At 51.0% G+C, this 71,105-nt stretch overlaps 1 protein-coding gene across 1 annotated transcript; it reads right to left on the reverse strand.

The window, feature by feature from the left end:
* Nucleotides 1–5,580: 5,580 nt before the first annotated feature.
* POLD3 (DNA polymerase delta 3, accessory subunit) lies at nt 5,581–55,749 on the reverse strand. Its single transcript, XM_060235213.1, has 12 exons — nt 55,504–55,749; nt 52,721–52,776; nt 44,119–44,221; nt 39,086–39,125; nt 35,296–35,428; nt 32,781–33,048; nt 31,554–31,635; nt 26,207–26,363; nt 25,280–25,383; nt 16,561–16,649; nt 8,796–8,874; nt 5,581–7,502 (listed from the first exon to the last, which is right to left on the reverse strand). The coding sequence occupies exons 1-12, from the start codon at nt 55,561–55,563 to the stop codon at nt 7,300–7,302; spliced, it is 1,374 nt and encodes a 457-aa protein (XP_060091196.1). The 5' UTR covers nt 55,564–55,749; the 3' UTR covers nt 5,581–7,299.
* Nucleotides 55,750–71,105: the final 15,356 nt, after the last annotated feature.

The following is a 71,105-nucleotide window of genomic DNA, read 5'->3' on the forward strand; positions in this document are numbered from 1 at the left end:
GACACTCTGTGTCACATAAGAGAAGCCATGTTGGATCAGGCCAATGGCCCATCCAGTCTAACACTCTTGAGGGCCACTCTGGTGTAATGGTGAAGTGCGCTGACTCTTATCTGGGAGAACCGGGTTTGATTCCCCACTCCTGCACTTGCAGCTGCTGGAATGGCCTTGGGTCAGCCAGAGCTCTTATCTGGGAGAACTGGGTTTGATTCCCCACTTCTTCACATGCACCTGCTGGTGTGACCTTGGGTCAGCCACAAGTTCTCTCAAGGCTGTTCCGCTCACGGGCCGTTCTGGGAGAGCTCTCTCAGCCCCACCTATCTCACAGGGTGTCTGTCGTGGGGAGGGGGAAGGAAAGATTTGTAGGCTGCTCTGTGTCACACAATGGCCAACATTCAGGTGCCATCGGAATGTCCACCAGTGGGTCCAAAAGTCCTCCCTCTGTTGCCCCCCCAAAAAGCCAGAATAAAGAGCATCGCCACCCCAGACATAAGAAAAGCCATGTTGGATCAGGCCCATGGCCCATCCAGTTCCACACTCTGTGTCACATAAGAACATAAGAGAAGCCCTGTTGGATCAGGCCAGTGGCCCCTCCAGTCCAACCCTCTGTGTCACATAAGAACATGAGAGAAGCTATGTTGGATCAGGCAAATGCCCCATCCAGTTCAACACTCTGTGTCACATAAGAACATAAGAGAAGCCCTGTTGGATCAGGCCAAGGGGCCCAACCAGTCCAACACTCTGTGTCGCATAAGAACATGAGGGAAGCCCTGTTGGATCAGGCCAGTGGCCCCTCCAGTCCAACACTCTGTGTCACATAAGAGGAGCCCTGTTGGATCAGGCCAATGGCCCCTCCAGTCCAACACTCTGTGTCACATAAGAACACAAGAGAAGCCATGTTGGATCAGACCAGTGGCCCAAACAGTCCAACACTCTGTGTCACATAAGGACATAAGAGAAGTCATGTTGGATCAGACCAGTGGCCCAAAAAGTCCAACACTCTGTGTCACATAAGAACACAAGACAAGCCATGTTGGATCAGACCAGTGGCCCAAACAGTCCAACACTCTGTGTCACATAAGAACACAAGAGAAGCCATGTTGGATCAGACCAGTGGCCCAAACAGTCCAACACTCTGTGTCACATAAGGACATAAGAGAAGCCATGTTGGATCAGACCAGTGGCCCAAACAGTCCAACACTCTGTGTCACATAAGGACATAAGAGCAGCCATGTTGGATCAGACCAGTGGCCCAAACAGTCCAACACTCTGTGTCACATAAGAACACAAGAGAAGCCATGTTGGATCAGGCCCATGGCCCATCCAGTTCCACACTCTGCACTGCGCAGTGGCCAAATCCCAGGAGCCATCAGGAGGTCCATTAATGGGGACAGAACTTCAGAAGCCCTCCCATTCTTGCCCCCCCAACAAGCACCAAGAATACAGAGCATCCCTGCCCCAGACAGAGCGTTCCATCTAGACCTTGTGGTTAATAGCCACGGCCAGAACTCTGCTCCATGTTTCTCCAATCCTCTCTTGAAGCTGTCTGTGCTTGTAGCTGCCACCACCTCCTGCAGCAGTGAATTCCACAGGTCAATTCCTTGGATCTGTTTTAAACCTACTGCTCATCCATTTCACAGAGGGCCTACCAATTCTTGGATTGTGCGAAAGGGAGAAAAGGAATTCTTTCTCTACCTTCTTCTCCCGTGCATAATTTTGTAAACCTGTATCATGGACCGTCCAATACAGCAGCCTCAGTCATCATTTCTCTAACCTTTCTTCATAGAGAGGGTGTTCCATCCCGTTAATCATTATAACCTTTTCTGCACCTTTTCCAATGCTATAACATCTTTTTTTTGAGGTGTGGTGACCAGAATTGTACACAGTACTCCAATTGAGGCCACACCATAAGAGCCATTATGATACTGGGTGGATCAGACCAGTAGGGGGCCATCTAGTCCAGCCTCCTGTCTCACACAGTGGCCAACCAGTTCCTCTGGAGGGCCAGCAACAGGGCAGAGAGGCCAAGGCCATTTAGTCTAGCCTCCTTTGGTGCAGCCAGTTTGGTGTAGTGTTTAAGTGTGTGGACTCTGATTCCCAACTCCTCCACTTGCAGCTGCTGGAATGGCCTTGAGTCAGCCATAGGTCTGGCAGAGGTTGTTCTTGAAAGGGCAGCTGCTGTGAGAGCCCTCTCAGCCCCCACCCACCTCACAGGGTGTCTGTTGTGGGGGAGTTAGATTGTGAGCCGCTCTGAGACTCTTCGGAGTGGAGGGCGGGATATAAATCCAATATCATCTTCTTCTTTCTCACACAGGGGCCATCAGTCCTTCTGGATGGCCAATAACTGGACAGAGAGGCGGAGGCCTTCCCCTGAGAAGAACCTCAGAAGAGCCCTGCTGGATCAGACCAGGGAGGGTCCGTCTAGTCCAGCCTCCTATCTCACCCAGTGGCCAGTCAGTTCCTCTGGAGGGCCAAGAACAGGGCAGAGAGGCTGAGGCGTTGCCCTGAGAAGAACCTCAGAAGAGCCCTGCTGGATCAGACCAGGAAGGGTCCATCCAGTCCAGCATCCTGTCTCACACAGTGGCCAGTCAGTTCCTCTGGAGGGCCAACAACAGGGCAGAGAGGCTGAGGCCTTCCCCTGAGAAGAACCTCAGAAGAGCCCTGCTGGATCAGACCAGGGAGGTCCGTCTAGTCCAGCCTCCTGTCTCACAGAGTGGCCAGCCAGTTCCTCTGGAGGGCCAACAACAGGGCAGAGAGGCCGAGGCCTTCCCCTGAGAAGAACATCAGAAAGCCCTGCTGGATCGCTGGATCAGACCAGTGAGGGTCTATCTAGTCCAGCATCCAGTCTCACACAGGGGCCAGCCAGTCCCTCTGGAGGGCCAACAACAGGGCAGAGAGGCTGAGGCCTTCCCCTGAGAAGAACCTCAGAAGAGCCCTGCTGGATCAGACCAGGGAGGTCCGTCTAGTCCAGCCTCCTGTCTCACAGAGTGGCCAGCCAGTTCCTCTGGAGGGTCAAATGAACAGGGCAGAGAGGCCGAGGCCTTCCCCTGAGAAGAACATCAGAAAGCCCTGCTGGATCAGACAAATGAGGGTCCATCTAGGCCAGCCTCCTGTCTCACACAGTGGCCAACCACATACTCTGGAGGCCCAGCCACAGAGCAGAGAGGCTGAGGCTTTCCTAAGATCATCAGAAGAGCCCGGCCGGGTCAGGCGTGGTCCATCTAGTCCAGCATCCTGCCTCACACAGTGGTCAAGAGGAGGGCATAGAGACCAAGCCTTCTTCTAGTTCCAAGGCCTCGCAGTCGTATTGACATTTGCCACCTGACTGTGGAGGTTCCCTCCAAGTGCCGCAGCCGGTACTCATCGACGGGCCTCTCCTCTCTGAATCCGTCCAGCCCCCTGAATCCATCCAAGCAGGAATCCATCTTCGCTGATGGCCGTCCTTTCAGGAGGGAGTGGGGCCCAGTTCAGGCCCGGCAGGAGGAACGGGGGCCCATCGACCCAAGCCCTCGTAATCCTTCCTGAGCTCCGAGCCCCCGACAAGACGGCCCGTTTAGAACATTCTAGAGATAAAACAAGAGTTTGCCTTTCACCAGCAGAGCCTGCCGCTTGCGTGCTGGGTGGGGTTTCGAGGGTCGCGCTTCCCACCGGCGTGCGTCACTCCTGACCTTCCAGCCCCTTCTTCCATCCCGTCCCAGCCCAAGGGAGGCCTGGCCACCTGATTTGGGGTCCCGGACCCCTACCCTGGCCTGACGAAGCTTCCCGGCTTTGACCTGCGACTGCTCCTGTAGCGAGCCCCCGTAGGCTGCGGTCAACGTGCGTCAGCCCTGATTCCTAGAAGGGTCCCCGCTGTTCCCGGCCTGGTGCTTTAGACTGGCCAGTCTGCAATTATTCTGTCCTCGGGCAGCCAGTGGCTTCCCCCACACACACCTCCTCGGTTACTGATAGCATACCCGGAGGTTAACTTGGAGCGGTTCCCAGAGCTCAGAGGAGGAAAACAGCTTGACCTTCCTATTAACGAGAAAGCCAAGTGCGTGGCAGGTGGACAAAGGCCAGGCCTTGATGTCAAAGCGCCGCACGGGGAACCCGGCTCCACCAGCTCCTGAAGGAAGGGCTGTCCGCACACGGCGGCAGGCTACGGTTGGATAATGGAACGACGGGCTTCCTCGAGAGGCGGCGGGCTCCCCTTCTCTGGAGGCATTTTAAGCAGAGGCTAAGTGGCCATCTGACAGCAATGCTGATTCTGTGGAATTGGGCTAAGGGAGGGCAGGGAGGGATAAAAGGAAGTCCTTCTTCACCCAAAGGGTGATGAACACGTGGAATTCACTGCCACAGGAGGTGGCGGCGGCTACAAGCACAGACAGCTTCAAGGGGGGATTGGATCAACATCTGGAGTAGAGGTCCATCAGTGGCTGTTAGCCACAGCTTATCATCGGAACTCTCTGTCTGGGGCAGTGATGCTCTGTATTCTTGGTGCTTTGGGGGGGGGGCGTGGGAGGGCTTCTAGCGTCCTGGCTCCACTGGTGGACCTCCTGATGGCACCTGGGGTGTTTTGGCCACTGTGCGACACAGTGTTGGACTGGATGGGCCACTGCCCTGATCCAACAGGGCTTCTCTTATGTTCTTATGTCTTGGGCAGTGATGGTCTGTCTTCTTAGTGCTTGGGGGGGGCAGTGGGAGGACTTCTAGTGTCCTGGCCCCACTGGTGGACCTCCTGATGGTACCTGGCTTTTTGGCCAGTGAGTGACACTGAGTGTTGGACTGGATGGGCCAGGACACAGTGGCTAATAGTCACTGATGGACCTCTGCTCCATATTTTTATCCAATCCCCTCTTGAAGCTGGCTATGCTTGTAGCCACACCACCCTCCTGTGGCAGTGAATTCCACATGTTAATCACCCTTTGGGTGAAGGACTTCCTTTTATCCGTTCTAACCCGAGTGCTCAGCAATTTCATTGAACGCCCACGAATTCTTGTATTGTGAAAAAGGGAGAAAAGGACTTCTTTCTCTACTTTCTCCATCCCAGGCATAATCTTGTAAACCTCTATGTCACCCTGCAGTTGGCGTTTCTCCAAGCTAAAGAGTCCCAAGCGTTTTAACCTTTCTTCATCGATTTATACAGGGGCAGTATGATACTGGCTGATTTGTTTTCAATTCCCTTCCTAATATTTCCCAGCATGGCATTGGCCTTTTTTATTGCAAACGCATACTGTCTTGACATTTTCAGTATCTACCACGACCCCAAGATCTCTCTCTTGGTCAGTCTCTGCCAGTTCACACCCCATCAACTTGTATTTGTAGCTGGGATTCTTGGCCCCAATGTGCATTACTTTGCATTTGGCCACACTGAACCTCATCTGCCACGTTGACGCCCACTCACCCAGCCTCAACAGATCCCTTTGGAGTGCCTCACAATCCTCTCTGGTTCTCACCACCCTGAACAATTTAGTGTCATCTGCAAACTTGGCCACTTCACCGCTAGGAGGGCAGCTCTATGCTTCTAAATATGCCACCTGAAAATATTTTAGACGATATTTTACAGCTTTCTAGGCAGACCAGGAGGGAGAAGGAAAAAAAAGAGTATTCAAAAAAGATTGTCTTTTTATTTCACATTTCTTTCCTCCCCCAACGTACACTTCCGAGCACATAAAAGGGGGGGAAAACCCATGGCAGTGTTAATTTTAAATTTTAGGAAGAGGCAGAATACTTAGAAAAAGCCAAACCAAGGCTCCCCACCTTCTTACCCCGGAGGCCCACATCCCTCGTTCATAACAATGAAACGGAGAGATTTTTAAAAACGCAAAACGCCACCCCAAGGACACAAATCCTTTCTCAGCTGTTACACTGAACTCTATATGCCAAATCATCTTTTCTGTAGGGCTGCTTTTTACAAGACATACAGTTGGGTGTGTGTGTGTGTGTGTGGGGGACTGGGAGTTAAAGGGCCAAAGAGATTTCAGTTTTGGGCAGCAGCTGGAACGCTTGTAGATGGATTCCAGATGATTTGATGCCGGCAGTCCCAAACCTTTAGAATAAAATAGGGGTGGCCAACAGTAGCTCTCCAGATGGTTTCCCCCTACAACTCCATCAGCCCCAGCCAGTATGGCCAATGGCCGGGGCTGATGGGAGTTGTAGGCAAAAAAACATCTGGAGAGCTACCGTTGGACACCCCCGAAATACATCTTTCTCCACTTCTGGGATCTGAATACCAACACCCTGCTCTCCCCTTCTCCTTCGACCTTGTAGCCGTCTGTAGACTGAAAAGACATCAGCAATTCAAGGTTATCTCCGCCGGGTAAACGCCAGGCTCTTGAACACTGTTGAACAGCCCCGACATTCCCATTTCCACCTTGGAGGACGGAAAGATGCAGCAGGGACGCCAAAGGAGATCCAGCCAAGTCCACCTCCTTAATTCCTGGCGTTAGGTCCTGATGCTGCAGACAGGAGAGCAAGAATCCTTTCGAGCCCATCAAACTTGACATGGGGCGGAGGACCAAGCTGGCTTGTCGCAGTGCCGACATTCCCTAGAAGACGGTTCTTCCGGTATCCGATCCACTCCTCTCTCCTACAGACAACTGATGCAACGGGTGGTTTGGGGAGTTCCCGTTCCTTTTAACGTTGCTGAAAAGCTGGTGCTTTCCCGGCGCGGTTCACAGCACCAGGAGCGAGAAAACCGAAGAGGCTCACTGTTTCCTTCAGCTGGACTGGGCAGTGACGTGACGGATGCTGAAGTGGGGAACTAACGCGGACACCCATCGCGGGTTAATCTGGCAGAAATTAAGGCAGAACTGACCGGCGGCTCCTCCCGCCCCGTCCTTGCGCACACGCACAAGGTTTTGTTTTAAGGGAGGCATGTTTTACTGCAGAATTACGACATCCAACCTCCATCTGGGGTTTTCAGCTCTCGGGGAGACCTGAAAAGCTCTCCTCCTAAAGGGGTCGTGAGGTAGGTGGCGGCTTCACCCGTGGAAACAGCCATCGGGTCCTCCAAAGGGCAGGGGGCGAGCAATTCCGAGAAGGAAAAAGAAAAGGGGTGGGGGGAAGAGATGGTAGCGACGAGTCTATGGGAGGAGACAATCTGTTTTTGGGGGGCCAGCCTAGACCGGGGGGGGGGGGGGCTCAAAGGCTGGCCTTTAAAAAAGGAAGTCGAAAAGGCCATCGTGTAGTAAAGCTGCAAACTCAAAACCGAGCTCCTCCAGTCGCCTCCAGCAGCTGTTTTCCATGGGGTTTGCTGTCCACAGGGGAGTAGAGGTCCAGAAGTCCGTCACCGACTCTGCAGCGCCCCCTTCAGGCGGCTGCAGTTCACTTCTTCTGGAAAAAGCCCATGATGGAGGCTTGCTTGTTGGCTTTGAGCGTGGCCGCCCCCTTCTTTGTGCCTTTCTTGTCTTCTTTGGGCTCTTTCTTAGCAGTCCTGGCAGGGAGGGGCTTGTGGGCCGCGGCAGGCCTGGACCGGAACTCCTCTCCGCTGTCCGTGCAGGACTCGCTCTCGTAGACCTTCTCGGTCACTGGGGACACAAGGAGAGGGGGTTACAGCGCACGAAAGGCTCTCGGTCGACCGGCTTTGGCATTGCAGCGAAGCCCTGATCGACCTCTATACCGGGGGTGTGGGGGAGGGAGGAAGGGAGAGAAGGAGGAAGGAAGCAGGGAGGGAGGAGGGAGAGAAGGAGGAAGGAAGGAGGGAGAGAGAGGAGGAAGGGAGGAGGGAGAGCAGGAAGAGAGGAGGGAGAGAAGGAGGAAGGGAGGAGGAAGGAAGGAGGGAGGGAGGGAGGAGGGAGAGAAGGAGGAAGAAAGGAGGGAGAGAAGGAGGAAGGAAGGAGGGAGAGAAGGAGGAAGGAAGGAGGGAGAGGAGGAAGGAAGGAGGAAGGGAGGAGAGAGAGAAGGAGGAAGAGAGGAGGGAGAGAAGGAGGAAGGGAGGAGGAAGGAAGGAGGGAGAGAAGGAGGAAGGAAGGAGGGAGGGAGGAGGGAGAGAAGGAGGAAGAGAGGAGGGAGAGAAGGAGGAAGGGAGGAGGGAGAGAAGGAGGAAGGGAGAGGAGGGAGAGAAGGAGGAAGGGAGAGAAGGAGGAGAGGAGGAGGAAGGAAGGAGGGAGGGAGAGAAGGAGGAAGGGAGGAGGGAGAGGAGGAAGGGAGGAAGGGAGAGAAGGAGGAAGGGAGGAGGAAGGAAGGAGGGATGGAGGGAGGAGGGAGAGAAGGAGGAAGGAAGGAGGGAGAGGAGGAAGGAAGGAGGGAGAGAGGGAGGGAGGAGGGAGAGAAGAAGGGAGGGAGGGAGAGAAGGAGGAAAGAAGGAGGAAGGAAGGAGGGAGGGAGGAGGGAGAGAAGGAGGAAGGAAGGGAGAGGAGGAAGGAAGGAAGGAGAGAGGGAGGGAGAGAAGGAGGAAGGGAGGAGAGAGGGAGGGAGAGGAGGAAAGAAGGAGGAAGGAAGGAAGGAGGGAGGGAGGGAGGAAGGAGGGAGGAAAATAAATGGGGACAGGTGGAAAGAAACATCTTTAACTTTAAATGCATTCTCCAAGCCACCAGCTGGCTTGGCGAAGTGATTTAAAGAGAGGAATGCCTTCTCCAAGCCGGCTGATGGGGCGGTGAGGGCTTTGAGAGCCACACAATGTGTGTGAAAGCTCCACATGTGGCTCCCGAGCCACAGTTTGCCACCCCCGCTCTATCCTGAACAGTATGGAGTTAGAGCCAGCATCCAAGCCAGGGTCTTCCAAACACTACTCTGGGATAAGTGACGAGCCCAAAATTCAATCCGTTAATTAAATGGAGCTCATTAAGATTAAAGGATCACACTGAACCAAGCTAACATACCTATACAGCCTTCCTCATCGACGAAAGTTTTGGACTTCAGCACTCGCTTGCGTTTCCGTTTCTTCCCTCCGGCTGGAGCCTGAGAGGAGAGAGAGAGGAATGAAGAGGGAGAATGGCGGACAAGGCGCAGACCCCACAGTGACCAGGAGGCGAAGATGCTCTTGGAAGTGCTTCGGAACACAGGAAGGAAAGAAGGCACACACACCACCGGGGGTGCTCGGCTTGAAGAAGATGTTGGATTTATACTCGCCCTTCACTCTGAATCTCAAGAGTCTCAGAGCAGTTTACAATCCATGTGATGGAAGCACCTTAGCCAGATAGACCGTCTGGACCGGGGGGTTCCCAACACGGTGCTCCACCTCTCATGGAACTCACCAAATGATTTTAGAAAACGGATAGGGCCATCTTTTTCTGATTGGCTGTGGAGACTAAATTAACACTGATTCCACTAGAGCTGCCACCACAGTGCTGGTTTTATTGGCTATTAGCCACAGTGTGATACAGAGTGTTCAACTGGATGGGCCATTGGCCTGATCCAACAGGGCTTCTCATATGTTCTTATGTGACACAGAGTGTTGGACTGGAGGGGCAGTGGCCTGATCCAACAGGGCTTCTCTTATATTCTTATGTGACACAGAGTGTTGGACTGGAGGGGCAGTGGCCTGATCCAACAGGGTTTCTCTTATATTCTTATGTGACACAGAGTGTTGGACTGGAGGGGCAGTGGCCTGATCCAACAGGGTTTCTCTTATATTCTTATGTGACACAGAGTGTTGGACTGGAGGGGCCACTGGCCTGATCCAACAGGGTTCTCTTATGTTCTTATGTGACACAGAGTGTTGGACTGGATGGGCCACTGGCCTGATCCAACAGGGCTTCTCTTATGTTCTTATGTGACACAGAGGGTTGGAATGGAGGGGCCACTGGCCTGATCCAACAGGGCTTCTCATATGTTCTTATGTGACACAGAGTGTTGGACTGGAGAGGCCACTGGCCTGATCCAACAGGGCTTCTCTTATATTCTTATGTGACACAGAGTGTTGGACTGGAGGGGCCACTGGCCTGATCCAACAGGGCTTCTCTTATGTTCTAATGTGACACAGAGTGTTGGACTGGATGGGCCACTGGCCTGATCCAACAGGGCTTCTCTTATATTCTTATGTGACACAGAGTGTTGGACTGGAGGGGCCACTGGCCTGATCCAACAGGGCTTCTCTTATGTTCTTATGTGACACAGAGTGTTGGACTGGATGGGCCACTGGCCTGATCCAACATGGCTTCTCTTATGTTCTTATGTGACACAGAGGGTTGGAATGGAGGGGCCACTGGCCTGATCCAACAGGGCTTCTCATATGTTCTTATGTGACACAGAGTGTTGGACTGGAGAGGCCACTGGCCTGATCCAACAGGGCTTCTCTTATATTCTTATGTGACACAGAGTGTTGGACTGGAGGGGCCACTGGCCTGATCCAACAGGGCTTCTCTTATGTTCTAATGTGACACAGAGTGTTGGACTGGATGGGCCACTGGCCTGATCCAACAGGGCTTCTCTTATGTTCTTATGTGACACAGAGGGTTGGACTGGATGGGCCACTGGCCTGATCCAACAGGGCTTCTCTTATGTTCATATGTGACACAGAGTGTTGGACTGGAGGGGCCACTGGCCTGATCCAACATGGCTTCTCTTATGTTCTTATGTGACACAGAGTGTTGGACTGGAGGGGCCACTGGCCTGATCCAACAGGGCTTCTCTTATATTCTTATGTGACACAGAGTGTTGGACTGGAGGGGCCACTGGCCTGATCCAACAGGGCTTCTCTTATGTTCTTATGTGACACAGAGTGTTGGACTGGAGGGGCCACTGGCCTGATCCAACATGACTTCTCTTATGTTCTTATGTGACCCAGAGTGTTGGACTGGATGGGCCACTGGCCTGATCCTACATGGCTTCTCTTATGTGACACAGAGTGTTGGACTGGAGGGGCCACTGGCCTGATCCAACATGACTTCTCTTATGTTCTTATGTGACCCAGAGTGTTGGACTGGAGGGGCCACTGGCCTGATCCTACATGGCTTCTCTTATGTGACACAGAGTGTTGGACTGGATGAGCCATTGGCCTGATCCAACATGGCTTCTCTTATGTTCTTATGTGACACAGAGTGTTGGACTGGAGGGGCCATTGGCCTGATCCAACAGGGCTTCTCTTATGTTCTTATGTGACACAGAGTGTTGGACTGGAGGGGCCATTGGCCTGATCCAACAGGGCTTCTCTTATGTTCTTATGTGACACAGAGTGTTGGACGGGATGGGCCATTGGCCTGATCCAACATGGCTTCTCTTATGTTCTTTTGTGACACAGAGTGTTGGACTGGATGGGCCATTGGCCTGATCCAGCATGGCTTCTCTTATGTTCTTATGTGACACAGAGTGTTGGACTGGATGGGCCATTGGCCTGATCCAAGATGGCTTCTCTTATGTTCTTTTGTGACACAGAGTGTTGGACTGGATGAGCCATTGGCCTGATCCAACATGGCTTCTCTTATGTGACACAGAATGTTGGACTGGAGGGGCCACTGGCCTCATCCAACATGGCTTCTCTTATGTTCTTATGTGACACAGAGTGTTGGACTGGATGGGCCACTGGCCTCATCCAACAGGGCTTCTCTTATGTTCTTATGTGACACAGAATGTTGGACTGGAGGGGCCACTGGCCTCATCCAACATGGCTTCTCTTATGTTCTTATGTGACACAGAGTGTTGGACTGGATGGGCCACTGGCCTCATCCAACAGGGCTTCTCTTATGTTCTTATGTGACACAGAATGTTGGACTGGTGGGGCCACTGGCCTCATCCAACAGGGCTTCTCTTATGTTCTTATGTGACACAGAATGTTGGACTGGAGGGGCCACTGGCCTCATCCAACAGGGCTTCTCTTATGTTCTTATGTGACACAGAGGGTTGGACTGGATGGGCCACTGGCCTGATCCAACAGGGCTTCTCTTATGTTCATATGTGACACAGAGTGTTGGACTGGAGGGGCCACTGGCCTGATCCAACATGGCTTCTCTTATGTTCTTATGTGACACAGAGTGTTGGACTGGAGGGGCCACTGGCCTGATCCAACAGGGCTTCTCTTATATTCTTATGTGACACAGAGTGTTGGACTGGAGGGGCCACTGGCCTGATCCAACAGGGCTTCTCTTATGTTCTTATGTGACACAGAGTGTTGGACTGGAGGGGCCACTGGCCTGATCCAACATGACTTCTCTTATGTTCTTATGTGACCCAGAGTGTTGGACTGGATGGGCCACTGGCCTGATCCTACATGGCTTCTCTTATGTGACACAGAGTGTTGGACTGGAGGGGCCACTGGCCTGATCCAACATGACTTCTCTTATGTTCTTATGTGACCCAGAGTGTTGGACTGGAGGGGCCACTGGCCTGATCCTACATGGCTTCTCTTATGTGACACAGAGTGTTGGACTGGATGAGCCATTGGCCTGATCCAACATGGCTTCTCTTATGTTCTTATGTGACACAGAGTGTTGGACTGGAGGGGCCATTGGCCTGATCCAACAGGGCTTCTCTTATGTTCTTATGTGACACAGAGTGTTGGACTGGAGGGGCCATTGGCCTGATCCAACAGGGCTTCTCTTATGTTCTTATGTGACACAGAGTGTTGGACGGGATGGGCCATTGGCCTGATCCAACATGGCTTCTCTTATGTTCTTTTGTGACACAGAGTGTTGGACTGGATGGGCCATTGGCCTGATCCAGCATGGCTTCTCTTATGTTCTTATGTGACACAGAGTGTTGGACTGGATGGGCCATTGGCCTGATCCAAGATGGCTTCTCTTATGTTCTTTTGTGACACAGAGTGTTGGACTGGATGAGCCATTGGCCTGATCCAACATGGCTTCTCTTATGTGACACAGAATGTTGGACTGGAGGGGCCACTGGCCTCATCCAACATGGCTTCTCTTATGTTCTTATGTGACACAGAGTGTTGGACTGGATGGGCCACTGGCCTCATCCAACAGGGCTTCTCTTATGTTCTTATGTGACACAGAATGTTGGACGGGATGGGCCATTGGCCTGATCCAACATGGCTTCTCTTATGTTCTTTTGTGACACAGAGTGTTGGACTGGATGGGCCATTGGCCTGATCCAGCATGGCTTCTCTTATGTTCTTATGTGACACAGAGTGTTGGACTGGATGGGCCATTGGCCTGATCCAAGATGGCTTCTCATATGTTCTTATGTGACACAGAGTGTTGGACTGGAGAGGCCACTGGCCTGATCCAACAGGGCTTCTCTTATATTCTTATGTGACACAGAGTGTTGGACTGGAGGGGCCACTGGCCTGATCCTACAGGGCTTCTCTTATGTTCTAATGTGACACAGAGTGTTGGACTGGATGGGCCACTGGCCTGATCCAACAGGGCTTCTCTTATGTTCTTATGTGACACAGAGGGTTGGACTGGATGGGCCACTGGCCTGATCCAACAGGGCTTCTCTTATGTTCATATGTGACACAGAGTGTTGGACTGGAGGGGCCACTGGCCTGATCCAACATGGCTTCTCTTATGTTCTTATGTGACACAGAGTGTTGGACTGGAGGGGCCACTGGCCTGATCCAACAGGGCTTCTCTTATATTCTTATGTGACACAGAGTGTTGGACTGGAGGGGCCACTGGCCTGATCCAACAGGGCTTCTCTTATGTTCTTATGTGACACAGAGTGTTGGACTGGAGGGGCCACTGGCCTGATCCAACATGACTTCTCTTATGTTCTTATGTGACCCAGAGTGTTGGACTGGATGGGCCACTGGCCTGATCCTACATGGCTTCTCTTATGTGACACAGAGTGTTGGACTGGAGGGGCCACTGGCCTGATCCAACATGACTTCTCTTATGTTCTTATGTGACCCAGAGTGTTGGACTGGAGGGGCCACTGGCCTGATCCTACATGGCTTCTCTTATGTGACACAGAGTGTTGGACTGGATGAGCCATTGGCCTGATCCAACATGGCTTCTCTTATGTTCTTATGTGACACAGAGTGTTGGACTGGAGGGGCCATTGGCCTGATCCAACAGGGCTTCTCTTATGTTCTTATGTGACACAGAGTGTTGGACTGGAGGGGCCATTGGCCTGATCCAACAGGGCTTCTCTTATGTTCTTATGTGACACAGAGTGTTGGACGGGATGGGCCATTGGCCTGATCCAACATGGCTTCTCTTATGTTCTTTTGTGACACAGAGTGTTGGACTGGATGGGCCATTGGCCTGATCCAGCATGGCTTCTCTTATGTTCTTATGTGACACAGAGTGTTGGACTGGATGGGCCATTGGCCTGATCCAAGATGGCTTCTCTTATGTTCTTTTGTGACACAGAGTGTTGGACTGGATGAGCCATTGGCCTGATCCAACATGGCTTCTCTTATGTGACACAGAATGTTGGACTGGAGGGGCCACTGGCCTCATCCAACATGGCTTCTCTTATGTTCTTATGTGACACAGAGTGTTGGACTGGATGGGCCACTGGCCTCATCCAACAGGGCTTCTCTTATGTTCTTATGTGACACAGAATGTTGGACTGGAGGGGCCACTGGCCTCATCCAACATGGCTTCTCTTATGTTCTTATGTGACACAGAGTGTTGGACTGGATGGGCCACTGGCCTCATCCAACAGGGCTTCTCTTATGTTCTTATGTGACACAGAATGTTGGACTGGTGGGGCCACTGGCCTCATCCAACAGGGCTTCTCTTATGTTCTTATGTGACACAGAATGTTGGACTGGAGGGGCCACTGGCCTCATCCAACAGGGCTTCTCTTATGTTCTTATGTGACACAGAGGGTTGGACTGGATGGGCCACTGGCCTGATCCAACAGGGCTTCTCTTATGTTCATATGTGACACAGAGTGTTGGACTGGAGGGGCCACTGGCCTGATCCAACATGGCTTCTCTTATGTTCTTATGTGACACAGAGTGTTGGACTGGAGGGGCCACTGGCCTGATCCAACAGGGCTTCTCTTATATTCTTATGTGACACAGAGTGTTGGACTGGAGGGGCCACTGGCCTGATCCAACAGGGCTTCTCTTATGTTCTTATGTGACACAGAGTGTTGGACTGGAGGGGCCACTGGCCTGATCCAACATGACTTCTCTTATGTTCTTATGTGACCCAGAGTGTTGGACTGGATGGGCCACTGGCCTGATCCTACATGGCTTCTCTTATGTGACACAGAGTGTTGGACTGGAGGGGCCACTGGCCTGATCCAACATGACTTCTCTTATGTTCTTATGTGACCCAGAGTGTTGGACTGGAGGGGCCACTGGCCTGATCCTACATGGCTTCTCTTATGTGACACAGAGTGTTGGACTGGATGAGCCATTGGCCTGATCCAACATGGCTTCTCTTATGTTCTTATGTGACACAGAGTGTTGGACTGGAGGGGCCATTGGCCTGATCCAACAGGGCTTCTCTTATGTTCTTATGTGACACAGAGTGTTGGACTGGAGGGGCCATTGGCCTGATCCAACAGGGCTTCTCTTATGTTCTTATGTGACACAGAGTGTTGGACGGGATGGGCCATTGGCCTGATCCAACATGGCTTCTCTTATGTTCTTTTGTGACACAGAGTGTTGGACTGGATGGGCCATTGGCCTGATCCAGCATGGCTTCTCTTATGTTCTTATGTGACACAGAGTGTTGGACTGGATGGGCCATTGGCCTGATCCAAGATGGCTTCTCTTATGTTCTTTTGTGACACAGAGTGTTGGACTGGATGAGCCATTGGCCTGATCCAACATGGCTTCTCTTATGTGACACAGAATGTTGGACTGGAGGGGCCACTGGCCTCATCCAACATGGCTTCTCTTATGTTCTTATGTGACACAGAGTGTTGGACTGGATGGGCCACTGGCCTCATCCAACAGGGCTTCTCTTATGTTCTTATGTGACACAGAATGTTGGACGGGATGGGCCATTGGCCTGATCCAACATGGCTTCTCTTATGTTCTTTTGTGACACAGAGTGTTGGACTGGATGGGCCATTGGCCTGATCCAGCATGGCTTCTCTTATGTTCTTATGTGACACAGAGTGTTGGACTGGATGGGCCATTGGCCTGATCCAAGATGGCTTCTCTTATGTTCTTTTGTGACACAGAGTGTTGGACTGGATGAGCCATTGGCCTGATCCAACATGGCTTCTCTTATGTGACACAGAATGTTGGACTGGAGGGGCCACTGGCCTCATCCAACATGGCTTCTCTTATGTTCTTATGTGACACAGAATGTTGGACTGGAGGGGCCATTGGCCTGATCCAACAGGGCTTCTCTTAGGTTCTTATGTGACACAGAATGTTGGACTGGAGGGGCCACTGGCCTGATCCAACAGGGCTTCTCTTATGTTCTTATGTGACCCAGAGTGTTGGACTGGAGGGGCCACTGGCCTGATCCAACAGGGCTTCTCTTACGTTCTTATGTGACCCAGAGTGTTGGACTGGATGGGCCACTGGCCTGATCCAACAGGGCTTCTCTTATGTTCTTATGTGACCCAGAGTGTTGCACTGGATGGGCCATTGGCCTGATCCAACAGGGCTTCTCTTACGTTCTTATGTGACCCAGAGTGTTGGACTGGATGAGCCATTGGCCTGATCCAATATGGCTTCTCATGTTCTTAACGTGTGACCAGGAGGCTAATAATCTGTGAGCTAGCTCATGCTCACTCAGCTTAGAGGGAACACTGATGGACGCTCACCTCCGTGGGCTCGTGGGCCAGCTCCACCTCCAGGACTGGCTCAGGCGAAAGCTCTTTTGCTTCAGGGGTTACGGATGTTGCTGGAACATCTGCGTGAAGAAAGGAGTACAATTTTATTTCCTACCCCGTCATGAGCCCTGACGAGGGGGAGCTGGAAGGGTTAACAGACCTGGAAGAATTGCCAGCCAGTTCCTCAGCTGAACAACCATTTCCTCCAAGCTCTCCCCCTCCCATCTCAAGAGTTTGAAGCAGAGTCTGGATAGCAATTTCAGAGCGGAGACATGAGGCACGCCGATGCTTCAGATCTCTCAGCCCTGAGTTCTAGCGGAGTCGCTGCCACCCAGGAAGCAGGCTGACTGAGGCTCCCATATAACTCCCACCCAGAACCTGGTAACCTTGTGGAAGCAACAAGTCAATTCCAGCCAGTTGCCAGTCAGTTCCTCAGCCAAACAACCAGCAGCTGGCCCATCAACCACTCTCCCCACATTACAGGCACCAGTGTCAGCTGTTGACGATCAATCTCCTCCAAGCTCTCCCCCTCCCATCTCAAGAGTTCGAAGCAGGCTCCGGAAAGCACTTTCAGAGCAGAGACATGAGGCACGCCGATGCTTCAGATCTCTCAGCCCCGAGTTCTAGCTGAGTCGCTGCCACCCAAGGAGCAGGCTGATTGAGACTCCCATATAGCTCCCACCCAGGACCTGGTAACCTTGTGGTAGCAACAAGTCAATTCTCCGGCTTGCATCCACGCTCCCTCCTGATTCCTGACCTGCTTGAATTCCTTGGCACCCTGACCCTTTGGCTTTTGGACTTCTGATTCTGGTTTGTGATTTTGCTTTGGTGACTTGGCTCCTGCTTGACTTCCTGGACTGTGACCTCGGACTGGGTTTGGACTCCTTCCTGCCTGCACCCTGAGAACGTGACAGTTGTACTGTGAGCATTAGCATGTCGCAGCCCTGGAAACTACCACAAGAGAATGACTCAGCCCTACCCCACCTGCCTGAGTAGATATAAATTACCTGCCTGCCATCTTCTTCTCAATTTGACCCAGAGAGAACTGGGTTACACCTCTGAGGATGCCAGTCAAAGTTGCTGGCGAAACGTAGGTGAGGCCAAGAGTCTTGGACTGGCCCAAGGGTTGTTATGCAGAGGCAGGCAAGCATGCCAGTCTCATGGACTTACGCAAGGATCCGGCTCTAACTGGGCCATCTGCCTGGGAGAGAAGCAGCAGACTATGTATGACAGCAGCAAATAAAGGAATCGTGTTTTAAAAAGCGGGTGAGACAGCAGTCTCCGTCAGTACAGGCAACACTGTATAATCTCCTCTGCTCACTAGAAGCACATTAAAACATATGGCCGATATGGCCTAGGACCTGCCTACTTGAACGACCGTCTCTCCCCACACGTTCCCCAGAGAGTACCGAGATCAGGAACTCAAAATCTCCTGGTTGTCCCCGGGCCAAAGGAAGCCCGATTGAAAACCACAAGGGACAAGGCCTTCTCTGTAATGGCCCCGTCCTGGTGGAACCAGCTGCTGGAAGAGGTAAGGGCCCTGCGGGACCTTGTTCAATTCCACAGGGCCTGTAAGACAGTCCTCTTCCGGCTGGCCTACAACTAACCAGCACTGAAACTGAAACTGAGTGTAGCTGTAAGACCGCCGTATGTCTTGAATGTTTTAAGTATAACTATGTGATGTCTAGATTTTTAGTAGGTAAATTGTGCATGATACATTTTTATGCATAATTTTATATTTTTATGTTAGATTTTACATGTTGTAAGCCGCCCTGAGCCACTTGGTGGGAAGGGCGGGATATAAATTACAAATAAATAAATAAAAAATAAAATAACTCTTGAAAGCATTTATTCACCTTCTTCAAAAATGTAATCCATTGTTCCTAGGCAGAGGGGTTTTTTTGTAGCAGGAACTCCTTTGCATATAAGGCCACCACACCCCTGATTGTAGCCAATCCTCCGGGAGCTTGCAGGGCTCTTCGTACAGGGCCTACTCTAAGCTCCAGGAGGATTGGCTACATCAGGGGGGTGCAGTCTAATATGCAAAGAGCCAGTTTGGTGTAGTGGTTAAGTGTGTGGATTCTTATGGCCTTGGGTCAGCCAGAGCTCTCTTCTCTGGGAGAACTGGATTTGATTCCCCACTCCTCCACTTGCAGCTGCTGGAATGGCCTTGGGTCAGCCAGAGCTCTCTTCTCTGGGAGAACCGGGTTTGATTCCCCACTCCTCCACTTGACCTGCTGGAATGGCCTTGGGTCAGCCATAGCTCTCTTCTCTGGGAGGACCGGGTTTGATTCCCCACTCCTCCACTTGCAGCTGCTGGAATGGCCTTGGGTCAGCCAGAGCTCTCTTCTCTGGGAGAACCGGGTTTGATTCCCCACTCCTCCACTTGACCTGCTGGAATGGCCTTGGGTCAGCCATAGCTCTCTTCTCTGGGAGGACCGGGTTTGATTCCCCACTCCTCCACTTGCAGCTGCTGGAATGGCCTTGGGTCAGCCAGAGCTCTCTTCTCTGGGAGAACCGGGTTTGATTCCCCACTCCTCCACTTGCAGCTGCAGCTTCACAGGGGCATTATGATACTGGCTGATTTGTTTTCAGTTCCCTTCCTAATAATCCCCAGCATGGCGCTGGCCTTTTTTATTGCAACCGCACACTGTCTCGACATTTTCAGTGAGTTATCTACCACGACCCCAAGATCCCTCTCTTGGTCAGTCTCTGCCAGTTCACACCCCATCAACTTGTATTTGTGACTGGGATTCTTGGCCCCAATGTGCATTCCTTTGCACTTGGCCACACTGAACTGCATCTGCCACGTTGACGCCCACTCACCCAGCCTCAACAGGTCCCTTTGGTGCTCCTCACAATCCTCTCTGGTTCTCACCACCCTGAAAGAGCCACATGTGGCTCCAAAGGCACACTCTGGCCACCTCTGTTAAAGGCTAACAAAATTTGTGTTAGGGTGTGAGCTTTCGAGTGTCGCTGCTCACGTCTTCAGTTATCTGCAGAGGCGGGCAGTGACTCACGACAGCTCGCGTCCCTTCCCAAATTTTGCCAGTCTTGAAGTTGCTCCTGCGTTCTTTTCTACCGGTACGAACAGACTCACACAACTACCCATCTTCATCAGCGCCCCCTAGGCAGTGAGGCAAGGGACACTCAAATCCTCCTATCCTGGCTGCTGGAAAAGTGGCAGGACAGCCTTGTGAAGTCCAAGGGAGAGCTGCTGCCATAGGGACAGCCTGGGTGAGCTAGCAAAAGAGACACCTGCTCGCCGTCCTGACTTCTTTGTTAACGAGAACGGTGGAAACTCCGGAGGCGAGGAGAGAACACCCGCCGAGCTTTCTTGGCCGGCCCGCCGCTATGCTTTTGCGCTCAAGCTGCGGGCGCAACACGACGCACATCACCGATGTGAAACCAGCCCGGCTGATTAGGTCAGCGTTGGGAATGATGTCTGGCCTGGGCGTGAGGCCAAGTGACCCTTCAGCAGGTTAAGCGGGGCTCCAGTCAAATGGTGGCTGACTTCCAAGCCCCGGCCAGTGGGTGGCTGTCGCTGGCTTAATTGGCGAGCTGGAGAAATGCAGGCAGCCGGAGACACAGTGGAGCGCAAGAACCTCATGCAAGGAGGCCCAGCGTCCTAAACTACTGACTGCAAAGTGTTTCAGAGAATCTTGTTTTGACCCCGGGGGAAATATTTATGCGATCTGAAGAGAAACCAGTTTGTTTTGACTCTAACCTACACAAGCGTGTGGAAAGTTACAGAGGACAGCTGTCCTAGCCTGCAGTGGAACCTTAAGAACATAAGAGAAGCCGTGATGGATCAGGCCAATGGCCCATCCAGTCCAACACTCTGTGAGTGCCATCAGGAGGTCCATCAGTGGGGCCAGGACACTAGAAGCCCTCCCACTGTGCCTCCCTCCCAAGTAACAAGAATACAGAGCAAGCAATTGGCCTGATCCAACATGGCTTCTCTTATGTTCTTATGTCTAGAGCAAGTGATGCTCTAGACATAAGAACATAAGAGAAGCCATGTTGGATCAGGCCAATTGCCCATCCAGTCTAACACTCTGTGTCACACAGTGGCCAATATATGTGTATGTGGGTGCATACACACACACACACATATATATGCATACATACATATACATGCATACATACACGCACACACACATCTCTCTCTCTCTCTCTCGGCTTGACTTCGCGAACGAAGATTTAAGAAGGGTGCAGTAGTCCACGTCTGCTGCAGGCTCGCTGGTGGCTGACAAGACCAATGCGGGACAGGCAGATCCGGCCACAGTGGCTGCAGGGAAAAGTCTGATTTGGGGTTGGTGCTGTAGCAGTGCGATTCTTCCTCAATCTCCTTTTGTCCTCAAGACCAGCTATGCGTGCGTTCTCAAAGGAAGAGACAGCCTGGTGGATGGTGTGCCTCCATGCTTTGCGATCTGAGGCTAGGTCAGACCACTGGTGATGGTTGATGCGACAGGTGCCAAGGGATTTCTTCAAGGAGTCCTTGTACCTCTTCTTTGGTGCCCCTCTATTTCGATGGCCGGTGGAAAGTTCGCCATACAGAGCAATCTTGGGAAGGCGGTGGTTTTCCATCCTAGAAATATGCCCTGCCCAGCGCAGCTGCGTCTTCAACAGCAGTGCTTCGATGCTTGTAACCTCCGCCCTCTTGAGGACTTCAGTGTTGGTCACAAAGTCACTCCAGTGGATGTTGAGGATGGTGCGAAGGCAGCGCTGATGAAAGCGCTCAAGGAGTCGCAGGTGATGACGGTATAAAACCCACGATTCGGAGCCGTAGATGAGGGTTGTCATCACAACTGCTTTGTAAACATTGATCTTTGTGCCTTTCTTCAGATGCTTGTTGCTCCACACTCTTTTGTGCAGTCGGCCAAATGCACGATTTGCCTTTGCCAGCCTGTTGTCAATCTCCTTGTCGATCTTGGCATCTGAGGAAATGATGCACCCTAGATAGCTGAACTGCTGGACTGTCTTCAGAACTGATTCACCCACAGCGATGCAGGGACGGTGATAATCTTCCTGGGGTGCAGGCTGGTGGAGAACTTCTATCTTCTTCAGACTAACTTCTAGGTCGAATAGCTTGGCAGCCTCTGCAAAGCAGGACGTCATATGCTGCAGAGCTGATACCGAGTGGGAGACGAGTGCAGCATCATCAGCAAATAGTAGCTCTCGGATGAGTTTTTCCATTGTCTTGGAGTGAGCCTTTAGTCGCCTCAGGTTGAACAGGCTGCCATCGGTGCGATAGCGGATGTAGACACCATCGTCATCATCTAGATCTACGGCGGCTCTTTGAAGCATCATGCTAAAGAAGATCATAAAGAGAGTTGGCGCGAGAACGCAGCCTTGCTTTACACCTGTGCCTATTGGGAAGGGCTCCGAGAGGTCGTTGCAGTGTCTGACTTGGCCTCGCTGGTCTTCATGTAGCTGGATGATCATGCTGAGGAACCTTGGGGGACATCCTAAACGTTCCAAGATTTGCCATAGGCCTTTCCTGCTAACAGTATCGAAAGCTTTGGTAAGGTCGACAAAAGTCACATATAGACCCTTGTTCTGTTCCCTGCATTTCTCTTGGAGCTGCCTGAAAACAAATACCATGTCGGTGGTGCTCCTGTTAGCTCTGAAGCCGCACTGGCTCTCTGGGAGGAGTTCTTCTGCAATGGTGGGCACCAGTCTGTTCAGGAGTATTCTGGCAAGGATTTTGCCTGCGATGGAGAGCAGGGTTATCCCCCCGGTAGTTGGAGCAGTCTGACTTTTCTCCTTTGTTCTTGTGTAGAGTGATGATGATTGCATCGCGAAAGTCCTGTGGTAGTTTGCCTTGTTTCCAGCAGGTGACAAGTACTTTGTGAAGTGTGCTATGTAGTACTGTGCCCCCATGCTTCCAGATCTCTGGTGGGATTCCATCAACTCCCGCTGCCTTGCCACTTTTCAGTTGCTTGATGGCTTTAACAGTCTCTTCTAGGGTGGGGATCTCATCCAACTCTGTTTTCACTGGTTGAAGTGGGGTGAGGTGGATTGCTGAATCTTGAACTACGCAGTTGGCACTGAAGAGAGCCTGAAAATACTCCGACCACCGATTCAGTATGGATGCCTTGTCTGTGAGGAGCACTTGGCCGTCTGCACTACGCAAGGGACTCTGAGCCTGATATGATGGGCCATATACTGCCTTCAGGGCTTCGTAGAACCCTCTTAAATCACCAGTGTCTGCACACAGCTGGGTTCTCTCTGCAAGCTTGGTCCACCACTCGTTCTGAATGTCTCGAAGCTTGCGCTGGAGGATGCTACATGCAGCGCGAAAGATTGCTTTTTTCCCGGGACAGGAGGGCTGAGCAAGATGTGCTTGGTAGGCAGATCTCTTTTTCGCTAGTAATTCTTGGATCTCTTGATTGTTCTCGTCAAACCAGTCCTTGTTCTTCCTTGTGGAGAACCCGAGGACTTCTTCAGAGATCAACAGGATGGTAGTTTTTAGGTGTTCCCAGAATGCTTCTGGAGAAGGGTCTGTGGGGCAACTGGGGTCCTCAATTCTTGACTATATACACACACATATATATTGTGGCTAATAGCCACTGATGGACCTCTGCTTCATATTTTTATCGAATTCCCTCTTAAAGCTGGCTATGCTTGTAGCCACCAACACCTCCTGTGGCAATGAATTCCACATGTTAATCACCAATTCCACATGTTAACCTTAGAAACTAGTGAGATTTTGGTAGGAGGAGAAGACTGCAGATGTATACCCTGCCCTTTTCTCTGAATCAGAGACTCAGAGTGGCTTACAATCTCCTATATCTTTTCCTCCCACAACAGATGCCTTGTGAGGTGAGTGGGGCTAAGAGTGCTCTCATAGCACCTGCCCTTTCCAGGACAACTCCTGTGATAGCAATGGCTGATCCCAAGGCCATTCCAGCAGGTACAAGTGGAGGAGTGGGGAATCAAACCCGGTTCTCCCAGATAAGAGAGCTCTGGCTGACCCAAGGCCATTCCAGCAGCTGCAAGTGGAGGAGTGGGGAATCAAACCCGGTTCTCCCAGATAAGAGAGCTCTGGCTGACCCAAGGCCATTCCAGCAGCTGCAAGTGGAGGAGTGGGGAATCAAACCCGGTTCTCCCAGATAAGAGAGCTATGGCTGACCCAAGGCCATTCCAGCAGGTGCAAGTGGAGGAGTGGGGAATCAAACCCGGTTCTCCCAGCTAAGAGAGCTATGGCTGACCCAAGGCCATTCCAGCAGCTGCAAGTGGAGGAGTGGGGAATCAAACCCAGTTCTCCCAGATAAGAGAGCTCTGGCTGACCCAAGGCCATTCCTGCAGCTGCAAGTGGAGGAGCGGGGAATCAAACCCGGTTCTCCCAGATAAGAGAGCTCTGGCTGACCCAAGGCCATTCCAGCAGCTGCAAGTGGAGGAGCGGGGAATCAAACCCGGTTCTCCCAGATAAGAGAGCTCTGGCTGACCCAAGGCCATTCCAGCAGCTGCAAGTGGAGGAGTGGGGGAATCAAACCCGGTTCTCCCAGATGAGAGAGCTCTGGCTGACCCGAGGCTATTCCAGCAGCTGCAAGTGGAGGAGTGGGGAATCAAACCCGGTTCTCCCAGATAAGACAGCTCTGGCTGATCCAAGGCCATTCCAGCAGCTGCAAGTGGAGGAGAGGGGAATCAAACCCGGTTCTCCCAGATAAGAGAGCTCTGGCTGACCCTAGGCCATTCCAGCAGCTGCAAGTGGAGGAGTGGGGAATCAAACCCGATTCTCCCAGATAAGAGAGCTCTGGCTGACCCTAGGCCATTCCAGCAGCTGCAAGTGGAGGAGTGGGGAATCAAACCCGGTTCTCCCAGATAAGAGAGCTCTGGCTGACCCAAGGCCATTCCAGCAGCTGCAAGTGGAGGAGTGGGGAATCAAACCCGGTTCTCCCAGATAAGAGAGCTCTGGCTGACCCAAGGCCATTCCAGCAGCTGCAAGTGGAGGAGTGGGGAATCAAACCCGGTTCTCCCAGATAAGAGAGCTCTGGCTGACCCAAGGCCATTCCAGCAGCTGCAAGTGGAGGAGTGGGGGAATCAAGCCCGGTTCTCCCAGATAAGAGAGCTCTGGCTGACCCTAGGCCATTCCAGCAGCTGCAAGTGGAGGAGTGGGGAATCAAACCCGGTTCTCCCAGATAAGAGAGCTCTGGCTGACCCAAGGCCATTCCAGCAGCTGCAAGTGGAGGAGTGGGGAATCAAACCCGGTTCTCCCAGATAAGTGAGCTATGGCTGACCGAAGGCCATTCCAGCAGCTGCAAGTGGAGGAGTGGGGAATCAAACCCGGTTCTCCCAGATAAGAGAGCTATGTTTGACCCAAGGCCATTCCAGCAGCTGCAAGTGGAGGAGTGGGGAATCAAACTCGGTTCTCCCAGATAAGAGTCCACGCACTTCACCACTACACAAAACTGGCTCTCCAGTTTGATATTGGATTTATATCCTGCCCTATACTCTGAATTTGGAGTCTCAGAGCGGAAGGAAGGAAGGGAGGGAGGAAGAAAGGAAATAGATGGGGAGGGAGAAGTGGAAAGAAAGCAATTTTAACTTTAAACGCATTCCCCAAGCCACCACCTGGCTTGCAGAAGTGATTTAAAGAGAGCAATGCCTTCTCCAAGCCAGCCGAGGGGGTGTGGTGGGGGGCTTTGAGAGGAAGAGTCCCACGGGGCTCCCTTGCCCAGAGCTTCTCCCCGCCTCGTCATACCCTCGTCATCGCTGCTCTCGGACTGAGGACGCTTGATCCGACGCCTCTTTCTCTTCAGGCCTTCGGTCTCCTTCTCATCATCCGAAACCTCTGCCCTCTTTGCTCTGCAAACAAAGCAGATCAAGGAAATTCAGACACATTTGAGGGTTGGTTGCTGTGTGAGACAGGATGGTGGACTGGAGGGACCCTCCCCAGTCTGATCCAGCAGGGCTCTTCTGGTGTTCTTCTCAGGGGAAGGCCTCGGCCTCTCTGCCCTGTTGTTGGCCCTCCAGAGGAACTGGCTTGTCCCTGTGTGAGACAGGAGGCTGGACTAGATGGACCCTCCCTGGTCTGATCCAGCAGGGCTCTTCTGAGGTTCTTCTCAGGGGAAGGCCTCGGCTTCTCTGCCCTGTTGTTGGCCCTCCAGAGGAACTGGCTTGTCCCTGTGTGAGACAGGAGGCTGGACTAGATGGACCCTCCCTGGTCTGATCCAGCAGGGCTCTTCTGAGGTTCTTCTCAGGGGAAGGCCTCGGCTTCTCTGCCCTGTTGTTGGCCCTCCAGAGGAACTGGCTTGTCCCTGTGTGAGACAGGAGGCTGGACTAGATAGACCCTCCCTGGTCTGATCCAGCAGGGCTCCTCTGATGTTCTTCTCAGGGGAAGGCCTCGGCTTCTCTGCCCTGTTGTTGGCCCTCCAGAGGAACTGGCTTGTCCCTGTGTGAGACAGGAGGCTGGACTAGATGGACCCTCCCTGGTCTGACCCAGCAGGGCTGAGCTTTTTAATAGCTTCATCGTCAGGCTGAAACAACCCTCCCATACACCCCCTTACCCACAGTGGGGGCATATAGATGCACCTTTCTGTGTAGACTATTGGATAGTTTTGGTCAGACAAACTTCACTGTTGCCATAATTGTGCATCCCTCAAGGGGGCCACGCAAAGACATTTGGTACCTTTTCTTGTCTTGCTTTGCTTTGGCAGTCTCAGCTTTCTTTCCCGGTTTCCTGGGCTCCGCTGTCTCGGAAGGGGATTTTGTTTCTGCTGGTGAAACGGGGGGCTTGGCTGCCGCTTTGTCTTCCTTCTGCTCTTCCGGCTCAGTGTTGCCTGTGCCTGCAAACAATAGGAGAGTTTTAACTCGTCTCCTTTTGCTTGAAGAAAAACCATAACGAAAGGATGCATGAGGAGGAGGAGGAGCAGACGACAACATTGGATTTGTATTCCACCCTCCACTCTGAATCTCAGAGTCGCTCACAATCTCCTTTATCTTCCTCCCCCACAACAGACACCCTGTGAGGTAGGAAGGGCTGAGAGAACTCTCCCCTTTCAAGGACAGCTCTGCGAGAGCTCTGGCTGACCCAAGGCCATTCCAGCAGGTGCAAGTGGAGGAGACGGGAATCAAACCCGGTTTTCCCAGATAAGAGTCTGCACACTTAACCAGTACACCAAACTGGCTCTCCAGTTTAATATTGTATTTATATCCTGCCCTATACTCTGAATTCGGAGTCTCAGAGTGGTCACAACCTCCTTTATCTCCCCCCCCCCAAAATACACCCTGTGAAGTGGGTGGGGCTGAGAGAACTCCCCCAGAAGCTGCCCTTTTAAGGACAAGTCTGCTAGAGCTCTGGTTGGCCCAAGGCCATTCCAGCAGGTGCAAGCGGAGGAGTGGGGAATCGAACCCGGTTCTCCCAAATAAGAGTCCGCGCACTTAACCCCTACACCAACCTGGCTCTGAGGTAGAAGAGAGGCAATGTAAAGAATTACACAGCAGTGAGTGGGAATCGCAGAGTTTAAAGGGACCTCCAGGGAGAATAAAACCAAGCCAGTGGTGGCAGCTGCTTCTAAGGAGACATTATTTCAACCTGCACAGCCAATCATGCCCCCAATGGCTGGTCAGAAGCCCTGCTGGGAAACAGCCTTACCTACCCCATCTACTTTCTAAAAACCAGCGGCTTTTGTTTTCAGTAGAAAAAGCCCAGCAGGGACTCCTTTGCATATTAGGCCAAACCCTCAGATGCCAAGTCAGCCAGAACCGTGTTCTTGCACATCCCTGCTCAAGAAAAAAGAAAAGAAAAGAAAAAGCCCTGCTAAAAACACTTGGCAGGCGCTAAGAAAGACGCCAGTGGGTACTACGGGGGCCCAGAGGTACCAAACTGGGGAACCCTGACCTAGACATGAGGCAGTTTTAACAGCACTCCAATTTATATGGCTCTAAATTTGTTTCTTTGAGCAGTCTTCAGGGGATGGTGGAAGACAGGAGGCTCTGGCGTGACTTTGTCCATGGGGTCGCAAAGAGTCGGACTGAACAACAACAAAAATTTTGTGTCATTAAGAGCCCCATGGCGCAGAGTGGTAAAGCTGCAGTACTGCAGTCCGAGCTCTCTGCTCATGACCTGAGTTCGATCCCCGGAGGAAGCTGGGTTTTCAGGTCGCCGGCTCGAGGTTGACTCAGCCTTCCACCCTTCCGAGGTCGGTCAAAGGAGTCCCCAGCTTGCTGGGGGGGGGAGTGTAGAGGACTGGGGAAGGCAATGGCAAAACCACCCCGTCAAAAGTCTGCTGTGAAAGCAACGTCACCCCAGAGTCGGAAATGACTGGTGCTTGCACAGGGGACTACCTTTACCTTTACTAAATTTGTTTCGTGGCACCAAGCAGAAGTTTTAAAAAGGTTCTTGCCTGCTCCCACTCTGATCTGCACCCCTTTTCCCTTATTCTCACTTGACTTACTGTAAAGTGCCTGTTTCCCGGAAAGGGGAGAGGAAGCGCGTCTGTTGTGCATGAGTTTTGCTCCCTCTAGTGGTGGGTTGATATCACACACGTTTGTTTTCAATGTATCTCCCTGCAGGTTGAAACTGCATGGTTTTTTTTTAAGGTGGGATCTAAATCTGGATGATGTCCAATCGACCACTAGAGGGAACCACACACCTGCAGAACAGAGGGAAAGAACCCTGAAGCGACAGGAGAGAGGAAAATGAGGATACAGAAAAGCCCACTGAAACCATTACGCGCTCACACCTTTCATCTCCCCCACCAACAACGTTCCTCATATTATAAAGTTCCTGACCTTGCAACCAAAATTATCTTTCTGTCTGCCCTTTTTAACTCCTAACCTAGAACCAGACTGTTAAACGTGCAAAGAATCAGCTCCGAATTTTGTAAAAGGACGAAAGTAAAAATACTTGGGGAAAACCAGGAAGAAGAAAAGAGAACTCTGTGCCTAGCACGCTTCTAAACACGTAGAGGTCGGATGAACACGTCAAGCAGAGCGAGGTGACAGAAGCCCCAGGTAGAAGAGGGAACTGTACCCAGGGCTTTCTTTGTAGCAGGAGCTCCTTTGCATATTAAGCCACACCCTCCCTGATGTAGCCAATCCTCCTGGAGCTGACACAGACCCTGTACTAAGAGCCCTGTAAGCTCTTGGAGGATTGGCTACATCAGGGGGACGTGGCCTAATATCAGGGCTTTTTTGTAGCAGAAACTCCTTTGCCCATTAGGCCACACACCCCTGATGTAGCCAGTCCTCCTGGAGCTTACATAGACCCTGTACGAAGAGCCCTGTAAGCTCTTGGGGGATTGGCTACATCAGGGGGATGTGGCCTAATATCAGGGCTTTTTTGTAACAGAAACTCCTTTGCCCATTAGGCCACACACCTCTGATGTAGCCAGTCCTCCTGGAGCTTACATAGACCCTGTACGAAGAGCCCTGTAAGCTCTTGGGGGATTGGCTACATCAGGGGGACGTGGCCTAATATCAGGGCTTTTTTTGTAGCAGAAACTCCTTTGCCTATTAGGCCACACACCCCTGATGTAGCCAATCCTCCTGGAGCTGACACAGACCCTGTACTAAGAGCCCTGTAAGCTCCTGGAGGATTGGCTACATCAGGGGGACGTGGCCTAATATCAGGGCTTTTTTGTGGCAGAAAGTCCTTTGCCTATTAGGCCACACACCCCTGATGTAGCCAATCCTCCTGGAGCTTACATAGACCCTGTACTAAGAGCCCTGCAAGCTCTTGGAGGATTGGCTACATAAGGGAGACGTGGCCTAATATCAAGGCTTTTTCGTAGCAGAAACGCCTTTGCCTATTAGGCCACACCCCCTGATGTAGCCAATCCTCCTGGAGCTTACATAGACCCTGTACTAAGAGCCCTGTAAGCTCTTGGGGGATTGGCTACATCATCATCATCATCTTATTTGTATCCTGCCCTCCCCGCCGAAGCAGGCTCAGGGCAGCTAACAACATTAAATCAGTACATTAAATTATACAATGATATTCGAAGCAATAACTAATTTAACAATTTAATTAAAATTCTAAAATTAATATCCTGGTGCTATTACAACAGGGGGACGTGGTCTAATATCAGGGCTTATTTGTAGCAGAAACATCTTTGCCTATTAGGCCACACCCCCTGATGCAGCCAATCCTCCTGGAGCAGACACAGACCCTGTACTAAGAGCCCTGTAAGCTCCTGGAGGATTGGCTACATCAGGGGGACATGGCCTAATATCAGGGCTTTTTTTCTAGCAGGAACTCCTTTGCCTATTAGGCCCTTCTTACAGGGCCTGCTGTAAACTCCAGGAGGACTGGCTACATCAGGGGTGTGTGGCCTAATATGCAAAGGAGTTCTTGCTATTAAAAAAGCCCGGATTGTACCACTTTACGCTGTGGGCTGGGTCTGTCATCTCCGATACTCCCCGATGCAAACTCACCCTTTGAAACGATAAAAGCAGCACGTAAGCGAGAAATGTTCCACGACAGGTCGTGTCCTGCTTGGATACTTTTCTGCTTGGGGTACACACGAAGCTTCTTTCTACTGAACCAGACCCTGGGTCCATCGGGGTCAATACTGTCTACTCAGACTGGCAGCAGCTCTCGGGCTGAGGTCTTCCATGTCACCTGTAACCAGGGCCTTTTTTTTGTTGTAGCAGGAACTCCTTTGCATATTAGGCCACACCTCCCGGATGTAGGCTTGCCAATCCCCAGGTCCCAGCGGGGGTTCTTCCGCTTTCCCAGGCTCCTTCCCGCCCCCAGTCAGCTGGCCGGAGGGGGGAAGCCCCGCCCCCAGAGGACCATGTGCCTTTCACCTCCGGAGGCTTCAGTCTTCGATTGGAAAGGCTTCCTCTTGGGATGGGGTGTCTGTGTTACTTTGAAGAAGTTGGCAGGAACTCGTGAGTAGAGAGGCCAATCCCTCACTTCAGAGTCGCCAGAAACGGGGGGGGGGGGAGAGAAACGTCTGCTGAGCACTTCATTATTCCCTATGTGGAGATCGATTCTCATAGGGTGTAATGGGGAATTGATCTGGAGGTTTTGTGGGCTCTGGGGGAGCTGTTTTTTGAGGTAGAGGCACCAAATTTTCAGTATAGTATCTAGTGCTTCTCCCCAAAGTACCCCCCAAGTTTCAAAACGATTGGACCAGGGGGTCCAATTCTATGAGCCCCAAAAGAAGGTGCCCCTATCCTTCATTATTTCCTATGGAAGGAAGGCATTTAAAAAGGCGTGCTGTCCCTTTAAATGTGATGGCCAGAACTCCCTTGGAGTTCAATGATGCTTGTCACACCCTTGTTCCTGGCTCCGCCCCAATGTCTCCTTGCTGCACCCCAATGTCTCCTGGCTCCACCCCCAAAATCTCCTGGCTCCACCCCCAAAGTCCCCAGATATTTCTTGAATTGGCAACCCTACCCTGATGTAGCCAGTCCTCCTGGAGCTTACAGTAGGCCCTGTACAAAGAGCCCTGTAAGCTCTTAGAGGATTGGCTACATCAGGGGTTTGTGGTCTTATATGCAAAGGAGCTCCTGCTACAAAAAAAGCCATTCATCCACCCACCTACGGCTTTTTTGTAGCAGGAACTCCTTTGCATCTTAGGCCACACACCCCTGATGTAGCCAATCCTCCTGGAGCTTACAAGGCTCTTCGTACAGGGCCTACTGTAAGCTCCAGGAGGACTGGCTACATCAGGGAGTTGTGGCCTAATATGCAAAGGAGTTCCTGCTACAAAAAAAGCACTGCTTATAACCTGACTCTTCCTGGGGATTTCGGGGACTGAACTTAGGGATTTCGGTGCACCAAACACTAAGGTTTTCCTTAAGGCTCTGCTCATCCACTTGCAGTAACGGCTTTCAGGACTTTACTGCTCCATTCGCTGCTGCACTAGGAGAGCTTGCAAAAAGCCCCACCGAATTCAGTAAAGCTTGCTCCAAAATAGAGACGCTTATAAGAAATGCCCTGCAAGCCCCTTGGGACGTGAGAAATTCATTGCTACAGCCTGCCTTGAGCCCTCAGGATAGGGAAGGCAAAAGAAGGCGCTTACAGTCCTTATTCATGGCAGCTTTCCCAAAGAAGTTGTTCAGCACGTTTCCTTTTGCGACCGGCTTGCTGCTCGCAGCCGAGGCCTGGAAGGAAAACAAGAAAGCTGGTTAGGAAATTGTTTCTTACGCAGGTGCGGTTGTGAAGTCAAGGTCCCAATTCTCTGAAAACTCTTCTGCAAACCAATAGGATTTGGGTAACAGTCTAGATCAGGGGTGTCAAATGTGCGGCCTATCAGGACCTTGAGCTGCTGGCTGTCATCTGCTTCCTTCTCCCTCTCTCGCGCTTCCTTCTGCATCTCAGCTTGCTTTGCCAGGCTTGCTCAATCGCACAGGAGCTACAGAGCAAAGCCTCTGTTTGCTCCATGGGCAGAGGCTCCTCCCTTGGGGAGGAAGGAGGGGGGGGGGAGAGCTTGCTTTGCCGGGCTCTCTCACACAGCCAAGCCTCTTTTCCTTCTATTGGCTGAGGCTCCTCCCCCTCCCGGTCCCCTGGGGAAGGAAGGAAAGAGCCAGAGCTTCCCTTGCCCAGTTCTCTGGATCCCATGGGAGAGATACTTTTTTTTGCCACTGTGTGACACGGAGTGTTGGACTGGAGGGGCCATTAGCCTGATCCAACATGGCTTCTCTTATGTTCCTAATGTTGAGCTGGAAACTCTTTTGATCTTATTTCAACCCACTGGTTCTGGTCCTACCTTCTGGGGCCACAGAAAACAATTCCATACCACCCTCTATATGACAGCCCTTCAAGTCCTTGATGATCCTATCACCTCTCAACTGCCTCCTCTCCAGGCTAAACATCCCCAGCTCCTTCAACCTTTCTTCATAGGACTCGGTCTCCAGACCCCTCACCATCTTAGTCGCCCTCCTCTGGACCCCTTCCAGCTTGTCTAGATCCTTCTTAAAATGTGGTGCCCAAAACTGAACACAAGACTCCAGGTGAGGTCTTACCAGAGCAGAGTAAAGCGATACCATCACTTCACGTGATCTGGACACTATACTTCTGTTGACACAGCCCAAAATTGCATTGGCCTTTTTATAGCCAACACATCACAGCTGCCTCCTCTTTCTCGTGGTCCTCTGTTCTCCACCTCCCAACCCCAAGGTAGTCAAATGTCAAACGTGCCCAGAGCAAAACTGATTTGCTCCACAAGTCACATGCTGATGAAGGATCCCAAAAACAAAACAGAGAGGGTTGACGACATGCGCACCCCCGCCCCCGTTCGCTAACTTACACTTTGTGTTTCCTTAGTCTCAGTTTTGGATTCTTTGTGTGCGTCCTGGGTTTTGACAACAGGTTTCGCGGCAAACATGCCCATAATGCCCTTGGCCCGCTGGGCGGTCTGTTTCGAGGCGGTGCTTGGGGCGTGGCCATTGGCCACAGCAGCCACGCCAGTGCTTGTGCCACGTGCCACCTGGGAATCCACCTGCGCAGGAGCCTCGGCCTGAGCCATTTCGGCCGCTGTCCGGGCAACTGCAGCAGCGCAGTGGATGGCACTGAACCTGGAGAGAGGGAAGAACAAACTCTTTAGTTGGCTGCTCCACGTTCCCTCCCCACCCTGGAAATTCAAGACTTGTCCAACTCTTAAGAATTGGACAAGCAAAATGCAAGAATATGCTGTCCCCGCAAAACAACAACTAAAAGATAACTGGATTTATATCCCGCCCTTCACTCTGAATCGCAGAGTCTCAGAGCAGCTCACAATCTCCTTTACCTTCCTCCCCGACAACAGAAACCCTCTGAGGTAGGTGGTGCTGAGAGAGATCTCCCAGAAGCTGTCCTTTCAAAGAACTCCTTGGAGAGCTAAGGCTGACCCAAGGCCATTCCAGCAGCTGCAAGCGGAGGAGTGGGGAATCAAACCTGGTTCTCCCAGATAAGAGAGCTCTGGCTGACCCAAGGCCATTCCAGCAGCTGCAAGTGGAAGAGTGGGGAATCAAACCTGGTTCTCCCAGAGAAGAGTCCGCGCACTTAACCACTGCACCAAACTGGCCCTTTCAGGGACAACTCTTGTGAGAGCTATGGTTGACCTATGGCCATTCCAGCAGGTGCAAGTGGAGCAGTGGGAATTCAAACCTGGTTCTCCCAGATAAGAGTCCGCACACTTAACCACTACACCAAACTGGCTCTCACAAAGCAGTTCAATAGGAGATTAAAGGGGAAACAGTCAGTGAAACGATCAGCAGAACATCAGCATTGCAATGCAGGGGGACACCAAACTCCTTCTTAGTCCAAAACAATTATTTAGAAGCACAATAGAAGGCACAGAGAAGGGAAGGGGCTGTGGCTCCACGGCAGAACCTCTGCTTGGCATGCAGAAGGTCCCAGGTTCTATCCTCAGCATTTCCTTTTCTTTTTTTTAAGGATCAGGTAATAGCTGATGGAATACCTCTCTCCCAAAGACTCTGACAAGCCACTGCCAACCCGCTTAGACAATACTGGCCTTGCTGGGCAGTAATACGGGAGGGACCGTGGCTCACTGGCAGAAGGTCTTAGGTTTGAGAAGAAGATGATATTGGATTTATATCCCATCCTCTGAATGTCAGAGCGGTCACAATCTCCTTTACCTTCCCTCCCCACGCACACACACACCAGACACCCTGGGAGGTAGGTGGAGCTGAGAGAGCTTTTATAGCAGCAGCCCTTTAAAGGACAACTCCCATTAGCTCTGGCTGACCCAAAGCCATTCCAACAGCTGCAAGTGGAGGAGTGGGGAATCAAACCCGGTTCTCCCAGATAAGAGTCTGAATACTTAACCACTACACCAAACCGGCTCTCCGGATCACTCAAATCTCCAGTTCGGTGCAGCGGTTGTGTGGACTCTTATCTGGGAGAACTGGGTTTGATTCCCCACTCCTCCACTTGCAGCTGCTGGAATGGCCTTGGGTCAGCCAGAGCTCTCTTATCTGGGAGAACTGGGTTTGATTCCCCACTCCTCCACTTGCAGCTGCAGGAATGGCCTTGGGTCAGCCAAAGCTCTCTTATCTGGGAGAACTGGGTTTGATTCCCCACTCCTCCACTTGCAGCTGCAGGAATGGCCTTGGGTCAGCCAGAGCTCTCTTATCTGGGAGAACTGGGTTTGATTCCCCACTCCTCCACTTGCAGCTGCAGGAATGGCCTTGGGTCAGCCAGAGATCTCTTATCTGGGAGGAACGGGTTTGATTCCCCACTCCTCCACTTGCAGCTGCTGGAATGGCCTTGGGTCAGCCAGAGCTCTCTTATCTGGGAGAACCGGGTTTGATTCCCCACTCCTCCACTTGCAGCTGCTGGAATGGCCTTGGGTCAGCCATAGCTCTCATGGGAGTTGCCCTTGAAAAGGCAGCTGCTATAAAAGCTCTCTCAGACCCAACCACCTCCCAGGGTGTCTGAGGGGGAAGGAAGGGAAAGGCAATTGTGAGTTGCTCTGAGACTCTGATTCAGAGAGAAGGGCTGGGTATAAATCCAATGTCTTCTTCTAAAAGGACCAGGCAGAAGGTGATGGGAAAGACCCAGACAGTCGTTGCTAGTAGACGAGCCAATTCAGTACGACTGCTGCCTACAACAGCAGCAAACTATAGATCAGGGGTGGTCGACGGTAGCTCTCCAAATGTTTTTCCCCTACAACTCCCATCAGCCCCAGCCATTGGCCGTGCTGGCTGGGGCTGATGGGAGTTGTAGGCAACAAAACATCTGGAGAGCTCCCGTTGGCCACCCCTGCTATTGAAGAATCCACCCAGGGCTACAGGAAATCAGTCACGGAAGAGAGGACTCACTTGCTGCAGTTCTGCAGGTTCGCCTTGACAATGTCATAGTCGGTGTTGTACAGGGGGCTGCTGTCCTTCAGCATGGCTTTCTGAATACTGTAGACGTGCACGCTGGCGACGCTGGACAGCTTGGCCTTCAGTGCTGAAAAGGAAACAAAAGGACATAAGAGAAGCCCTGTTGGATCAGGCCAGTGGCCCCTCCAGTCCAACACTCTGTGTCACATAAGAACATAAGAGAAGCCCTGTTGGATCAGGCCAATGGCCCCTCCAGTCCAACACTCTGTGTCACATAAGAACATAAGAGAAGCCCTGTTGGATCAGGCCAATGGCCCCTCCAGTCCAACACTCTGTGTCACATAAGAACATAAGAGAAGCCCTGTTGGATCAGGCCAATGGCCCATCCAGTCCAACACTTTGTGTCACATAAGAACATAAGAGAAGCCCTGTTGGATCAGGCCAGTGGCCCCTCCAGTCCAACACTCTGTGTCACATAAGAACATAAGAGAAGCCCTGTTGGATCAGGCCAGTGGCCCCTCCAGTCCAACACTCTGTGTCACATAAGAACATAAGAGAGGCCATGTTGGATCAGGCCAATGGCCCATCCAGCCCAACACTCTGTGTCACATAAGAACATAAGAGAAGCCCTGTTGGATCAGGCGAATGGCCCATCCAGCCCAACACTCTGTGTCACACAGTAGCCAACCCCGCCCCCCCCAGGTGCCATCAGGAGGTCCATCAGTGGGGCCAAAAGACTAGAAGCCCTCCCACTGTGCCCCCCAAGCACCAAAAATGCAGAGCATCACTGCCCCAGACATAAGAACAGAAGAGAAGCCATGTTGGATCAGGCGAATGGCCCATCTAGCCTAACACTCTGTGTCACACAGTGGCCAAAAAACCCCAGGTGCCATCAGGCGGTCCACCAGTGGGGCCAGGAGACTAGAAGCCCTCCCACTGTGCCCCTTCTCAAGCACCAAGAACACAGAGCATCACTGCCCCAGACTTAAGAGAAGCCATGTTGGATCAGGCGAATGGCCCATCCAGCCTAACACTCTGTGTCACACAGTGGCCAAAAACCCCAAGGTGCCATCAGAAGGTCCACCAGTGGGGCCAGGAGATTAGAAGCTCTCCCACTGTGCCCTCCACAGCACCAAGAACACAGAGCATCACTGCCCCAGACATAAGAACAAAAGAGAAGCCATGTTGGATCAGGCCAATGGCCCATCCAGTCCAACACTCTGTCACACAGTGGCCAAAAAACCCAGGTGCCATCAGGAGGTCCATCAGTGGGGCCAGGAGACTAGAAGCCCTCCCACTGTGCCCCCCCAAGCACCAAAAATGCAGAGCATCACTGCCCCAGACATAAGAACAGAAGAGAAGCCATGCTGGATCAGGCGAATGGCCCATCTAGCCTAACACTCTGTGTCACACAGTGGCCAAAAAAACCCAGGTGCCATCAGGAGGTCCACCAGTGGGGCCAGGAGACTAGAAGCCCTCCCACTGTGCTTCGCACAGCACCAAGAACACAGAGCATCACTGCCCCAGACTTAAGAGAAGCCATGTTGGATCAGGCGAATGGCCCATCCAGCCTAACACTTTGTGTCACACAGTGGCCAAAAAACCCAAGGTGCCATCAGAAGGTCCACCAGTGGGGCCAGGAGACTAGAAGCTCTCCCACTGTGCCCCCCACAGCACCAAGAACACAGAGCATCACTGCCCCAGACATAAGAACAGAAGAGAAGCCATATTGGATCAGGCGAATGGTCCATCTAGCCTAACACTCTGTGTCACACAGTGGGCAAAAAGCCCAAGGTGCCATCAGAAGGTCCACCAGTGGGGCCAGGAGACTAGAAGCTCTCCCACTGTGCCCCCCACAGCACCAAGAACACAGAGCATCACTGCCCCAGACATAAGAACAAAAGAGAAGCCATGTTGGATCAGGACGATGGCCCATCCAGTCCAACTCTCTGTCACACAGTGGCCAAAAAAAACAGGTGCCATCAGGAGGTTCACCAGTAGGGCTAGAAACCCTTCCACTGTGCCCCTCCCCCCCCCAGCACCAAGAATACAGAGCATCACTGCCCCAGACAGTTCCAACAAAAAGCTGTGGCTAATAGCCACTGATGGACCTCTGCTCCATATTTTTATCCAATCCCCTCTTGAAGCTGCCTATGCTTGTAGCCGCCACCACCTCCTGTGGCAGCGAATTGCATTTGTCTGCATCCTTTATAAAGTTTGTATCACCGAGCCTGCTTCGCGGGCAGGGCGGGATATAAATGGAATAAAAAATCAATCCATCGATCTCTGCTCCCCGACGCTACATCGCACGATGCACCCGGCCCGGCCTCACAAGGTCTCGTTTATTTCAGATCCGGCTGTCGTAACAAACGAGCTTCACAATTTTGTCACTACTCATGTGGCTTGCTTTTTACAGGTTGCGATCCAAATCAGAGAGGCTTTTATTAATGCATAGCCCATAGCTATTTTATGTTATTTAACTTTTGCTGGTTTTTAAGATTTTATTACATTCTATAGTGTTACTGTTGGTTTTAAACTATACTGTATTCTCACATTAATGCCAATAAAGGTCTAATGAATGAATGAATGAATGAAACAAACGAGCTCGACGCCCCTGTTCTAATACAACAGACGCTATTTCGGGAGGAGAGTGCCTTCAGAATCCCCGTTGAGCAAGGAAAAGAGCGAAGGCGCACCAAGGCAAGGCGAAGGAACTCAACACAGAACTCAAGCCCGAGATGGAAAGACTCTTCATGCCTTCGGTTCACTTTAAGTGCCTGAGTAGAGTATCCTAGAGCAGGGGTGGCCAACGGTAGCTCTCCAGATGTTTTTTTTGCCTACAACTCCCATCAGCCCCAGCCAGCATGGCCCATGGCTGGGGTTGATGGGAGTTGTAGGCAAAAAACATCTGGAGAGCTACCATCGGACACCCCTGAAATACATCTTTCTCCACCTCTGGGATGTGAACACCAACGCCCGGCTCTCCCCTTCTCCCTCGACCTTGCAGCCGTCTGTAGACTGAAAAGACATCGCCGCTGGGTAAATGCCAGGCTCTTGAACACTGCCAAAAAGGTTGGGGACCTTTGGCCTAGCAGGGGTAGGGAACGTTGGCTCTCCAGATGTTTTCAGCCTACAACTCCCATCAGCCCCAGCCAGCATGGCCCATGACTGGGGTTGATGGGAGTTGCAGGCAAAAAACTTCTGGAGAGCTACCATTGGACACCCCTGAAATACATCTTTCTCCACTTCTGGGATCTGAACACCAACGCCCGGCTCTCCCCTTCTCCCTCGACCTTGTAGCCGTCTGTAGACTGAAAAGACATAAGCAATTCAAGGTCATCGCCGCCGGATAAACGCCAGGCTCTTGAACACTGTTGAACACTGCCAAAAAGGTTGGGGACCATTGGCCTAGCAGGGGTAGGGAACGTTGGCTCTCCAGATGTTTTCTGCCTACAACTCCCATCAGCCCCAGCCAGCATGGCCCATGGCTGGGGTTGATGGGAGTTGTAGGCAAAAAAAACATCTGGAGAGCCACCGTTGGCAACCCCGTCCTATAGCAATCTAGCTGGGGGGTTTTTTTGGCTGTTTTTGCTTGCCCTATGATAACATAACTGAACTTGGTATCCCACATTTATCCATCAATAAATGCTCTGAGCTGCATTTCCCCTTCCAGAAGTATTGGTCTTTTCCAGTAGAGAGTTACACTACAGGGGCTAATGACTGCCAACTGACACATTGCCCAAGACGCTTGCGCTGTCGGAAGTCCAGTTCACCGGGAACCTACCTTCTAGCTGATCTTCTCTCACTACTGCAACCTTGTGGCACTGCAAAGGAAAGACAATCCATAAAAAACACGCATTTTCACGGACTGAGCCAATAGAAAGGTAAAGTAAAGGTTGTCCCCTGCGCAAGCACTAGTCGTTTCCGCCTCTGGGGTGACGTCGCATCACGACGTTTTCACGGCGGACCTTTTTACGGGGTGGTTTGCCGTTGCCTTCCCCAGTCATCTACACTTCCACCCCCAGCAAGCTGAGGACTCATTTGACCGATCTTGGAAGGATGGCAGGCTGAGTCAACCTTGAGCCGGCTACCTGAACCCAGCTTCCGCCGGGATCGGTCAGACTTTTTGTTACGGGGTGGTTTGCCATTGCCTTCCCCAGTCGTCTACACTTTCCCCCCCAGCAAGCTGGGGACTCATTTGACCGACCTCGGAAGGATGGAAGGCTGAGTCAACCTGGAGCTGGCTATCTGAACGCAGCTTCCACCGGGATCGAAGTCAGACTTTTTGTTACGGGGTGGTTTGCCATTGCCTTCCCCAGTCGTCTACACTTCCCCCCACAGCAAGCTGGGTACTCCTTTTACCGACCTCGGAAGGATGGAAGGCTGAGTCAACCTTGAACGGGCTACCTGAACCCAGCCTCCGCCGGGATCGAACTCAGACTTTTTGTTATGGGGTGGTTTGCCATTACCTTCTCCAGTCATCAGCACTTTCTCCCCTGCAAGCTGGGGACTCCTTTTACTGACCCTCGGAAGGATGGAAGGCTGAGTCAACCTTGAACCAGCTATCTGAACCCAGCCTCCGCCGGGAATGAATTCAGGTTGTGAGCAGAGAGTCTGGACTGCAGTACTGCAGCTTTAGCACTCTGCGCCTCGGGGCTGCTTAAGCCAATATACCAGCACTCCAATGCTCGGCACATCTAATCAAATCTTGTGGGTTTCTACGAGGATGTTACTCTCAAGTAAGGAATTTAGGACCATAACCTCAAGACTCCTTCCAGTTCCCCTTCTGTCTTGCAGTTTCAACACTTTTGGCAAACACCCATGCGAACTTGGGTGACCTCTAAACATTTTGTCATCGGTGAGATTTTTTTTTCTTAAGCTCAAGGCTTCTCCTAACCAGACTGGCTAGTAACCCCTACACATAGACAGGGGCATTGTGCAGAAAAAGGTGCATCATACAGATCATACATAAGAAGAGCCCTGCTGGGTCAGAGCAGGGAGGGTCCATCTAGTCCAGCCTCCTGTCTCGCACAGTGGCCAGCCAGTTCCTCTGGAGGGCCTATAACAGGGCAGAGAGGCCGAGGCCTTCCCCTGAGAAGAACATCAGAAAAGCCCCGCTGGGTCAGACCAGGGAGTGTCCATCTAGTCCAGCCTCCTGTCTCACACAGTGGCCAGCCAGTTCCTCTGGAGGGCCAACAACAGGGCAGAGAGGCCAAGGCCTTCCCCTGAGAAGAACATCAGAAGAGCCCTGCTGGATCAGACCAGTGAGGGTCCATCTAGTCCAGCCTCCTGTCTCACACAGTGGCCAGCCAGTTCCTCTGGAGGGCCAACAACAGGGCAGAGAGGCCAAGGCCTTCCCCTGAGAAGAACATCAGAAGAGCCCTGCTGGATCAGACCAGTGAGGGTCCATCTAGTCCAGCCTCCTGTCTCACACAGTGGCCAGCCAGTTCCTCTGGAGGGCCAACAACAGGGCAGAGAGGCCAAGGCCTTCCCCTGAGAAGAACATCAGAAGAGCCCTGCTGGATCAGACCAGTGAGGGTCCATCTAGTCCAGCCTCCTGTCTCACACAGTGGCCAGCCAGTTCCTCTGGAGGGCCAACAACAGGGCAGAGAGGCCGAGGCCTTCCCCTGAGAAGAACCTCAGAAGAGCCCTGCTGGATCAGACCAGGGAGGGTCCATCTAGTCCAGCCTCCTGTCTCACACAGTGGCCAGCCAGTTCCTCTGGAGGGCCAACAACAGGGCAGAGAGGCCGAGGCCTTCCCCTGAGAAGAACCTCAGAAGAGCCCTGCTGGATCAGACCAGGGAGGGTCCATCTAGTCCAGTCTCCTGTCTCACACAGAGGCCAACCAGTTCCTCTGGAGGGCCAACAACAGGGCAGAGAGGCCGAGGCCTTCCCCTGAGAAGAACCTCAGAAGAGCCCTGCTGGATCAGACCAGGGAGGGTCCATCTAGTCCAGGCTCCTGTTTCACACAGAGGCCAGCCAGTTGCTGTGGAGGGCCAACAACAGGGCAGAGAGGCCAAGGCCTTCCCCTGAGAAGAACATCAGAAGAGCCCTGCTGGATCAGACCAGGGAGGGTCCATCTAGCCCAGACTCCTGTCTCACACAGTGGCCAGCCAGTTCCTCTGGAGGGCCAGCAACAGGGCACAGAGGCTGAGGCCTTCCCCTGAGAAGAACCTCAGAAGAGCCCTGCTGGATCAGACCAGGGAGGGTCCATCTAGTCCAGCCTCCTGTCTCACACAGTGGCCAACCCGTTCCTCTGGAGGGCCAACAACAGGGCAGAGAGGCTGAGGCCATCCCCTGAGGAGAACATCAGAAGAGCCCTGCTGGATCAGACCAGGGAGGGTCCATCTAGTCCAGCCTCCTGTCTCACACAGTGGCCAGCCAGTTCCTCTGGAGGGCCAACAACAGGGCAGAGAGGCCGAGGCCTTCCCCTGAGAAGAACATCAGAAGAGCCCTGCTGGGTCAGACCAGGGAGGGTCCATCTAGTCCAGCCTCCTGTCTCACACAGTGGCCAACCCGTTCCTCTGGAGGGCCAACAACAGGGCAGAGAGGCTGAGGCCATCCCCTGAGGAGAACATCAGAAGAGCCCTGCTGGATCAGACCAGGGAGGGTCCATCTAGTCCAGCCTCCTGTCTCACACAGTGGCCAGCCAGTTCCTCTGGAGGGCCAACAACAGGGCAGAGAGGCCGAGGCCTTCCCCTGAGAAGAACCTCAGAAGAGCCCTGCTGGGTCAGACCAGGGAGGGTACATGTCGTCCAGCCTCCTGTCTAACTCAGTGGCCAGCCAGTTCCTCTGGAGAACCAGCAACAGGGCAGAGAGGCCGAGGCCTTCCCCTGAGAAGAACCTCAGAAGAGCCCTGCTGGGTCAGACCAGGGAGGGTACATGTCGTCCAGCCTCCTGTCTAACTCAGTGGCCAGCCAGTTCCTCTGGAGAACCAGCAACAGGGCAGAGAGGCCGAGGCCTTCCCCTGAGGAGAACCTCAGAAGAGCCCTGTTGGATCAGACCAGTGAGGGTCCATCTAGTCCAGCCTCCTGTCTCACACAGTGGCCAACCAATCCCTCTAGAGGGCCAACAACAGCCCATAGAGGCCAAGGCCTTCCCCCGATGTTGCCTTCTGGCTCGGGGATTCAGTGGTTTATGAATGGGAAGATTTCCCTAAGTCACTACAGCTAGTAGCCATATAAGAACATAAGAGAAGCCATGTTGGATCAGGCTAATGGCCCATCCAGTCCAACATTCTGTGTCACACAGTGGCCAAAAAACCCCCGGTGCCACCAGGAGGTCCATCAGTGGGGCCAGGACACTAGAAGCATTCCCATCATTGCCCCTCCCAAGCACCAAGAATACAGAGCATCACTGTCCCAGACATAAGAATGTAAGAGAAGCCATGCTGGATTAGGCCAATGGCCCATCCAGTCCAACACTCTATGTCACACAGTGGCCGAAAAACCCAGTGCCTCTGAATGGGACGATTCCCCTAAGTCACTACAGCTAGTAGCCATATAAGAACATAAGAGAAGCCATATTGGATCAGGCCAATGGCCCATCCAGTCCAACATTCTGTGTCACACAGTGGCCAAAAAACCCCAGGTGCCATCAGAAGGTTCATCAGTGGGGTTAGGACACTAGAAGCCTCCCACTGTTGCCCCTCCCAAGCACCAAGAATGCAGAGCATTACAGCCCCAGACAGAGAGTTCCAACAATACACTGTGGCTAATAGCCACTGATGGACCTCTGCTCCATATACTGATCCAATCCCCTCTTGAAGCTGGCGATGCCTTTAGCTGCCACCACCCCCTGTGGCAGTGAATCCCACGTGTTAATCACCCTTTGGGTGAAGAAGTACTTCCTTTTATCCATTCTAACTCGACTGCTCAGCAATTTAATTGAATGCCCACGAGTTCTTGTATTGTGAGAAAGGGAGAAAAGTACTTCTTTCTCTGTCTTCTCCATCCCATGCAAAATCTTGTAATCCTCTATCACATCACCCCCCCACAGTCAACGTTTCTCCAAGCTAAAGAGCCCCAAGCAGATCTAACATGAGATGGATTAACTTCATCAAGGAAGCCCCAGGGGCCCTTGGTTTGCAAAACCTGAGCAAGGCTGTAAACGAGAGGGTGCTTTCGAAGTCCTTTATTCACAGGATCGTTAAGTCAGAAGCGACTTGACAGCAGGTGTCATGATCCTGGGCCTAGCAAGGCCTGCAGGCCCCAGGGAAGCCTGCTTAGGAGTTACTGGGAAGAGCCTACATCTCCCAGGATCCCCTCTGTCCCTCTGACTGGGCAGCGAGGGTTTTGAAGGGAAACAGGCCCAGAGAGGGGTGGGGCCTGGGAAGAGAATATATAAAGGCCAAGCCCAGGAAGTGGGTTTTCTTTTCCTAGGAGGCAGAGCTGAGGAAGAGCTGCTGCCAGGGAGAGATCCCCACCCTGTGAGGTAGGGTGAGTAGGCCCAGGTCTGACGGACAGTTGAGGGACAGTAAGTTTAGACGCGTTAGGGCATTTGGTTATTTTTCCCTTTTACTGTTTTATGCACCTTTTTTGTTATATTGCACTGACCTTTTAATAAACCCTTTCCCCCCTTCCTGTTAACTCCGTTCCTCACGCTTATTATTTGGTCTTTGCTACAGGAAGCCTGAAGGGCTTGGGAGGGGACTCTGGGCCTTCTCAAGGGAGACCCTTAACCCAGAGTGGTGGCAGCAATTGGTAAGACGCCCCCCTGAGTCTTGACAGCAGGTAACACACACCAGTTTACCACACACAGCAGCTTTGTATAAATGTAAAACATTTGTGCTCACGTCAGAGGAAGGGAAATACTCACCGTGTGCCCATTCTGAACAATGTTTCCTGCCACCAAGTAGACGACATGCAGCTGGGCTCCTGAATTCTCCTTTCGCTTCCTTTCCACATAATCATACAGCATCCTGGCAGGGAAAAAAAAATACCAAAGCTATTAAGAAGGGGCCGAACTCTGCATTTTTATCAAAGATTTCAGGTTTTCACGGCTGGTAACATCATTAGGGTTTGTAGAATCTTTCGGGCTCAAGTGCCGTGTTCTACTGGAGAAAGTTTTCCTTCCAGACGTTTCGTTCTCAGCTGCGGAGAACATCCTCAGTGGCGTTGCAGCCCGAGCAGGCGCTCTTGACCTTCACTCAATGCACAGCAGCCAAGAAGGTCAGAGCGCCTGCTCCGGCTGCAACGCCACTGAGGATGTTCTCAGCAGCTGAGAACGAAACATCTGGAAGGAAAACTTTCTCCAGTAGAACATGGCACTTGAGCCCGAAAGATTCTACAGACCCTAATCTTTGCATTTTTATTCAACGCCTCGGCACCCGCTCACTTACAAACTGCTTAAAGCAAAAGTCAGCTCAGAGGCTGGAACATACTGGGTTGGAGCACAAAGCTATTTGAACAGCACGTTCTATTCTATTCTAACAACCTGCTTCTGAATTCTGCCGCTGCAAGCAGAGGCTCACACGTCTGAGTGCTTTTCCACGCCAAGGAATTCTCTTCCTGTAGCAAACTAGCCTGTGAAGAGCGTTCTCGCCTGCTTTGGTTTCCCTGGCATGTTGGTTTTCTACTTGCAGAGAATTTATTTTTGTATCGAGGAGCAGTCGTGAGACAGCCTGCCTCCAGTCTGGAAGGCTACAAGCAAGAAAGAGGTTTACTACTTTTGATGCTGCTCTCAAGCACTAGGCCTAGGATTATACGCTGAGGCCCGAATTATCACCAAAATACCTGCCTATACTGTCAAGTCTGCTTAAAACTTTGCTCAAGTCTGTGTTCAATCTATGGTTCAGGAAAGAGCATCCTGGGTAAAGCCACACTGTACTCCAATGCTGCTAGCTTAACCTCACCTCACCCCCCTCCTTTTCCTTTGTTATGTAGTATTGCTTTGAAATGGGAATATGTGAGCAGTTTATCTGAGCCTTCTCAGGCTTGGCACTGGGGGAGGTTGGAGCCAGAGACGCTCAAGGTCAAACCGGGCCTGAGAAAGAAATTGTAACATCAGTGTGTGAATGTGCCCTGCATAGTACCCCTCCCTAAAGAATCCTTTTGAAGGGCACCTTATATGATTGCATTCTACTGTATGATCTTTAGTCTTTCAATCTCACTGTAGTCGAGAACTATGATATCAATAAACTAGTTACTTTGTTTCAACGAAGACTCGTTATTGAATCAGCCGACTTGACATATACTGATACAACTGAGTGGTGAGATGAAGAAATAAAAAGGGCAAGCGTTTGACAGAGCGTTTGACACTGTCTTCATCAACAGTTCTCATGACAACAGAAGATGAGGATGAAGCTGATATTGGATTTATATCCCGCCCTCCACTCTGAATCTCAGAGCAGTTTACAATCTCCTTTATCTTCCTCCCCCACGACAGACACCCTGTGAGGTAGGTGGAGCTGAGAGGGCTCTCACAGCAGCTGCTCTTTCAAGGACAACTCCTGTGAGAGCTATGGCTGACCCAAGGCCATTCCAGCAGTTGCAAGTGGAGGAGTGGGGAATCAAAGCCAGTTCTCCCAGATAAGAGTCCGCGCACTTAACCACTACGCCAAACGCGCAAACTCCATCCCACTTCTGTTTTACAACAGCTACGTTTACGGAACATCAGTAATTATACTTAACAAGGGTGAAAAACACCATGTGATCATTTCAGCTAGATTTTAAGTCCAGTACCGCTTTAGAAACCAACAAGATTTCAGGGAGTAAACTTCTGAGAATCAAAGTGCCCTTTGTCAGATAATATATCTGACGGAACTTTGAATCTCAAAATCTTATAGTCTCAAATCTTTGCCTCTCAGGTGCTGCTGGAATTAAATTTAGCTTTTCTACTACAGACCATCATGCCTGACCTATGAAACTAACATCCACTTGTTGACATTCCTCATATTAGCCTATTGATATTCCATAGAGAGCCATGGTTAAGAGCGTGGACTCTTATCCGGGAGAACCGGGTTTTGATTCCCCACTCCTCCACTTGCAGCTGCTGGAATGGCCTTGGGTCAGCCACAGCTCTCTTATCTGGGAGAACCGGGTTTGATTCCCCACTCCTCCACTTGCAGCTGCTGGAATGGCCTTGGGTCAGCCAGAGCTCTCTTATCTGGGAGAGCCAGGTTTGATTCCCCACTCCTCCACTTGCAGCTGCTGGAATGGCCTTGGGTCAGCCAGAGCTCTCTTATCTGGGAGAACCGGGTTTGATTCCCCACTCCTCCACTTGCACCTGCTGGAATGGCCTTGGGTCAGCCAGAGCTCTCTTATCTGGGAGAATCGGGTTTGTTTCCCCACTCCTCCACTTGCAGCTGCTGGAATGGCCTTGGGTCAGCCACAGCTCTCTTATCTGGGAGAACCGGGTTTGATTCCCCACTCCTCCACTTGCACCTGCTGGAATGGCCTTGGGTCAGCCAGAGCTCTCTTATCTGGGAGAACCGGGTTTGATTCCCCACTCCTCCACTTGCAGCTGCTGGAATGGCCTTGGGTCAGCCAGAGCTCTCTTATCTGGGAGAATCGGGTTTGTTTCCCCACTCCTCCACTTGCAGCTGCTGGAATGGCCTTGGGTCAGCCAGAGCTCTCTTATCTGGGAGAACCGGGTTTGATTCCCCACTCCTCCACTTGCAGCTGCTGGAATGGCCTTGGGTCAGCCACAGCTCTCTTATCTGGGAGAACCGGGTTTGATTCCCCACTCCTCCACTTGCACCTGCTGGAATGGCCTTGGGTCAGCCAGAGCTCTCTTATCTGGGAGGACCGGGTTTGATTCCCCACTCCTCCACTTGCACCTGCTGGAATGGCCTTGGGTCAGCCATAGCTCTCTTATCTGGGAGAATCGGGTTTGTTTCCCCACTCCTCCACTTGCAGCTGCTGGAATGGCCTTGGGTCAGCCAGAGCTCTCTTATCTGGGAGAACCGGGTTTGATTCCCCACTCCTCCACTTGCAGCTGCTGGAATAGCCTTGGGTCAGCCACAGCTCTCTTATCTGGGAGAACCGGGTTTGATTCCCCCCTCCTCCACTTGCACCTGCTGGAATGGCCTTGGGTCAGCCAGAGCTCTCTTACCTGGGAGAACCGGGTTTGATTCCCCACTCCTCCACTTGCACCTGCTGGAATGGCCTTAAGTCAGCCATAGCTCTCTTATCTGGGAGAACCGGGTTTGATTCCCCACTCCTCCACTTGCAGCTGCTGGGATGGCCTTGGGTCAGCCAGAGCTCTCTTATCTGGGAGAACCGGGTTTGATTCCCCTCTCCTCTACTTGCAGCTGCTGGGATGGCCTTGGGTCAGCCAGAGCTCTCTTATCTGGGAGAACCGGGTTTGATTCCCCACTCCTCCACTTGCACCTGCTGGAATGGCCTTGGGTCAGCCAGAGCTCTCTTATCTGGGAGAACCGGGTTTGATTCCCCCCTCCTCCACTTGCACCTGCTGGAATGGCCTTGGGTCAGCCAGAGCTCTCTTATGGGAAGAACTGGGTTTCATTCTCCTCTCCTCCACTTGTACCTGCTGGACTGGCCTTGGGTCAGCCATAGCTCTCTTATCTGGGAGAACCGGGTTTGATTCCCCACTCCTCCACTTGCAGCTGCTGGAATGGCCTTGGGTCAGCCTTAGCTCTCTTTCCTGGGAGAACCAGGTTTGATTCCCCACTCCTCCACCTGCAGCTGCTGGAATGGCCCTGGGTCAGCCAGAGCTCTCTTATCTGGGAGAACCGGGTTTGATTACCCACTCCTCCACTTGCATCTGCTGGAATGGCCTTGGGTCAGCCATAGCTCTCTTATCTGGGAGAACCGGGTTTGATTCCCCACTCCTCCACTTGCATCTGCTGGAATGGCCTTGGGTCAGCCATAGCTCTCTTATCTGGGAGAACCGGGTTTGATTCCCCATTCCTACACTTGCAGCTGCTGGATTGGCCTCGGGTCAGCCAGAGCTCTCTTATCTGGGAGAACCGGGTTTGATTCCCCACTCCTCCCCTTGCAGCTGCTGGAATGGCCTTGGGTCAGCCAGAACTCTCTTATCTGGGAGAACCGGGTTTGATTCCCCACTCCTCCACTTGCACCTGCTAGCATGACCTTGGGTCAGCCTTAGCTCTCTTTCCTGGGAGAACCAGGTTTGATTCCCCACCCCTCCACCTGCACCTGCTGGAATGGCCCTGGGTCAGCCAGAGCTCTCTTATCTGGGAGAAACGGGTTTGATTCCCCACTCCTCCACTTGCATCTGCTGGAATGGCCTTGGGTCAGCCATAGCTCTCTTATCTGGGAGAACCGGGTTTGATTCCCCCCTCCTCCACTCACAGCTGCTGGAATGGCCTTGGGTCAGCCAGAGCTCTCTTATCTGGGAGAACCGGGTTTGATTCCCCACTCCTCCACTTGCACCTGCTGGAATGGCCTTGGGTCAGCCAGAGCTCTCTTATCTGGGAGAACCGGGTTTGATTCCCCACTCCTCCACTTGCAGCTGCTGGAATGGCCTCGGGTCAGCCAGAGCTCTCTTATCTGGGAGAACCGGGTTTGATTCCCCACTCCTCCACTTGCAGCTGCTGGAATGGCCTTGGGTCAGCCAGAGCTCTCTTCTCTGGGAGAACCGGGTTTGATTCCCCACTCCTCCACTTGCAGCTGCTGGAATGGCCTTGGGTCAGCCAGAGCTCTCTTATCTGGGAGAACCGGGTTTGATTCCCCACTCCTCCACTTGCAGCTGCTGGAATGGCCTTGGGTCAGCCAGAGCTCTCTTATCTGGGAGAACCAGGTTTGATTCCCCTCCTCCTCCACTTGCAGCTGCTGGAATGGCCTTGGGTCAGCCAGAGCTCTCTTATCTGGGAGAACCGGGTTTGATTCCCCACTCCTCCACTTGCAGCTGCTGGAATGGCCTTGGGTCGGCCATAGCTCTTGCAGGAGTTGTCCTAGAAAGGGCAGCTTCTGGGAGAGCTCTCTCAGTCCCACTTGCCTCACAGGGTGTCTGTTGTGGGGGAAGGAGGTAAAGGAGATGTGAGCAGCTCTGAGTCTCTGATTCAGAGAGTAGATTGTGAGCAGCTCTGAGTCTCTGATTCAGAGAAAAGGGCGGGGTATAAATCTGCGGTCCTCTTCTTCTTCATCATATTAACCTATTTCTCTACCTCAGGCCAGACTAGAATTACCAAGAAGCGCCAAGGACAGAAACTTGGGGGCGGTATTTGTGAATTTCCTATATTGTGCAGGGGGTTGGACTAGATGACCCTGGAGGTCCCTTCCAACTCTGATTCTATTAATCTTCCAGTACACGTTTCACAAACAGCACCTGTGCATTCTTCTTTAAACAGAATCCCTTTTTGTACTTAGAACTTTATAGCAAAGAAGTCAGGCTACAAAGAGAACAATCAAGCATGTGCCAAATTCCAGGGCAGCCTTAATCGTGGAGAGCTTAGCCAACTGGTTTTGCCAGATCTGGGGGCAGTCAGCTTTACAGCATACCACAAAACTTAAAAATAGTAACAAAGAACACAGATTCAGAATCTACCTTTGGAAAACTATTAAAAAAACCTTGAAACAAAAAACCCCCACAACCGCCCACACTCTGAGACAAATGAACCTGGGGCATAGGCAGCTTTGAAACAGCCTCTCTTCCAAGAGGGCTGAATTCCCAAGAAGAAGATGATGATATTGGATTTATATCCCACCCTCCACTCCAAATCTCACAGTCTCAGAGCAGCTCACAATCTCCTTTACCTTCCTCCCCCACAACAGACACCCCGTGAGGTAGATGAAGTTATTGGATTTATATCCCGCCCTCCACTCCGAAGAGTCCCAGAGCAGCTCACAATCTCCTTTACCTTCTGCCCCACAACAGACACCCTGTGAGGTAGATGAAGATATTAGATTTATATCCCGTCCTCCACTTCGAAGAATTTCAGAGCGGCTCACACTCTTCTTTACCTTCCTCCCCCACAACAGACATCTTGTGCGGTGGGTGGGGCTGAGAAAGCTCTCACAGCAGCTGCCCTTTCAAGGACAGAGTCTCAGGGTGGCTCACAATCTCCTTTATCTTCCTCCCCCACAACGGACATCATGTGAGGTGGGTGGGGCTGAGAGGGCTCTCACAGCCACTGCCCTTCCAAGGACAGAGTCTCAGAGCGGCTCACAATCTCCTTTCCCTTCCTCCCCCACAACAGACACCCTGTGAGGTGGGTGGGGCTGAAAAGGTTCTCACAGCAGCTGCCCTTTCAAGGACAGAGTCTCAGAGCGGCTCACAATCTCCTTTACCTTCCTCCCCCACAACAGACACCCTGTGAGGTGGGTGCGGCTGAGAGAGCTCCATCAGAAGGACACCTCTGCCAGAGCTATGGCTGACCCAAGGCCATTCCAGCAGGTGCAAGTGGAGGAGTGGGGAATATAACCCAGTTCTCCCAGATAAGAGAGCTCTGGCTGACCCAAGGCCATTCCAGCAGCTGCAAGTGGAGGAGTGGGGAATCAAACCCGGTTCTCCCAGATAAGAGTCATCACACTTAACCACTACACCAAACTGACTGAGTCTGTTGTGGGGGAGGGAGGCTGGCTGGGGTTTTCTGTCTCTTCTGCCCCCTCCCCCAAAAAAAACCCCTTTCCCTTCCCTGTATGGATAACATTTCCCAATACACACAAATCCTCCCAAGCTGCTGGTTGGCTGTGTTTGCCAGAACTGCCTGAGAGGCTGCTTTTCCATAATTAGGTGAGCAAAGCACTGGTCAGCAAAGGGAGGGGGCAGAATGCCATAAAATCCTTTTCAAAAAATGTTCAGCTGGTCAAATGCAAATCTGAAGCACGGAACTTGCGGAACTGAGGCAGGAACGAGTCTGTCCTGGTTAAGTGAGCCTCAGAGAGCACTTCGATCAAGTACACAAAATCTCCTTACGATCCCCGGGCCACAAGAAGCACGGCTGGCCACTACCAGAGCAAGAGCTTTCTCAGTGGCAGCCCCTGCTATGCGGAACTCCCTCCCCGAAAACATCAGGGCCCAGCGGGACTGGCCCCAATTCCGCAGGGCCTGTAAGACAGAATTGTTTAAACTGGTGTTTAACGAATAATGGGGAGGCGACCCCTATTCCACCATCCCACAGCACTGACACCTGAACCATCTCAGTACAAATCCAGAGCACCAGATAACATCCTATAATATTATTATATGCAGCGCTCAATAAGAATAAAAACCCATCATAAGAACATAAGAGAAGCCCTGTTGGATCAGGCCAATGGTCCATCCAGTCCAACACTCTGTGTCACACAGTGGCCAAAAAAACCCAGGTGCCATCAGGAGGTCCATCAGTGGGGCCAGGACACTAGAAGCCCTACCACTGTTGCTCCCCCTTCAAGCACCAAGAAAACAGAGCATCACTGCCCCAGAATAAGTACATAAGAGAAGCGATGTTGGATTAGGCCAATGGCCCATCCAGTCCAACACTCTGTGTCACACAGTGGCCAATATATATATATACCTATACACACACACACTGATGGACCTCTGCTCCATATCTTTATCCAATCCCCTCTTGAAGCTGGCTATGCTTGTAGCTGCCACCACCTCCTGTGGCAGTGAATTCCACGTGTTAATCCCCCTTTGGGTGAAGAAGGAGTTCCTTTTATCCGTTTTAACCTGACTGCTCAGCAATTCCATTGAATGCCCACGAGTTCTTGTATTGTGAGAAAGGAAGAAAAGTACTTCTTTCTCTACTTTCTCCATCCTGTGCATAATCTTGTAAACCTCTCTTATGTCACCCCGCAGTCGACGTTTCTCCAAGTTAAAGAGCCCCAAGCGTTTTAACCTTTCTTCATAGGGAAAGCGTTCCAAACCTTTAATCATTCTAGTTGCCCTTTTCTGGACCATCTGGATCCTGGTGAGTGAACTTGGAACTGTATTGCATATTTTAAACCGTATGAACTGTTAAAACGTTTTAATGATTTTATTGTACTTTGATTTTAATATTCTGTTATTTTAACTGTTGCTAGCTTCCCTGAGCCCTTCAGGGGACAGCAGGATATAAATGCAATACAATAAAAAGAAATAAAAGAGTTACATTTTGGCCTGATGCTTAAAGGAAAGGCAAAGAAGTTCCAGCTAATCCTCAAGCATTCCAAAGGCGAGTAGCCCCCACTAAAAAAGCCCTGCTCTGATCGCCACTTGCCTCAGCTCTGGAGGTGGCAGCACTGGGAGCAAGACTTGGAAGAAGGATCTCAGCTGGTAGGCTGGACAGTATAGGAGGAGACAGACCTTCAACTACCCCTGCAACAAGTCAATGAGGGTCTTAAAGGTAAAAACCAGCAGTCCGAATTGTGCCCAGAAAGAGACAGCCAGCCAGCGTAGAGAGGTAATAAAGTCCCCGTCTCCAGCCCCTGAGAAAAAACTTGGCTGCCGTATCCTGGGACCAATGAAATTTCTCAGCAGTTTTTGTCAAAGGCAGCCTCTAATTTCATCCACCACAAACAGAACTTACTGCTTAGCTTGGTTGACGTGAACACCTAGTGTATAGCTCAGCCATTTGTAGGTCACCTATAAGAGAACATGAGAAACACCATGTTGGATCAGTTCAGTGGCCCACCTAACCCATCGCTCTGTGTCACACAGTGGCCAAAAAGACCAGGTGCCATCAGAAGGTTCGTCTGCGGCGCCAGGACACCAGAAGCCCTCCCACTGTTGCCCCCCTCAAGCACCAAGAATACAGAGCATCACTGCCCCAAAGAGTTCCATCAATACCCTGTGGCTAAGAGCCACTTATAGACCTGTGCTCCATATGCTTATCCAATCCCCTCTTGAAGCCGTCTATGCTTGTACCTGCCGCCACCTCTTGTGGCAGTGAATTCCAGGTGTTAATCACCGTTTGAGTGAAGAAGGACTTCCTTTCATCTGTTCTAAGCCAACTGCTCAGCAATTTCATTGAATGTCCACAAGTTCTTGTATTGTGAGAAAGGGAGAAAAGTACTTCTTTCTCTACCCTCTCTATACCATGCATAATCTTGTAAACCTCTCTCATGTCACCCCGCAGTCGACGTTTCTCCAAGCTAAAGAGCCTTAAGCGTTTTAACCTTGAACATATATATGAACATATGAAGCTGCCTTATACTGAATCAGACCTTTGGTCCATCAAAGTCAGTATTGTCTTCTCAGACTGGCAGCGGCTCTCCAGGGTCTCAAGCTGAAGTTTTTCACACCTATTTGCCTGGACCCTTTTTTGGAGATGCCAGGGATTGAACCTGGGACCTTCTGCTTCCCAAGCAGATGCTCCACCACTGAGCCACCGTCCCTCCCCTAAGAGAACCTTTCTTCAAAGGGAAAGTGTTCCAACTCTTTTAATTATTTTAGTTGCCCTTTTCTGGACTTTTCCCCATGCTATAGTATCTTTTTTGAGGTGTGGTGACCAGAATTGTACACAGAACTCCAAATTAGGCCACACCATCAATTTATACAGGGACATTATGATACCGGCTGATTTGTTTTCAATTCCCTTCCTAATAATTCCCAGCATGGCGTTGGCCTTTTTTATTGCAATCGCACACTGTCTCAACATTTTCAGTGAGTTATCTACCATGACCCCAAGATCTCTCTCTTGGTAAGTCTCCTCAAGTTCACACCCCATCGACTGACTATTAGTGTGAATTTTGTGCGCTTTCAGAATTGTGGTTATAATAAGTAGTAATAATCAGCAATTTGGAAAATATTACAATTGTGTATTGCATTGCTTTTGTTACACGGTTTTCTCCAGGGCTTCTCCAGGATTTGAAGAAAAATGGAATACAGCGTCCCATTGCTCCATAGTTTCAGAGCTGGTGCCTGTTTGAAGTTAGTTGAGACTATATGCCCTGGGATAAAATGATGCGAGATTACTTTAGTGTTATATGGAAGAGGTTGTTGATACTGATTAATGGTGAAGTTGTATGAATTGCGGTTCGTGGATTATCTGATTTGAAGGAAAATGGAGTAGAAGAAGATAGAAGATATATCTAGCCCTCCACTCCAAATCTAAGAGTCTCCAAGCGGCTCACAATCTCCTTTATCTTCCTCCCCCACAACAGACACCCTGTGAGGTAGACAGAGCTGAGAAGGCTCTTTCACGGCATCTGCCCTTTCAAGGACAACCTCTGCCAGAGCTCTGGCTGACCCAAGGCCATTCCAGCAGGTGCAAGTGGAGGAGTGGGGAATCAAACCCGATTCTCCCAGATAACAGAGTTCTGGCTGACCCAAGGCCATTCCAGCAGCTGCAAGTGGAGGAGTGGGGAATCAAACCCAGTTCTCCCAGATAAAAGAGCTCTGGCTGACCCAAGGCCATTCCAGCAGGTGCAAATGGAGGAGTGGGGAATCAAACCCGGTTCTCCCAGATAAGAGTCCACACACTTAACCACTACGCCAAACCGGCTCTCGTTGTAGAGATTCCCATTGCTTGAAGATTCGTCGAAGCAACAGCAACAAGTCGACGCCCTGCACTTTGGTGCTCTACAGCTTTCCGTGTTTGCACTCTTGGAAACTAATTTGTGTCTATCGTGTAACTGTGTGTTCTCACCTGTAATTATACTGTTAATACAGCCTTAGTAATTTTTGGTCACTGATGTTGACCCACCTGGGGCCTGGCAGCCCTAATGCCTCCTGTCCCCCTTTGCCCTCCTTCCTTCTTCCTGAGCCTCCTAGACGACCTCCCTCAGCGCTAGGGTTGCCAAGTCCAGTTGAAGAACTTCCTGGAGACTTTGGGGGTGGAGCCAACTGCGAGGTAGTGACAAGCGTAATTTGAACTCTAAAGGGAGTTTCCGCCATCCCACTTAAAGGGACCGCACGCCTTTTGTATGCCTCCCCTCCCTTGGAAATAATGGATAGGGGCACCTTCTTTGGGGGCGCGTAGAATTGGACCCCCTGCTCCAATCGTTTTGAAACTTGGGAGGTATTTTGGGGGGAGGCATGGGATGCTATGCTGCAAATTTGGTGCCTCTACCTCCAAAAACAGGCCCCCCGAGAGCCCCACGGATCAATTTTCCATTATTCCCCATGGGAATCGATCTCCATAGGGAATCATGGGGTGCCCAGCAGACATTCCCCTCCCGCTTTCTGACGCCCCTGAAGCGGGAGGAGGGCCTCCAGACCGGGAGATCCCCTGCCCCCACCTGGGGATTGGCAACCCTGCTGCCTCCCCTCCCCCTTTGCCCTCTGCACATGCGCAGAGAAGCTCCCGCTCGCCTTTTCGGCCCCCTCCCCGAGTCACCGGCTCCTGCCTTCCCGCCCAGGCCCACTCACGACTCGGTTCTGGTCCGTGACGAACTCGTCGATGTTTTCCAGGTAAAGCTCGTCCTCCATGGCGGGCGAAGCGAGGCCTTCCTCCTCCTCTCGCCTCAGCGCCCCGAAAAACCCGCCGCCGCCATGGCAACCGCAGTGCCTTGCGCGCGCTCTACGGCAGCCGCGCGGAGCCACTCCGTCTCCACGGCAACGGTGCGCCTCGCCTCCCACTTCGGCACTCCTGCTCTACGGCAAGCGCTCTGGGACACGCCCGATCTCCAGCTTCGTTGCCAAGAGCCTTCCGCAGCCGTTAGCCCCGCCCACGCCCTGCTGGGATTGGTGGGATGCGCTGAGGAGCAGGGAACAGCCGCCAAAGGAACGGGGGAGGAGGCGGTGCCAACCTCCAGGTGGGGCCTGGAGGTCTCCCGGAACCACACTTGTTCTTTTGATGACAATTCTCTAAGTCTTTAGGGGTTGCCAATCCCCAGGTTGGGAAATGTCCATGCACACAGGAAACCACCGCAGATGGATTGAACAACACAGATTGCTGGCGAAAAAGTCTTAAAGATCACTTTAAATCCTTTGCAAACCATATTCTATTCTGTTCATAGAACACATCAAAAGAGCATAAACCTTTGTCAAAGTTCTTAAAGTTACAGTCCCACGCACTTGCCATTTGTGTATCTTGCAGTCATCACTCCACGATTTACACATCCAGCGCGACATCCAGTTGCCAACTTTTCTTCTCTGATGGGTGGTGCTGTCAGGTAGCACTTGTAGACTGTAAATTAGCTGTATTCCTTTCACAAAACAGGCGATCTGTTTTTTGAAAGAAATACAGCTACTTTATTTATGGAGAGGGACGGTGGCTCAGTGGTAGAGCATCTGCTTGGGAAGCAGAAGGTCCCAGGTTCAATCCCAGGTTCAATCCCAGGTTCAATCCCTGGCATCTCCAAAAAAGGGTCCAGGCAAAATAGGTGTGAAAAACCTCAGCTTGAGACCCTGGAGAGCCGCTGCCAGTCTGAAGACAATTCTGAAGACAATTCTGACTTTGATGGACCGAGGGTCTGATTCAGTATAAGGCAGCTTCATATGTTTATTTAAATCGTGATGACTGCAGGATACACTATTGTAGAAGAAGAAGAAGAAGAAGAAGAAGAAGAAGAAGAAGAAGAAGAAGAAGAAGAAGAAGAAGAAGAAGAAGAAGAAGAAGATGATGATGATATTGGATTTATATCCCGCCCTCCACTCCGAAGAGTCTCAGAGCGGCTCACAATCTCCTTTCCCTTCCTCCCCCACAACAGACACCCTGTGAGGTAGATGAAGATATTGGATTTATATCCCGCCCTCCACTCCGAAGAGTCTCAGAGCGGCTCACAATCTCCTTTCCCTTCCTCCCCCACAACAGTCACCCTGTGAGGTGGGTGGGGCTGGAGAGGGCTCTCACACAGCTGCCCTTTCAAGGACAACCTCTGCTAGAGCTATGGCTGACCCAAGGCCATGCTAGCAGGTGCAAGTGGAGGAGTGGGGAATCAAACCTGGTTCTCCCAGATAAGAGTCCGCACACTTAACCACTACACCAAACTTGCTCTCCACACTATTGTAAGTGCATAGGACTGTAACTTTAAGAACTTTGACAAGGGTTTATGTTCTAAATGCAATGATATGAAAAATGTATATCAGGGGTGGCCAACGGTAGCTCTCCAGATGTTTTTTTGCCTACAACTCCCATCAGCCCCAGTCATTGGCCATGCTGGCTGCGGCTGATGGAAGTTGTAGGCAAAAAAAATCCGCAGAGCTACTGTTGGCCACCCCTGAATCGTATGTGATATACGAGAAGCATAACACGTTCTTTTGATGTGTTCTATGAATATAATATACTCAAAGACTTTGGCCACCCAATGAGAAGGGAGCACTCCCTGGAGAAGACCCTGATGCTGGGAAAGACAGAAGGCAACAGAAGAAGGGGACGGCAAATGAGGAGCTGGCTGGACAGCGTTACTGATGTAACCAACACGAATTTCAGCAGACTTCAGAGGATGGTAGAAGACGGGACCACCTGGCATGAGTGTCCATGGGGTTGCAAAGAGTCGGACTCGACTGTGCGACTGAACAACAAAAATGAATGTAATAGAATTTGGTTTGCAAAGGATTTAAATGGTCTTTAAGACTTTTTCTGTGTTATTCAGCCCCAGGTGGGAGCAAGGGATCCCCCAGTTTGGAGGGCCCCCCCCCCACTTCAGGGCCATCAGAAAGGGGGGGAGGAATGTCTGCTGGGCACTCCACTATCCCCTATGAACACCGATTCCCATAGGGTATAATGGTGAATTGATCTGCGGGTATCTGGGGCTCTGGAGAGGCTGCTTTTTGAGATAAAGGCACCCAATTTGCAGCATAGCATCCAATGCTTCTCCTCAAAACATCCTCAAAGTTTCAAAAAGATTTGACCAGGCGGTCCAATTCTATGAGCCCCCAAAGAAGGTACCCTTCTCCATTATTTTCAATGGCGGGAAGACAGTCAAAAGGTGTGCTGTCTCTTTAAATGTGATGTCCAGAACTCCCTTTGGGGTTCAGTTGTTCTTTTCACAACCTTGCTCCTGGCTGCACCCCTAAAGTCCCCAGATATTTTTGACGATTGCCTTCGCCTCCACAAACTGGGTGAGTGGGCGACAATAGGGTTGCCAAGTCCAACGAGAAATATCTGGGGACTTTGGGGGTGGGCCCTGGAGACTTTGTTATAGAGATGTGGTTTGCTAGGTGTTGTACTTTGTTTATAGAAAACATGAATTTTGTCTTTTGGAAGGAGCTATTATGCAGCGAAACGTGAGACCTTCAGCTAGCGATCACGCGAAGGACAACTATACCCTTCAAAACTGACCTTGATCATACGGACTCCTATTACTGAAGAAGGGACTTATGTCTTAGAATTGAATGATTTAAGGAAATTTTTGGAGTCATATACTCTACTTTTCTTTGGTGCTGTCCCGATGATTGTCAATTGTATTTATATATATGAATTGTTATTGATACTCAGGGCTTTTTCTTTAAGCAGGAACGCACAGGAACGCAGTTCCGGCTGGCTTGATGTCAGGGGATGTGGCCTAATCCGCAAATGAGTTCCTGCTGGGCTTTTTTATATAAAAAGTCCTATGTGTAGCAATGTCAGGGGGTGTGGCCTATTCTGCAAATGAGTTTCTGCTGGGCTTTTTTTAAAATAAAAGCCCTATGTGTAACAATGTCAGGGGTGTGGCCTAATATGCAAATGAGTTCCTGCTGGGCCTTTTAAAATAAAAGGCCCTATGTGTAACAATGTCAGGGGTGTGGCCTAATATTCAAATGAGTTCCTGCTGGGCTTTTTAAAAATAAAAAGCCCGTTGTGTTACAATGTCAGGGGGAGTGGCCTAATCTGCAAATGAGTTCCTGCTGGGCTTTTTTAAAATAAAAGGCCCGTTGTGTAACGATGATGCCAGGGGGTGTGGCCTAATCTGCAAATGAGTTCCTGCTGGGCTCTTTCTACCAAAAATGCCCATACTTATACGTATGAAATTGCTTATTTTTTAGAATTTTGAGTAACGATTATTTTTTTCGCGCAGTGGTTTGTTCTTCCAGCCTCTTCCGGTGCTACCACTTTAGTCGCTTGTCCATCTAGAAGTTGGCAACTCTGCTTCTGGGGCGCCCTCTCTATCCTGCCGCAAGCGGTGCTCCAGAAAGGACTCCGATGACAGAGACAGACACAAGTTTATTTTTGCTAGAATTATCCAATTACATTTATACCAATGCAGCCCCATTGCCCGCCACCCCCCACATTTTCATGTGCCATCTTCAGTTCTTCAGAAATTCAGCAAATGCGCCATCAGCCGACTCCATTCTGCCAGTGCCACGCTGGGCTTAAGGGACCCAGACGCCCTCCCAAGTGCCCGACAGGCAGCAGCTGTCAACAGGAAGGGGAAACAGTCAGAATGTGTCCTCCCTCGATCCCAGGTATCTGTGAAAGAGGTGGCTCCGCATGCTGCTAGGAGGGGAACAACAAAACACCTTGAGCCAGCCCTGGCCCCACCCCTGATCATCCAGCTCCCATGACCTCTAGCCAAAAGGTAATCATAGAATCATAGAGTTGGAAGGGACCTCCAGGGTCATCTAGTCCAACCCCCTGCACAATGCAGGAAACTCACAAATGCCTCCTCCTAAATTCACAGGATCTTCAACGCTGTCAGAGGGCCATCCAGCCTCTGTTGAAGAACCTCCAAGGAAGGAGAGCCCCCCCCCCCCCCCACAAGGTAGCCTGTTCCACTGAGGAACCGCTCTAACGGCCAGGAAGTTCTTCTTAATAGAATCCTAGAGTTGGAAGGGACCTCCAGGGACATCTAGTCCAACCCCCTGCACAATGCAGGAAACTCACAAACCCCTCCCCCTAAATGCACAGGATCCTCATTGCTGTCAGAGGGCCATCCAACCTATGTTTAAAAACCTCCTTTGGCAGTGAGTTCCACGTATGAATCACCCTTTGGGTGAAGAAGGGCTTCCTTTTATCCGTTCCAACCCGACTGCTCAGCGATTTCATGGAGTGCCCGCGAGTTCTTGTATTGTGAGAAAGGGAGAAAAGGACTTCTTCCTCTACCTTCTCTGTCCCGTGCATAATCTTGTCAACCTGATCTCATCAGATCTTGGAAGCTGAACAGGGTTGACCCTGGTTAGTCCTTGAATGGGAGACCACCGAGGAAGTCCAAGGTTGATACGCAGAGGCAGGCAACGGCAAACCACCTCTGCACGTCTCTTGCCCTGACTTGGATGGTCCAGGGTAGCCTGATCTCATCAGATCTTGGAAGCTAAGTAGGGTTGAGCAAGGCATGCTGGGAATTGTAGGAATACCCTCTCTCTCTCTCTGTGCAATGCACATAGTAGGGTTGCCAAGTCCAATTCAAGAAATATCTGGGGACTTTGGAGGTGGAGCCAGGAGACTTTGGGGGTGGGGCCAGGAGACATTGGGGCGGAGCCAGGAACAAGGGTGTGACAAGCACAATTGAACTCTAAGGGAGTTCTGGCTATCACATTTAAAGGGACTGCACACCTTTTTTAAATGTCTTCCTTCCATAGGAAATCATGAAGGATAGGGGCACCTTCTTTTGGGGCTCATAGAATTGGACCCCCCGGTCCAATCTTTTTGAAACTTGGGGGGTATTTTGGGGAGAGGCACTAGATGCTGTACTGAGAATTTGGTGCCTCTACCTCAAAAAACAGCCCCCCCAGTGTCAAGTCTGTCTATAACTCTGGCTCAACCCTTGAGCATTCTGGGTAAAAACCAAAGTATAACCAAATGCTGCTAGCATATCCTCTCCCTACCTCCCTCCTTCCTGTAGAGAGTATACTTGCTTTGAAATGGAAATATGGGAACGTCTTATCTGTGCCTTCTCAGCCCTGGCTCACGGAAGGGAGTCAGGAGCCTAATGTGATCAAGGCCATGCAGGCCTAATCAACATGAGAACAACTCTGTAACACCTATGTGTGAATGCTCCCTGCATAGTCCCCCCCTCTCCTAAGGAATCCTTTTGAAGTATCCCTTATACGCAATGTAGCTGTAGTATGTTCTTTAGTCTTTGCAAAGCTTGGCTTAGGCCTCAAGTATCAGTATCAATAAAGTAGTTTCTTTGTGGCAACAACGACTCGTTATTGAATCTGCCGACTTGACACCCAGAGCCCCAAATACCCATGGATCAATTCTCTATTATTTTCTAGGGGAATAAATCTCCATAGGGAATAATAGAGTTCCCAGCAGACATTTCCGTCCCCTCCCCCCGCTTTCTGACGACCCTGAAGCGGGGGGAGGGCCTCCAAACCGGGAGATCCCCTGCCCCCACCTGGGGATTGGCAACCCTAAAGCTAAGTCAGGGTCGGCCCTGGTTCGTCCTTGGATGGAAGCCCGGGGCCGCTATGCAGAGGCAGCCAATGGCGAAGTGCCTCTGTTCATCTCCTGCCGTAACCCCTCCCAAGGGTTTGCATCTTTGGCTGCAACTTGATGGCACCTCCCACTAGGGTTGCCAAGTCCAATTCAAGAAATATCTGGGGACTTTGGGGGTGGAGCCAGGAGACATTGGGGGCGGAGCCAGGAGCAAGGGTGTGATAAGCAGAATTGAACTCCAAGGGAGTTCTGGCCATCACATTTAAAGGGACAGCACACCTTTTTAAAATGCCTTCCTTTCATAGAAAATAATGAAAGATAGGGGCACCTTCTTTTGGGGCTCGTAGAATTGAACCCCCTAGTCCAATCCTTTTGAAACTTGGGGGGTATTTTGGGGAGAGACACTAGATGCTATACTGAAAATTTGGCACCTCTACCTCAAAAAACAGCCCCCCCAGAGCCCCCGATACCTGCGGATCAATTCCCCATCATTCCCTATGGGAATCGTTCATGGAGGTGCATAATGGCTGTGGGGGTGGGGCTTCCCCCGCCGGCCAGCTGGCTGGGGGAGGGGGGAAGCCTGTAAAACCGGGGGATCCCCCGCTGGGACCTGGGGATTGGGAAGCCTACCTCCCGCCACTGCTATTAACCAGGAACACCAAGGTGTGTGTCAGACATCGGAAACTTACACCTGGCCCTCAGGGCAGCCCAGGGGGCCCAGGGATTTTTCCTGGGGGAAACACAACTCTCGACAATAACCTCGGTAGTGGGCACAGCCAGACCATTCGCCGTCCGAGATGCCTTCGCCTGTTTTTGGAATACAAAAAAGCACGGGTCATTCCGTAGAAAAGGAGGTGCTGGCGCTCATTAGCACAACTCGTTGGCATATGCCACACACACACACACTGACATCGCCGGAAGGGGTACTCAATTAGATCGGCTCAGCATCTTCCTTCAAATGCTTCTTGGATTAGAATCGCCATAATAAAACCTCACGCCCATCATACTTCTTAAATTACTTTCTCCTGTTCGGCCGCAGTGGCGTGCTGATTTCCATCTCTCTGCTTTCTGTGTTTGGGTTATTTTCCCATTTTTTGGGGTGGGGGAAAATACTAGAAAGTTTGCCCAATCTAGAGGTCAGCAAAATTATCACAGGGGGGTTTGAACAGTGGAGCCCAGAAGCAAGTATTTGGGGGAGGAGGGGGTAAGAAAGATAGAGCACAATAAAATTTAGAGGTTCCAGAGCTCCACTCCTGTGAGTTCCTGCCCAAAATGAGGCCTGTAAATAAATATAATATAGTGCTTATCGACAAAGATCCACTTAGTTCTTAATTCGAGGGGAGGGACGGTGGCTCAGTGGTAGAGCATTTGCTTGGTAAGCAGAAGGTCCCAGGTTCAATCCCTGGCATCTCCAACTGAAAAGGGTCCAGGCAAATAGGTGTGAAGAACCTTAGCTGGAGATCCTGGAGAGCCATGAATGGGGCTGTGGCTCAGTGGTAGAGCATCTGCTTGGGAAGCAGAAGGTCCCAAGTTCAATCCCTGGCATCTCCAACTGAAAAGGGTCCAGGCAAATAGGTGTGAAGAACCTCAGCTGGAGATCCTGGAGAGCCATGAATGGGGCTGTGACTCAGTGGTAGAGCATCTGCTTGGTAAGCAGAAGGTCCCAGGTTCAATCCCCGGCATCTCCAACTAAAAAGGGTCCAGGCAAGTAGGCGTGAAAAACCTCAGCTTGAGACCCCCGGAGAGCTGCTGCCAGTCTGAGTAGACAATACTGACTTTGATGGACCCAGGGTCTGATTCAGTATAAGGCAGCTTCATGTGTTCATGTGTTCATCGGAGTCCAGAAATGTTCAAAAATCCTGTGTTGACTTGACTACATTGTTATTCACAACTTTGAGGAAGTACTTATGAAGCAAGCCATAAAACAGTCAACTGCTTGTTGTTGGGACCGGTTCTTTGGGGAGCTTTTTGGAACGGCTGGACTTGTTGTGAAATCTATTTAGATCAACACAGGAGAAGGAGGAGGAGGAGGAGCAGAAGGAGAAGAAGAAGAGGAAAAAGAGGAGAAGAAGAGGAGGAGGAGAAGAGGAGGAGAAGGAGAAGTAGGAGGAGAAGAAGAGGAGGAGATGGAGAAGAAGGAGAAGAGGAGAAGGAGGAGGAGGAGGAGGGGAAGGAGAAGAAAAAGGAGGAGAAGAAGAGGAGGAGGAGAGGAGGAAGAGGAGAAGAAAGAGGAGGAAGAGGCGAAGAAGAGGAGGAGAAGAGGAAGAGGAGGAGACGAAAAGGAGGAGAAAAAGGAGAAGAGGTGGAGGAAAAGGAGAAGAGGAGGAGGAGGAGAAGGGGAGGAGGAGAAGAAGGAGGAGATGAAGGAGGAGAAGGAGAAGTAGGATGAGGAGAAGGAGAAGGAGAAGAGGAGGTTCCCCTACCTGAAGGAGTCTCAAAGCCATTTTACAATCTCCTTCCCTTCCTTCCTCCACAACAGACACCTGGAGGATTTTTGAATATTTCTGGACTCCAGTGAAGAGGAACAGAGTGCAACTTTGTTAATGGATAGTATATCGTATTCACTTTGCAAATCTTTAGAGTGTATTTTCCCACTATTGGGTTGGGACTCGGTTTTGAGGTATGCCTTTTGATAATTGCAGTAAGTATGCCAAAGCGTTCTAGAAATACTCTTGAGTGCTATGACTAATTTGGCATTTTGTTTGCGCATTCCCCTGGAAGTTGGGAACCCTAAATAATGCCAGTCCAACCCAACCCTCCACCTCCTAACAGGCATTTTCTGAAGATTAACCGTAAGAGGAGGAGATCTCCAGTTGCCACCTGGAGGCTGGCAACCCTACCCCCAACAGGGACCCAAAACATTGAACATATGAGCTGCCTTATACTGAATCAGACCCTTGGTCCATCAAAGTCAGTATTGTCTTCTCAGACTGGCAGCGGCTCTCCAGGGTCTCAAGCTGAGGTTTTTCGCATCTATTTGCCTGGACTCTTTTTTGGAGATGCCAGGGATTTCTACCACTGAGCCACCGTCCCTCCTCATTTTACATCCCTCTCCTCTCTTTGAGGTAGAAAGGTGAGGTAGAAAGGTCAACGAACAAGAGCAAGGCTCTACTTACAAACGGTTGCAGCTAGAACCAGGATCGTGACCAGGGAGACAAAATTTAGGTTTTTAGGGGCAGCCATTTTTCTCCGAGAGAGTCGTCAAAGACGTAGAAAGTGGTCCCTTGGGAGAAGCAGGAAGGCTGCTTGGGTGTCAATTGGATATTCTGCAGCAAAAGAAATCCTGGAGGTTTTGGGGGTTGGGGAGAGAAGACCGTTTTTATAGACTTGGGATTGACGTGGGGGTGGCAGCGGTCTGCCTGCCCATTTAATGAAATTTCACTGCTCTCCTGTGTTGCTCATCACGAGAAAATCTATCAGTCGCTTCTGAAAAAGAGGTATTTGTTTGGAGAGGTTGGGGGGGAGAGGGAATGAGAACCGCCTGGCTAAGAGGGACGAGGTTTTCCATTAACGGGTCGATGCCTCCAGCGAAATGCAGGGCGGAAGTTTCCGCCACGAGACATTTGTTAACTTTTAGGCTAACAAGATAATGAGCCAGCTGCCTTTCCTGGGCAGAGAAGATTTAGAATGATTAAAAGTTTGGAACACTTGCCCCATGAAGAAAGGTTAAAACGCTTGGGGTTCTTGAGCTTGGAGAAACGTCGACTGCGGGGTGACATGATCGAGGTTGACAAGATTATGCATGGGATGGAGAAAGTAGAGAAAGAAGTCCTTTTCTCCCTTTCTCACAATACAAGAACTCGTGGGCATTCGATGAAATTGCTGAGCAGTCCGGTTAAAACGGATAAAACGAAGTCCTTCTTCACCCAAAGGGTGATTAACATGTGGAACTCACTGCCACAGGAGGTGGTGGCGGTTACAAGCATAGCCAGCTTTAAGAGGGGATTGGATAAAAATATGGAGCAGAGGTCCATCAGTGGCTATTAGCCACAGTATATATATGTGTGTGTGTGTCTGTGTATACACACACACACATATATTGGGCACTGTGTGACACAGAGTGTTGGACTGGATGGACCATTGGCCTGATCCAACATGGCTTCTCTTATGTGACACAGAGAGTTGGACTGGATGGACCATTGGCCTGATCCAACCCGGCTTCTCTTATGTTCTTATGTGACACAGAGTATTGGACTGGATGGACCATTGGCCTGATCCAACATGGCTTCTCTTATGTTCTTATGCTCTTTCACAAGGGCCAAAGGGGTGAATGGCTATATCTGGGATGATGCATGTATCAAACTATTGAACAGCAGTGCATCATTTTGAGGCCTCACCAGGTACTTTCCCAGGGGAAACTGAGGCCAGCGTTGTGGCCATCACCCAAGCCAGAGGTATCATGGCCAGAGGCAAAGATGGGGTTGAGAGGCTATTGTGTAGCAGGCGTCAGCCAGCAATCCAGATGTGTTTGGAAGGGCTTCTAGTGTCCCGGCCCCACTGGTGGACCTCCTGATGGCACATGGTTTTTTGGCCACTGTGTGACAGCATTTGGACTGGATGGGCCATTGGCCTGATCCAGCAGGGCTTCTCTTATGTTCTTATGTGACACAGAGTGTTGGACTGGAGGGGCCATTGGCCTGATCCAACAGGGCTTCTCTTATGTTCTTATGTGACACACAGTGTTGGACTGGATGGGCCATTGGCCTGATCCAACAGGGCTTCTCTTATGTTCTTATGTGACACAGAGTGTTGGACTGGATGGGACACTGGCCTGATCCAACAGGGCTTCTCTTATGTTCTTATGTGACACAGAGTGTTGGACTGGAGAGGCCACTGGCCTGATCCAACAGGGCTTCTCTTATATTCTTATGTGACACAGAGTTTGGGACTGGATGGGCCATTGGCCTGATCCAACATTGCTTCTCTTATGTTCTTATGTGACACAGAGTGTTGGACTGGATGGGCCACTGGCCTGATCCAACAGGGCTTCTCTTATGTTCTTATGTGACACAGAGTGTTGGACTGGATGGGACACTGGCCTGATCCAACAGGGCTTCTCTTATGTTCTTATGTGACACAGAGTGTTGGACTGGAGGGGCCACTGGCCTGATCCAACATGGCTTCTCTTATGTTCTTATGTGACACAGAGTGTTGGACTGGGTGGGCCATTGGCCTGATCCAACATGGCTTCTCTTATGTTCTTATGTGACACAGAGTGTTGGACTGGATGGGCCATTGGCCTGATCCAACATGGCTTCTCTTATGTTCTTATGTGACACAGAGTGTTGGACTGGAGGGGCCACTGGCCTGATCCAACAGGGCTTCTCTTATGTTCTTATGTGACACAGAGTGTTGGACTGGAGGGGCCATTGGCCTGATCCAACAGGGCTTCTCTTATGTTCTTATGTGACACAGAGTGTTGGACTGGATGGGCCAGTGGCCTGATTCAACGGGGCTTCTCTTATGTCCTTATGTGACACAGAGTGTTGGACTGGAGGGGCCACTGGCCTGATCCAACATGGCTTCTCTTATGTTCTTATGTGACACAGAGTGTTGGACTGGAGGGGCCACTGGCCTGATCCAACAGGGCTTCTCTTATGTTCTTATGATCTGGTCGCTGGGGTGCAAACTCTGGTGACAGATCGATTAGATAACTGCAGCGTGCCCCTCTCTCTTGAGAACCCCCAGTTGGGATAGAATCCAATCCGAGAGAGATCACTATAATGGATGACACAACAAAAAAAATACAAGCCAGTGACCAATGCACTAAGAAATATATAGAAACCAGCCCAAATGTCCAAAACATGTACGTTCAAGTCCCAAAGTAGTGCGGTGACAAGCCAATCGATTAAGTACTTGTTTCTTTCCATAATTTTTTAAAAAGGGGACCTAGAGCGTCTCCAACAGCAATTTCACATCGGCTGCAGCGAGAAGCCTCCTACTGAGCTGCAGCCGATGTGAAATTGCTGTTGGAGACGCTCTGTGTCCCCTTTTATTAAAAATTATGTCAAGAGTCTATACAATTGAATCAATCTTGGTCCCAGGTCTGATGGAGACTGGAAAGAAACAAGTACTTAATCGATTGGCTTGTCACCGCACTACTTTGGGACTTGAATGTACGTGTCTTGGACATTTGGACTGGTTTCTATATATTTCTTGGTAAATTGGTCACTAGCTTGTATTTTTTGTTGTGTAATACCCAGTTGGGGGCAGGGGATCCCCCGGTTTGGAGGCCCTGCCCCCGCTTGAGGGTCATCAGAAAGCAAGGGGGCAGGGGTGAGAGAAATGTCTGCTGAGCACTCCATTATACTCTACAGAGACCAATTTCCATAGAGTATAATGAAAATTGATCCATGGGTATCTGGGGCTCTGGGGGGGCAGCTCTTTTTTAGGTAGAGGCACTGAATTGTACGCATAGCTGCTGGTGCCTCTCCTCAAAACAACCCCCAAGTTGCGAAAAGGTTGGACCAAGGGATCCAATGTTAAGCCGAAATGCCCTCAAAACGAGGTTGGGGAATTAGTTAGGTGGACATCCGGCTTAATAGGAATCTTTTTACCAAATGTATACCAGGCTCAACCATCCAGAAGGTGAATGCTCAATAAAAGGACTCTGATTTAATAAAAACCAATTGTAATTTATTTAGAATAATAGTTCTTTCATACAAGGTAAAAATACAAAACAATCACACATTCACACAGGTCTAAGAAACACAGATAGATTGATAGGGGAACATATAAGGATAAACAGACAGGGTGATATTTACCATCGTAGTCTTGAGGAAGGTTCCAATGGCGACATAAGAGGACAGGGAAAATGGACCCAAAACTGTGGCCAGAATTGGGGATGGATCTAGACAGTGGAACTGGGATACTGTTAGATGCACACATGAGTGGAGTTGGGTCAGAGGTTATATAGACTCCCTTGGCCCTTTAGGGGATGGGAGGTGATGGGGAGGAGCAGGGGGAAGGCTCTGTGATGACCAAAGAGGCTGGACATTAGCAGAGCCAATGGTGAGTTCTTTGGTGACATCCAATTGGGTGTCAGCTTTAACCAATGAACTTCACCTTAGTCCTGTGAACCTGGAAATTTCCAAGTTGCAACATGGCCTGAGGCGGCTCCAAGGAGTTAGACTGGGGTAAGAAAGGGAATGGCTGGATACTTAAGGTTAAATGGGATTATCTGGGAAGGTGACAATAGGGAATCAGATATTGGCCTAGGTATCCCCGGTGTAGACAAAAGAGTTGACAATGACAGGAGATGTTCTTCTTCTTATCCCATCATCTTATGGGCAAGAGTTATTGTTCAGGATATTGCTGAGCAATTAGGATCAACAGTTGAACTGTTAATCTATTCATAAAACGGATAGGTTGCTTGCAGGCTAGGAGTGACTCAGGGTGCGTGATCTTCCCACTAAGAAGGAATGGAGTCCAGCCTGGCAGGGTATGCTTGGATCAGGAAACCAAGATGGATTCTGGTGGTGTTAAGCCTTTGGTTCATGGAAGCAGGCTGGAAACATGGTGGCCTGGCTTCTTCCACTGCAGTGGCCAAGATTGGGCACACAAGGAGCAGCTGGAGCATGTCTGTAGTTCTGGCTAACACCCTTCAGAGATGTAGAATGCTGCTGCAAAGCTGAGGCTTATAGTATCCACATAAGCCTTAGAAACGGTGGGCAAAGTCCACTTCTTAGGGCAGATGTGTGAGAGTCAAAACTCCAGGCACCCTGGCAACCATACTGGTGATCATGATGTCCATATGTACGAAAAGTAGGGGGCTTTTCCTCACACCAATTCTATGAGCCCCAAAAGAAGGTGCCCTTATGAACCTATGAAGCTGCCTTATACTGAATCAGAATCTTGGTCCGTCAAAGTCAGTATTGTCTACTCAGACTGGCAGCGGCTCTCCAGGGTCTCAAACTGAGGTTTTTCACTCCTACTTGCCTGGACCCTTTTTAGTTGGAGATGCCGGGGATTGAACCTGGGACCTTCTGCTTACCAGGCAGATGCTCTACCACTGAGCTACCATCCCTCCCCTAATTATCCATTATTCCAAATGGAGGGAAAGTATTTAAAAGGCGTGCGGTCCCTTTAAATGTGATGGCCAGCACTCCCTTAGGAATTCAATCGTGCTTGTCACACCCTTGCTCCTGGCTCCACCCCCAAAGTCCCCAGATATTTCTTGAGTCGGACCTGGTAACCCTACTCGGGAGAGACTGTGGCTCAGAGGTAGAGCCAACTGTTTGGCAGGCAGAAGGTCCCAGGTTCAATCCCTGGCATCTCCAGTAAAAAGGACCAGGCAGGAGGTGATGGTAAAGATGTCTGCTGAGACCCTGAAGAGCCATTGAAGAGGGGCCGTGTCTCAGTGGTAGAGCATATGCTTGGCACGCAGAAGGTCCCAGGTTCAATCCCCAGCATCTCCTATTAAAAGGACCAGGCAGGAGGTGATGGGAAGGACCTCAGCCTGAGACCCAAGCAGAGCAACTGCCAGTCTGAGTAGACAAGACTGACCTTGATGGACAGAGGGGCCTGACGCACCCAGAATACAGAGCATCACTGCCCCAGACAGTTCCAACAAAAGCTGTGGCTAATAGCCACTGATGGACCTCTGCTCCATATTTTTATCCAATCCCCTCTTGAAGCTGCCTATGCTTGTAGCCGCCACCACCTCCTGTGGTAGTGAATTCCACATGTTAATCATGTTTCTCCAAGCTAAAGAGCCGTAAGCATTTCAACCTTTCTTCATAGGGAAAGTGCTCCAGCCCTTTAATCATTCTACTTGCCCTTTTCTGGACTTTTTCCAATGCTATAATATCCTTTTTGAGGTGTGGTGACCAGAATTGCACACAGTATTCCAAATGAGACCGCACCATCGATTAATACAGGGGCGTTATGATACTGGCTGATTTGTTTTCAATTCCCTTCCTAATAATTCCCAGCATGGCGTTGGCCTTTTTTATTGCAATCGCACACTGCCTTGACATTTTCAGTGAGTTATCTATCATGACCCCAAGATCTCTCTCTTGGTCAGTCTCTGCCAGTTCACACCCCATCAACTTGTATTTGTAGCTGGGATTCTTGGCCGCAATGTGCATTACTTTGCACTTGGCCACATTGAACCTCATCTGCCACGTTGATGCCCACTCACCCGGCCTCAACAGATCCCTTTGGAGTGCCTCACAATCCTCTCTGGTTCTCACCATCCTGAACAATTTAGTGTCATCTGCAAACTTAGCCACTTCACTGCTTACTCCTAACTCCAAATCATTTATGAACAAGTTAAAGAGCATGGGACCCAGTACTGAGCCCTGTTGCACCCCACTGCTTACTGTCCTCCACTGCAAAGACTGCCCATTTATATGCACTCTCTGCTTCCTATTAATTAGCCAGTTTTTGATCCACAAGAGGACCTCTCCTTTTACTCCATGACTCTCGAGCTTACTAAGGAGCCTTTGATGAGGAACTTTATCAAAAGCTTTCTGGAAGTCAAGGTAAACAACATCTATTGGATCCCCTTTGTCCACATGTTTGTTCACTCCTTCAAAGAACTCTAACAGGTTAGTGAGTCAAGATCTTCCCTTACACAACCCATGCTGAGTCTTCCTCAATAACCCGTGTTCATCAATGTGCCTACTCATTCTGTCCTTGATAATGGTTTCTACCTACTTTCCCAATATTGAATTCAGACCTACTGGCCTGTAATTTCCTGGATCTCCTCTGGAACCCTTTTGAA

This window comes from Heteronotia binoei, chromosome 3 (genome assembly GCF_032191835.1).
Source record: "Heteronotia binoei isolate CCM8104 ecotype False Entrance Well chromosome 3, APGP_CSIRO_Hbin_v1, whole genome shotgun sequence".
Taxonomy (NCBI): Eukaryota; Metazoa; Chordata; class Lepidosauria; order Squamata; family Gekkonidae; genus Heteronotia; species Heteronotia binoei.

Bases quoted from the DNA above. Each gene is read 5' to 3' on its own strand.
- POLD3 (XM_060235213.1), bottom strand. From the start codon at position 55,563: ATGGAGGACGAGCTTTACCTGGAAAACATCGACGAGTTCGTCACGGAC. The intron at 39,126-44,118 runs GTGAGTATTTCC...TTTCCTTTGCAG, and splicing joins TTGTTCAGAATGGGCACACG to TGCCACAAGGTTGCAGTAGT. The intron at 25,384-26,206 runs GTACCAAATGTC...CTTTGTTTGCAG, and splicing joins GCAAAGCAAGACAAGAAAAG to AGCAAAGAGGGCAGAGGTTT.